At 40.3% G+C, this 72,089-nt stretch overlaps 1 protein-coding gene across 13 annotated transcripts; it reads left to right on the forward strand.

Annotated features, from left to right (window-relative positions):
• Positions 1-8,852: 8,852 nt before the first annotated feature.
• On the forward strand, positions 8,853-58,341 carry LOC119121239 (ephrin type-B receptor 3-like). 13 transcript variants are annotated; one of them, XM_037248608.1, is made up of 16 exons: positions 8,854-9,576; positions 34,402-34,466; positions 37,604-38,276; positions 41,489-41,644; positions 42,539-42,874; positions 44,630-44,766; positions 45,379-45,541; positions 45,770-45,878; positions 47,282-47,334; positions 47,740-47,979; positions 50,705-50,952; positions 51,214-51,429; positions 52,255-52,440; positions 52,609-52,808; positions 55,109-55,264; positions 56,796-58,341. In XM_037248608.1, exons 1-16 carry the CDS (start codon positions 9,513-9,515, stop codon positions 56,902-56,904), a joined length of 3,111 nt encoding a protein of 1,036 aa, XP_037104503.1. In that variant the 5' UTR covers positions 8,854-9,512; the 3' UTR covers positions 56,905-58,341. The 13 variants fall into 13 exon arrangements, with proteins under 13 accessions (XP_037104515.1, XP_037104503.1, XP_037104506.1 ...); XM_037248611.1 differs by having other exon boundaries at positions 47,740-47,958; XM_037248610.1 differs by having other exon boundaries at positions 47,752-47,979.
• The last annotated feature ends 13,748 nt before the right edge of the window (positions 58,342-72,089 follow it).

Raw genomic sequence — 72,089 nt, forward strand, 5'->3', positions numbered from 1 at the left:
CTCTGCTGAATTCTACAAGACACAGTGAGGTATGGGCCAAGGAAGAGCCCATTAAATTTTGATGCCGAAGCAGATGCAGGAATATATGAATGTTGATAACAAAATGCAGTATGGAGGTGATCACATTCCACTGGAATTATTTTGGCTTGCCTGTAAGACATGGTGACATTCTCGTTTCATTAGGTCTGAAACCACCAAAGCAATTTCAAATGTACTATGCCTGATCAAATCCTCACAGAATATCATTTGAATAAATATCCATGTATGCATCCTTCCTTCTGAGTGGATCACGACAAATTACTTGAACCTGCTATTTTGTAACGCCGCTGATGTCATTTAGAAAGTACAGTAATTCTTGTTACCCCGTGTGTGTTTCCATCTGTCAAATTCCTGCTGTACACTGTCACGTGTGAATGCACGCACAACTGGATGCAGTCATTCTAACTGCCATGTGAACACCATATAAGCTTGTCCGGACATGACTGAGTTTTCTTGAATTATGACCCTCTCTACCAGGGGTGCTGCCGATTAGGTTATCACAGCTTGCAAGGTTACGAAAATTGAGATGGATTGAGACCAAAAACAGAAAACAAGAGAAAAAACAAATTCAGTCACTCCTAAATATCTTTCATTATGTAATACTTGTTTTAATGGCTACTCGTGAGATAAAGCCATAATGTTTAAATAAAAAAAACTCCATTATCACTAGTTGACTTGCATCTTAGTAACATGAGTTCCACCTGGTTCTCTAAACACAGATGATGTCATCATCATAAATTGTAATGCACAGGCATGTCAGAGCCCTGCAGCAAACTAATGAATCTGCTGGTTCCAACTCCTGAGTCAGGATGAGGATCTGGCAACTATTTAACTGTGAAACCATAACATCATCGTGCATAGTAACCTTCTTTACTTGTCGGGCTGCAACAATGGCAGCATTTTATTAATTACAGTAAAAGTAGGAATATTTTAGCAACTCTTTTGTCACCACCCGTGAATGTCCTTCAATGTACCTGTAAATTGTTTTCGAAGTGAATAGAACAGTAAAATATTGCACTTGACTGCATCAGCAGGACTTCAAGACAAGGTAAACAAAGCACACAAAGCGGAAATTATCTTCCGTACCTCTAGGTGGGGTTGGTCTGTATTCATCATGTAGGCTATTGTGTATGTATGAATTCATCATTCAGGAAAAACAAGACTGAATGTAGCTGTTGGCCAATATACAAGCAAAACAAACTCTGCCTAACATTTTAACACTATTCAGACATTCTCTAGAAAGGTCACAGTGAATGAATTACGTTTTCTGAATTGATTTTGTTTTTTTTTACTGTTTTACTTTTGTTTAGTATGTCTTTTTTTGCTTGGTATGCGTGATGTCTTGAATCTTGATACAGGCAGAGTCCATTTCTGCTCCTCAGGGTAAAATCGATACACAACCCATCTGGCTAATTATCAGCTTTCAATGAAACTGCTTGTAGCGTTTCAGGGCTATAAAGTTGCTCTTATTCTCCAAAGGTGTAATTGTTTTACGTAGTGTGTAATGCACAATTTCATTCTTATCTTTGACCACCCAAGAGACAAAATATTGGACCCCTAAAACAGAAACCTGAGTGAAAAATGTAATTATGCTGCAAAACCCAAACTCCAACATTGGTCCTTATTTCAATTGTTCTTAATTTTCTGCATATAGTCATTTTGTATTTTCTGGACTTTATTAAAGGATGACAACACTTGGATAAACACTGATTCTTCTTAATGTTTTTAACAGCCCTGATCTGGTTCCACTACGTTCCGTTCCTTTCATGCAAGCTCGTGATCACAGGGAGTCATCTGGTATCGAGGAAGAAGCTGATACGGGCGACGCACGCACACACAACACAATGCCAAGGTAATAAGCTCTTTGGTGCATTACACACACTCCTGGTAATAAAAACTTTGCATGCAAGCACACAGGCTACACTACACAGACCAATGCACACAGGTAATAACAGCTTGTCACACACACGCACGCACGCACACACACACATTGAATGAAATCTTGCCAGGTGCGTGTGTGCTCACACCATGTGTTCACTTGCTGAATCATGTAACTATCTCATTTGGTGGCCTTTGTTTTGGCTTGACATCAGTAGTTAGCCATTCATCCTGGGATATGGGAGACATTTCCTTATTCGTGTGCATATATTTGGGTTGAAAGAGGGGTAAAATTACTCTTTTTCCCCATTACACAGCATTTGGTTCATTGTGCCTTGCACCAGAAAGAGTGGGCAGATGGGAGCCATGTTGAATGGTAGCCAGTGCTCAAATAAAACCATTTTAAGGCTAGCCACAAAGAACCATCTCTGGGATAATTGGTGGAGGTTGGGGACTTGAACTCATTTTAACCTGACTGTCAATATGGGCAGAGACTATTTGCTGCTGCAAATCTTTCCTCATAAGAAGGAGGCACCAACGTGTTAACCTGCACTTCACTGTGTGTCCTCAAATAAGTCACCCGTATGAGAATAAAGATTACCAATACACAGTCTCACAATGTTTGATGATTGTTCAAAATGAAGTAAATTCCTGCGCGGTTCTTTCATCAGTAAATGTTTTTGTTTTTTGTTACGAGGATACTGACAGAGAACCTCGGTGACCTACAGTAAACAGCATGTGCCACCATTTGCCACTGTTGCCTGCCCTTGAGGTTATGCAGACTGCAGGGAGCGTTGTATTTTGCAGGTGAACATGCTGAATGGTCAAAGGCCAACATACGATTTCTGGGTGCAGAGCGCGAACAGGGGCCCCACGAGGGAGACGCCGTGTTGACATTGTGTTTGAACACTTTGAGCTATGTTATCTCAGACAGTGTGAGGCTGAGGGACAATCAATCATTATGTTATTGGAGCAGTGCTGGTGATTATTCATCCCGGACCTTTGATTCCGGGCGAGGGCTTAAGGCATCCTGCATGAACCTCTTTCCTTCACACTGGACTCCATCCGTCCATCCATTTTCTATACCGATTATCCTGTTCGACACCGCGGAGAGAGCTGGAGCCCATCCCAGCTGAACCAGAACAAGAGGCAGACACAGACCAATCCTCAATCAATCACTTGAAGATGGATGGCAGTTGGGAAATTGGTCCAAGGCTACTTGCGCAGATGGTAGCTATGTTATTGTGTTGTAGGTTTAATTCCGTCTCCGGCCTTCCTGTATGAAGTTTGCATGTTCTCCCCGTGCTTGCGGTTTCCTCCCACAATCAAAAGACATGTATGGTAGGGTGATTGATCACTCCAAATTATCCATAGGTGTGATTGTCAGTGTAAATGCTATACCCCGCCTACTACCGGAAGTCAGCTGGGATCGGTTCCACAACGCCCACGACTCTCATGAGGATGAAGCAGTTCTGAAAATGGATGGATGAATGCTTATTCAGAATTATTCTTTGTTGAACTATGAAAGTCTCCATTGTGTCTAGCTCCACCCTTTTTGTAATATACTTTACAGTTACTAGTGTAGTGCCAGAATGACACATACCGTAGGATGTGAATCACTTTAATTAGACCTTGTATTTACAATGGCATTGGTCGTTTAAACAGAATGCCTTCAAATATGTTCCAAAGTGTTGTATTGCGCAGATTGTGCTGGCTATCCTGTATATGAACTTGACCCCACCCGTTTAGACACTCAACAGTACAGCCAAGAAAGACGCGTTTCATATATTATCGCCAATTAACGATCCCCTGTTCACCAAAGGTTTCTACTTTCCATATCACACTATGGAATATTGGACCGTGTTGGACGTCTAAATTAGGTTGGATGTCACAGATCTGCTTTATACTTGCACCTTCAACTTTCCACCAGTTTTAAGACTGTGTTTCATAGTGCCAAAGTCTGCACATACATCATCCGCACAGTGATAGTTTTAAACAAAGACGACTTGAAATGTTCACCTTCTTGTTTTTCTTGTTCTGATCTCAACTGTAGCCCACCCTACACACAGTTAAATCTTTGCTGGAGTATTTCCCCTATAAACACATTATTTTTTAATGGCATAAGAAATGGCTTGTTGACAAAGTAAAGAACTGAATTTCACTCTTCCAAAACCCTTTCTGGAAACTCAAATCACAGTTCAATACTTCTTAGGAGGGAAATAACTACATGCCATTTGAGTTGGGAGCAAATGTAATCACTTGTCTGCCACCTCATCCGCAACACTCCCATTTCCCATCCAAGTAGCGTGCAGACAACTGCGTGATTCTTCCAATGTTCCTAACATAATCCTGTGCTAGTGAGGATAGATTGATTCTTTCATCGCAGGTCCCCAGTATGGGTAATTACTTGGTGCACAGACTCCTCTGTATGCATACAATGTATGACTGACTATGAGTGTGTGTCTGTCAGTCAGAGTGTCATTCTGACTGGACGATGACTCATATAGTCATTCTGTTTAGAAAATGAATTTGTGGAGAAGGTGCTTTTAGGTTATAAGGATTATTCCGTCAGGTCGGGCATATACTAAACAATCGATTACAAAACACATTACATAAATAAATTGCTTGGAATGGAAAGTCAAAGGAACTTATTGAAGTGCTCACTATCCACAAGGCCGACACTGTCACGTACTGTGAATTGCATTGCATTGTGACACAAACATTTGCCTGGTTCAAATTTTTGTTTCACCTGGTTTGGTACATTGCATAGCGTTACGCTTTAGCTCTGTTTACCCTCAAACCTTTATATTACGTGACTATTGGCAAACTCAATTTGAAGTGGTGGTGGGAGCAAGAAGCAGTACACAAAGCGCCACTTCATGACAATAAATATAGATTCGAACACACATTGCATAAACCTGTACTTTGCATATATGCACTATATTATGTTTTTTTTTTTCAGATTTGATCATGTGTTTGTTGTGTTGATATGATGTCAAGGTATTTACTCAGCTGGTGTGTAATAGTGTACTATTGCGTGTTCCAAACTGTACTGTGGTGAACAAAATGGAAATGTACCCTTTGCTGGAAACATGATTCTGGTCAACAATGTCAGACGGTAGCTGTTCTGCTGTAGACTTTAGGGTGTTGGAGAGGAAGAATTGAGCAGTTAGCACAGAGGTGCTGATGTGCAATGTGGGGACGGGAACAAGAGGTGAGACCTCGAAAGTGCATGCGGTGTTCGGTGTGTTTGTTTGCACGTGTGTTTGCGGTGCTGCGTTTAGAAGTTGATGGCAGTCCTCAGGGGGGTTCAGTTCGAGCTGCATTTGTGATCCTGTGTTAAGTGCTCGGTCAGTGGTGAAGGCCTGAAGGATTAGGCTAACCCCCACCCAACCCCCAACCAGCAACAAAACTTCTGTGAACCGCCCTCCCACCTCCGACACATGCACATATTGAGATTCTCCAGAGCCACCCAGCAGCCATTCCTATACCACCAGTACTACTACCAGCAGCACTCAACGCCTGTTCACACACACACGCACACACACACACGCACGCACATGCACACACATGTCAAAAGACACTCTAACATAACCAGCAGTCCCATTCCCTTAATATTGCTGGAGTAAAGCGATCCGCTCACACTCACATCACATTAGTACTGCTATTAGACCAAATCCAGACATGAGAGCTAGTGTACGCGTGTGTGTCTGTAGATCTGTAAATGTTTTATACGTGCAATATAGTTGGGGTTAGTGCATGTGTGTTTGAGCGCAGGCATTTGATTTGTAAGGGCGGAAGAGAAGTAAAAGTTTTCTGTGTTTCGGGAAAGGTCCATGGTCTTCGTGTGTGTGTATGAAATCGAGAGCGTACGGAGACACCGATATCCTGGCACAAGATGAGTGGGAGGAACAACGGCTGAGGTCTGTGAGTGTCTACTGAGGGCCCAGTAGGTGTAAGCATGAAAAATTACCATATGGCAGTTAAATGTCTACCACTTTGTGAACGGTGTTCCTAATATGTGCCAGGTGCCGTGAAACGTTCCCCGGATCACATTGTGAACGCTAATCTGTGCATGTGTATATGTCTTTTCACTATATTGCTGTTTACATACGGTCACATAATCGAAAGCAGATAAGACCAAAATGGATTTGTTATGGGTCTAAATTATTAAGTGCGTTTTTGTTATTGCAGTTAGAAGACAGGATAAAGAATACGGTGAAGTACAGTATACTGTAATAATTCGCCTTTGTTCCCACGATAACAATGCAATTTTGTTGTGTTACGGCCATTAACCAAGAGAAATGTAGAAAGTTTTACTATAGCAATTTATATTAGGAACACCCTCAAACAAGCCCACAATTGATCTACTCCATAAACTAAAAAACAAACCTGCACCAAATGTAGTATTATAAAACTCAGAAGCATCAATTTATTAATGCGGATGCTTTTTTTTTTGTTTAAAGACAGATATTTTCTGCGCTTTAATATTTTTATCTTTCCAGTAGGGAATTGGATTTGACGTCATAAAATGTTACTATTTTGTATCATTGAAACAAATACTCAAAATCCAATTATAAATAAAGGCAAAAATCTAACGCTGCACTTTTGGAAGGTTGCCTTAGCTTATTTTTGTTACGAGTCAGTGCAAGTTAGAAGTTTGTTGAAATGACAGGGGTGGCACTTGTAATCCGGGCCTCTAATGTCGGCCAGGCAGCCGAGACCGGGTTTCGGTGACTATAGATGGTGTGCTTTGAAGCGGCCACAGATCCTCTTACCAATAAGACACATTAAGAAAACTCTGTTTTTGTTTCTACCACCATCTAATCATAATATAGGAAACCTTTTAAATGTATTTGCTCTCAATTGTTTTGTTTAAATAAGTAAAAAAATCACAATTAACTAGAAGTGCATTATTATTAATAAAACGAACTATATAATTGTTGTTGTTAATTTATTATTAGTGGCCAGAGTGCGTGAATATAAATTAAGGTAATAAATTCAGAATTTGTTTTTTTTATTTTTAAAAACTAAAGTAAACAAGATTGTAAAAAAAAAGGGAAAACATCAAGACGAATTTTGACTTGTACTAACATTACAACTTTAAGAAAATCATGCCCGGATGTTGCATTATTTTGGTGCATAAAAAAAATCTCAAAATTCGATTATACATTTTTAAGTTTCATTGGAGTTTTATTGACATGAAAGTTTTATCACCCAACTATTTTTTGCGACCCTTTGATTATAGGCTGAAAATAAACCACACAAATGTTGGTTTTCACTTCCAAATATTTTTCAGCAGTTCGTGTTAAGGCGACACACAACAGACTACATGGTTACGTTTGTCTGCTTGCACCTCCCAGGAAATGACATCCAATCGCCTTTTAACTTTACACCAACAGAGCAGTCATTTGGCCTCGCTGCAACATTTCACAGGTCTGCTTTCCTTGCAAATGCCTGAACTCTTTATATTCATTCCTTGAAATACTTTCAGGCAATGCATTCCCTTGAATTGACACCAATGCTGGCTCATGTAAACAGAAAAAAGGTTAAGAAAGAAAAGGTGGCCTACATTCTGTAATTTGCTTGAATTAACAATGACGTTGCTTTATGAGCAGAGTATGAGTCTGCTTTCAACTTCACTCTTGTATTCACATAGAGCAGATAACACATTAATATTAAACATAATTAGTAATGATGGCAGCATGTGCAATTTGTTACCTCATTATTAAGACGACTATGCCAAGTTAAACCTAGCTCTAAGAGGGCAAGATCATTCAAACTATGTCAATGGTGATGAAATATTCTCTATAAACGGGAACATGCCTTCGCCATTTAGGTTTTTGTTTTAACATGATCATATCTACTAATGACTGCAAAAAGAAAATAGAAGATAAACTCCCAGGAATATGGTTTAGCACACTTTTGAGAAGGGGTCCCCCAAGCACTTAGTGATACAACAAAACAACTTGGCGAAGAGAATGAGGAGAACGGCTGTAAAGTTCAGGCCGTGGCAGATACCCTCTCACCTCCTGCTGTCAGCTTTAGCAGAAAAGGAAAACACTTTGCAGCTATATGGCCCGCGGAAGAAAAAATAACGATTTTGTTATGCTTATTGAACTGAATAACTCTGCGTGCACCCAAGGGCAGTGGTGAATGTACATTATATGTAGTTGCCAACAAAACAAAATCTGAGCATTCTGTGATACTAACGTACGTATAGAAAACGTGTTTGACTTTTATTCCATTGTGTTGATTATTCATTGAGGATTATGTTTGATTTAGTAATGTCACTATCACACTCGGATAAACTCAAACAGTAACCATCGCAATGTTTGCATAATATTTTTTCTTGCACGGAAACTCTCCCTTCTGCCTTTCTCCTTCGCTCTCCTTCTCTCTCTCTCTCTCTCCCTCTCTCTCACAGAGGCGATCCGCAGGGGGCGCTGTGTGTCCATGCCTGTGGACAACAGCGCGTGTGTTTGAATCTCTCAAACAGAAAGCAAAAGGTAGCGCCACTCTACAAAATGTTAACAAAGCGTTACAATTATGTTGCAAAACATTAACATAAAAACACTCTACTGGTACTGGTCTGCTGTTGTGATTCTTTAAAAATGTTTTTCTATTATTGCATCTGAGTGCCTTTTGGTTTGTCCAAAAACAAAACGCACCGTGACTGTCCTGATTCCACATGGAGATTAATTGCGGGACAGCAGTTTTGGGGATTCATTGAGAAGTAAACTTAATTTTGGCAATAATCAAGAGACTATATGATGATGAGACTGACAGTCAGTGCCCCTCTCTCTCGCTCTCTCTCTCTCTCTCTCTCTCTCTCTCTCTCTCTCTCTCTCTCTCTCTCTCTCTCTCTCTCTCTCTCTCTCTCTCTCGCGCGCGCGCGCGCGCGCTCTCTCTCTCTCTCTTGCTCTCCTTATTCCTCCACGGCTGTATGCCTCATTCCAGTGCACAGAGCAAGGCAGACGGTCCACAGCAGCAACCAGCGCTGATCAATCCGCTCAGGGAATAAATACCGTACCAATTAAAACCCAGCTTCTGAGGTATCGTTTGTCAGTGGACGCAGGCGGGTTCTCAGTTGTTTTTTTTCTTCTTGCATGGACTACACGCACTGTAACGGTGGTGTCACAAGTGCGTCTTTCTCTTTTGTTGTGACCCAACAGAAAGTGGTTTTAGGATATTCCTCGCAGTGTGCGTTGTATATTTTTGGGGGTTTCTCGGTGACTTCAGGAGGGAAATCCTGATTGTGGAACTACTGCGCCAATGGTGTGGTCCCGGACTGGACTCCCTGCTCGCAGCTGATCCGCTCCGTGCGCAGAGGAGGACACCAGAGGAGTTCTGCTACCGGTTCCTCTGGTTCTATTAAAAGGCGCGTTGGAGATAAAGAGAAGACGACGGCTTCTATGTTTTTCACGACCTGCATGGTGCCATTTCTTCCCATAAACGCGCACCTTTTGGCTTTTTGCTGAATGGTTCCGTGGGCATAACAAGGTTGGAACTTCAAGGAGCGGACTGTGCGTGGAGTGTGACCAGCTCGGGATTGTACACCGTCCATCTCGTGGTTCTGTTTACATGAGCGCCTTATGACAATGGATTACATTCTGCTCTTGTGCAGCTTCTTGCTGCCCGTAGCCACTGCAGTTGAAGGTAAGAAATTCATCTATCCATCCACCCATTTTCCGAATCGCACAAATTCAAATTCGATGCAGGATATTTAATTTCGTTTTCAAATGGGTCACAATAAACACCTCCACTGGCCAAGTTATGTATTGAGTTGTCAATTTGCAATTAAAAACCAGGTTGAACGGAAAAGAGTGGACATCTGTTTTAGGGCAGGAGGTCTAACTTTTAGTGCGCAATTGTTATGCTCCACAATGGGAGTTGCGTATTCTCTTTTTTGCACCATTAGCCATCGCCTGCTGCTGCTTTCTTGCTCTTTTAGAGAAAATTAGCGCCACACTGTATCTCACCGGGGTGTCGAGGTGCTGCTGGTGGTGGTCGAACGCACCCACCCCCCACTTAAAAAAACACTTTTCTTCTGAGGTTAACTACGCGTCTTTTAGAGTTGTGTGGCCTTTTGACGTGTAGATCGTCACACATTGAAAGTGGGTCGTTGAACTATAGAAAAAAAATTCAACTCAACATTTGGTTTCCAAATATTAATATTATTATTTAGTTTTCATTATTGTAGTGAAAGATAAAATGATAACTGAGACATAAAATCAATTTTGCGGCTCTTTTCACAGATTTCTTTTTTTTTAATTCGGGGATTACTTGATTAGTCATTTTTAACCCTTGCTCTTTGGAACAAAGTGTGGAAAATAAGTCTGGGAGAGCCATGAAGCGTGCTTTGTGAATGACATGAATGCTGCATTCGAGGGTGTATTGTGGTGCTGTAAAAAGTGGGACATATAGAGCTGCTGGCGAGTGCGCGTTGCCTGCATGATTGACTGACGCGCAATTTTTGTTTTGTATAATTGAAAAAGGTTCAACTCGACGTATCTAATGTAATTAAACTCAGTTGTTTTACCGAAACATAATACACAAAACACATCAAGAAACGACACCCAAATTTAATGTATTGCCTCATAATTGAAAATTGTAGATTAAACCCCCGCCGCATATAGCGGTGTGTTTTTCTCGTTTAAATTACATTTTGTGCTGTGGTAAAGCGAAAGGTACATTTGTTTTGTATGCAAGATGAGAAAGTGAAATAAAACTGATACGTGTTATCTTTATTGCTCCGTTGATATCCCTGTCCTGTAAAACCTTTTGAACTTCCAGAACACGCCCAAAATATATTTTAACAATTATTTTAAATATAAAAAGATTATAATTCAAGGCTATTGCAAATAAACATCTCATATTTTTTTAAATAGTTGTTTATTTGCAATAGACCAACCAAGGACGTCAGAGTGATCCAGTAAAGCTCAGCGGACACCAGTTGGACACCAGTGCTTTAAAACACATGGTTTGAATGGATGAATTGAGGCTTGCTGTGCTCAAGTTAGCTCCAGATGTAGACAGAATGAGGCTGAAAAGATCTACAAAAGTATTTTTCCCCCTGACACCAGAAACGAGTGAGTTGCGTCTCTGCTTTGCAAACGGATGGATTTCACTGAACAATATATTTCGCTACAAGTGATGTCATAAATTGTGTCCCGCCGACCGGGCGTAGGGTTTACCTACAAGCTTTTAATACAGCACAGTGATTTATGGTGAACACTCTGGCTCTGTTTTGTTGTACTTTGAGAAAAAAAATACACTGAGCCTTGCGGGGGAAGTTCAGCAGGCCCCATTGCGAGACTCCCCGGGTCCTGAGGTCACACAGCCCCGGGAATAATTAATGGATTCATCTCTCCCTCTTTCGGTCTCCCTCTCCTTCTTTCCCTTATTCTTCCCAGGCCGACTTCCATTTAAGGTTTTAAGTTTCAAGTCGTCTTGTGGGCTTCCCCATTCACAGGCAGCTAAACAATAATTTACATCCACTCTTAGGTTATGGCTCGTTCAGGGTGGCTAATTTTTAGTGACCCGGGTCCCCAGGAGAAGTGGGTTTGACATTTTATCTTTTAAATAAAAATACAAAGTGAGTTTAACGAGGCATATAACAGTTATTGTAAGTTGTATTTGATCTGGGAAAATATTTAGCGAAAATTATTATTATTTTAATATTATTTCAAGTTGATGGATACTATTTCTAATGGTGGGGTCTGAGTAGTGAGTTTTTGAGTCTTTAATGTTCAGCTCCGAGATGTTTTGCTACAAACAAATATACTTTTTTTTTTCGTTAAAATTTAGAGGGTACAGGCCAGCGAAAAGCGAATCCAGATGATTTTAAGCGTTTCTTGACGCTACATCCAATGTTTAAATCCCTCTAATTTACAGTGGCAGTGGTATTTCTGTGTTTCTTTTATGTGTTTTTATTTTATCATAATTGGGATTCAGTATCTCTTCTTCCAGGCAGCCTTTGACTACGGCAATTATTCATTTTTGAAAATCACATTTTCTCTTCATATAAGTTAGACAAATGGGCGTTCAATTGTCTTTTGTAACAGCGAGGATGTATTTACGGTGCAATATGGAATGATTGTGCACAAACAGGGAGCTTTGATGCACACGTTTATGTGTTTACGTGGGTGAGATCACACCTCTACGGGAGCCTTCCTCGGCCCGTTTACACTTGGCGAATGATTTATACTGTGTGTAAGTGTATGTGTGACAGCGGGGGTCCTTGTCAGTGTCACGATTTTTATGTTATTACAATTATCACGGTTTGAGCCAAGCATAAGCAGTGCTTCTAAATCACATTCCCACCAAGTGGAATTAAACCAAAAGCGTTTGAATTGATGCAGTGCGAGTATGGAAGCATGTAATAAATACATGAACAAATGAATGAATAAACAATGAATAAATTAATAAATAAATGAGCATCTATCTATCTATCTATCTATCTATCTATCTATCTATCTATCTATCTATCTATCTATCTATCTATCTATCTATCTATCTATCTATCTATCTATCTATCTATCTATCTATCTATCCCATGTTATGAAAGAGCATATAGGCGTTGGCACGGGTGTAATTGTCACATGGAGGCTTCAACAAAGTGTCAATTGATGTGCTCCATATCGATTGAGGCGATCGATGTAGCTCAGCCTTTTAAAAGGCAGAACTAGATGCAGGGAGGGAGACTTGCAGTGCTCTTGTAAGGAGCAATTACCAATTCATAAGGCTATTCATCACTGGTTCTGAATCAATTGGAGGGTCCATTTAGCCTCATTGTTCAGCAGTCCCCCCCTCCTAAAAAAATAGTTAATACAAGCTCAAAACCATTTAACAACAATAAAAGCAACACTAATAATAAAATGCTCCCCCTTCTTCTCGCTAATGTCCAATTTTTAATTCTTTGAGAATAATAACAATATAATACTAATAATACTACAACTGCTACTATTACTACTACTACTACTACTACTACTAATAATAATAATACTAGATATTTATTAATATTATTATTATTATAATGATTATTATTAATATTTCTTCTTATTGTTCTGTTTTGTAATTTTCTTTGAGGATAATTATAATTTGAGGATTATTATAATATTATTATTGTTAGCATTATTATTATCATGTTTGTCTGTGGCTTCAGTATATTACAATTTTTGTTTACCATGTAGTTTACTGTTTGCATTGCAGTTGGTTTCTTACCATTGTGCAAAGAACCCTCAAATGATTTCACCAATTGGGCCAAAAAAGTAATTTCACAGTGAGTAAAATGCATCTTGAGTTGATAAAAAATTGATGGGCATCTTTCAGGAGCACAATTTGGTGCTGATCCAAATTCGTATTGTCTAGCCACAGAAGAGGACTTGTGCTCAATTTTGTGCCATTGCTGTTTTTATTATTCTATTGTTTATCTGCATTTGTTTTGATGATCCTCTTAAATACCAGCCAATAGATGTGAGCTATATAGAGGTCAACTATGGGAGTGAGAGCCCTTAGTATTCAGTGTCTTCCATCCGATATGTCGCTCATTTTTCTGACAGCAGCTCTGTTGAACAGATGTACGTTGATTTAGATTTGATCGGGCATGAGACGCTCAGGAAGAATGGCGGGGGGTCAGACAGCAATGTATAAGAATGGGATGATGATATGGAGGGTATTGTGTCGTTGTAGTATTGCGATGTGGGTCAGAACTGGACCCCAAAGCAATGCTGTTGATATGCTTCAAGCTATCCGGGTGTGCAGGAGTGCTCATGTGCACAGGGCTCGACTTCATGACTAAAATGGTGGCGTGGAAAGATTTACCGAGCTGGAATTTCACATGAAGGCAGGCAACGGCCATCTTTGGCCAGCTGGTGCCTTCACACACCATGCTGGAGGATAGACAGGGCACACTTTATTTTACGACTCTACCTTATTCATGCAAATTTGTTTAGGTTGTCTATTAATTAGTTTTAGTGTTATAGTTTGAAACATGATCAGTGGCATGTAAAAGTAGCTGCAATATGATATTGTTGGATAATTAAACACACTAGTGCCTATATTATTAAAACCAAGTGTAGCATGCCGCCAGCACTTGTAAAGTGGTTGTTTTTTTTTACATACATTTTGAGATATAAATCCAGTGACTGTGCGGAACAGCAATAAATCTTCTAATTAACTGATGAACCATTTAAAACAATTAAAAGTATTCAGTACACCCTGAACTGATCGCCACTCAATCACAGGGGACAAATCACAGAATGTAAATTATTATTATTATTAATTGAGGTAATTGCATCAAAATTATACATATAATAAATATACAGTGTACATATAATAAATGTGTAATTACGGTAGGTAGTTATCAAAAGATTGTTCAAAAATGGAAACAGAAAATGATATTTTTCCTAATGTAATAGAACAAAATTGTCATTTTTAAGCATTGTGCATAACGAAAAACACATTGTGATTTATTCAGTCCTCTATGAGGGAGAGCAAGAAACAACTATAATGTGTTATTCATTAAAAAAGTTGAGAGTGGGTTTAACGCCATAGTCATGGTTGTGAGCATTTGGAGCACTTCCTGATCTGAACTGTCCCCCAAAAAAGTTGGCCAAGCTATCCGTCTGCTACTGTCTGATGAATACAGTCCTTAATCTTTGTTCACCGGATTTAAAAAGACATCTCCTACCTTGATCATTACATCTCATGTCAAGTGTGTGTGTTCGTGTCGCCAAACCGCAGTTTGCTGAGAGAACTTTGCTGTGCATGCTCTTTTCCAAGACAGCCTATGCTGTGTGTGTGTGTGTGTGTGTGTGTGTGTGTGTGTGTGTGTGTGTGTGTGTGTGTGTGTGTGTGTGTGTGTGTGTGTACGTGTGTGTGTGTTGACTCATTTCGTGCTGGCATCACATGGAGCCCAGGGGCCTTGCGGGATGGCACGTCTTTGACACCCACGGGAGAGCCCAAACTCGAGAGGCCAAATGTGTCTGAGCCTGCCCACCATTGCTGCTGTCTCGAGTCAGCTGAGCAGAACGTCTCTCACACACACAAACACACACACACGCACGCACACACGCGCACACAATTGTCGCAGGTGAAAAAGACTGAACGCGAGCAAGCTGGGTGACACAGCATGTGTGCCGGGGGGCTTAATAGTGGGGGGTTGTTTGAGAGAATAAATCAGTTTAGTTAATTACTTAGGTAGTTAGTTAACATATGAACTGGTTTAGTCAGAGAGCAGAATATGAAAGTTCATTGGTGATTGTGGTTATTAGTGGGATATTCCCCTTTTTGACTGTACAAGTCACTTTCCAAATATCAACGGACACCTTTGACATGGTATTACGCGTTAGAGTTGATGTTTTCAAAGCGGCATTGGGCTAGCTGTACCTAAAGTGCGTGCTTAATGACCATGTGTCAAAAAATATATACAATTTAGTAGGGTTAGTACCTGTTGTTTTTTCATCTCCTCACTACCCATGCCGTGTGACCCTCAATCAGAGGTCATAGGTGGTCCATGTTCGAACCACTGCGAGAGGGGGGACTATGTTCTTGAGCCTGGGTTAGTTTCTTTTTAAACATACTTGTCAAGCTCCCGGGGCTATCGTGTTCCAGTTGTGAATAAAAATACAGTGAAAGAGGATGTGTATATTTAAATAGGCTGACTGTGCAGCTTGTTGATACATACTGTGTGAAGACACACCAGAAACACGGACAAGCGTCTGACACGGAAGTCACTTTATCATCCTAAAGCTGTTGTTTGGAATTATATAGATGGAATGATGCATACATTTTACTCTAGCTTGCACTTACTTAAGTACCGTAATTTTCGGACTATAAGTCGCGTTTTTTTTCATAGTTTGGGTGGGGGGGCGACTTATACTCAGGAGCGACTTATATACATATATATGTTTTTTTTCACTTTTTGGGCATTTTATGGCTGGTGCGACTTATACTCCGGTGCGACTTATAGTCCGAAAATTACGGTATATGGAATTGGACCAGGAATTTTTAAACACATGTGATGTCCATTACTTTTTTTTTTTTTAACTTTGTGGACAGTTGAAGCAATGCAGGAGGTTGGCGGGGTTGAGTTAGACAGGAACAGGTCCGCCTTCGGGCTCACTTCCACAGTTTCATTGCCACCCTCAGACTTCTCTAACAAATTTAACTGGCAATGCAGGGGGAAAAAAGGTCTTTGATATATTGCATTTCTTTTCAACATTGACAGTTACAGCTGTCTGGAGAGTGGCCGTAGCCATGTTACTGAGTGCCTTCAGGCAGCAAAAAAGCCACTTTACCTGGTTTCAGTTTGGCAGGGCTTGTTAAATATATCACAGGCATCGGGCCGGAACCTACAATGTCACAATTTGGTAAATTGAATATTTTTCACAAATCCATACAATACTCTTAGTCCACATGTGTGGGTGTTATTTTACAAATTACGCTGGACATTTTTTTTTTTTTTTACAAAATCTTAAATCAGGGATGTAAGTATAATTTCCAGGTTTTTTTTTGTTTTTTTTTTTTGCTCTGATTACAAATCTGGTGTTTTTTAACACATCAAGTTTTAATAATAATAATAATAATAATAATAATAATAATAATAATAATAATAATATGACGTGATTATGTTTCATAATATTTATGAATTAAGGGTCAGGATCATAAAAACAATTATTTTTTGTTTTGAAATGTCATCGCTATAAACTACAACACATAGTAAAATCTGTATTGTGAAAACTTTTATAGGTCTAATTAAACTAAAAAGATAATATTTTTAAAAAAAAGATAAAATAGAAAAAAGCAAATACATTTTTAAATCATGTAACCTATTAATAGTGTGAGGCCGGTGTTAATTTGGTAGGATTCACAAAAGGATAATTAATCAGAGTAAATTTGGGAAGGCACAAGTGTGCATTTTATGCTTTAGTGAGGAAATCAGTAGGCCTACTCATGTTAATCAGTGCACCTCACTGGTTCCTGTCACATTTTTTCCACTTCTCATGTGCGCTGTCAAAACCATTCATCACCTGTACTTCGAAAAGGCTCACAAACTCAACGAGACCTCGTCTTCTATCATAAATGGAGGACACAAACAGCAGCAGTTTTAAAGACTCTCATGTTTTCAGCAATGCAATGTGTTTACTAGCACATCTTTAACGCTCACTCCAGCACATTTCAGTTGAAGCGGTACCAATCACACGTGACCTTTTGGCGTGATATTTACATAATCCCAACGGTCCCGTGGCGTTGCCTCCTGCGGACACTGCCAGCTGCGGCAGCATTTATTTAACCTTACTTCAAGTTAGACCTGAGTCTCCCTGACATGCTGACTTTAATGTTTAGGGGAGTGCAATACTTAGGAGACAATAAAAAGACTAGAAAGCCTGAATGTCCACTTACATCACACTCATTGGGCAATTGAGCAAATGTGGAAGTGCTACTTTTTTTTTTTTTTTGCTTTGGGTGTTTAATGACTCTGCCAGTCATCACACCTGTCCATTTGGTAACAGCAGGACAGTTGTTAAACAGAAGGTGTGACACCAGTTGTTTGGACATAAACATCTTTGTCCAGATTTATACTGAATTTAGAGTTTGAAAAATTTGAAAAAAATAAATAAATAAAATATCACTTCACTGATGCATTTTTGAGAGTATTACAAGGAGTAAGAATTATCATTTTAATTATATTTATTTTATTGTTATTTTTTTCAATTAATCAATTTGATTAGTAGAGTGTGATGTGTATTGAAGCCACCTTTTGGAGCGCAAAATCTTCATGCCATACATGGCCGCTTGACCATCATAAATGAGCACAAGTAAATTAATTATTACATTTATTTTTCCATCAACAACTGCAAATAACCTCAGATTGAATTCCCATCTACTTAAATTGTATGTTACTGAAGCATTTTTCAGTCGTTCATTTCAATGCTTGTGACGCGGGCATTGTCACTTTTAACAGGGTTTCAACAATGAAGTCTAATTGCAGAGCACCAAATAAAAATGCTGCACAATACCATCTGACCCTAACCCTAACCCTGCCTCAGTGCCAAGTCCAGCCACAAACAGCTTCCCTGTCTCCTTTCACACCCCACCAAAATCCCTTCTAACCTTTCATTTCTCCTCACACACACACACATTCTCGCATACGTACATACACACACACACACACACACACAAGAAGTGGCAGTTGCTTAATAAGGTGGCCAATGACCATCCACATGTGCACATTACCTTCACTCAATGCACATGCACCAATCACTGTCCAAATTCACACCCACCTGCTTCTTAGGGTCACACTTTGCGTCCACTTCCATCCATTCCACCACTAATGAATCAATCAGCTGGTACCATTCGTTTCATTGCTGTCAGACCCCATCGATCAGCCCATTTCTCACAGTCGCAACAGAGCAGCAGGGGAGCTTGGAGATTGAGAGTGAAGAAGAGCTTTGAAATATACAGACAGTTCAAAGACTTAAGACTTTCTTATCTGCTATACTCCTCCTGAATTATGGCATTGGGATGTTGGGTAGCAATGTGTATGCGTGTTTGCATTTGATGAGAGGAAAGAAGGGAGCTTTCTGGAGTTTGTTCATGGTGTCTGACCTTGTGTTTTTACTTTGGCAAAAGTTGTGGTTGCAAACTTTCAACTTAATGGGTGGCAAGAGAAAACAGGAGGAACTTAGAGAATAAAGTTCACAGCCAGGCATTCTTATTATTTGACATACATATCTACACATTTGTTTCATTGCTTTTATACTTTCTGCTTGAATAAAAATAATAATGGAATTTTATGGCAATAATTGCTGGTTTATTCAATGACTTGACACCACGATATTGAAAGTGACCTAATTTTGCTGAATTATTATTAATTAATTTGATTTTATGTTTTGCAGCGTACGTGTCAAATAATCAAATATAGTGTAACCCTCATTTAATGTTGATAATTCAGTTAAAAAAATGAAATCCATGAATTATGTTGATTCACTACACAGCGTAATGTCCCATAATTGTAAGCCAATAAGAATCCACTAAAATAATTTTAATTATTACATAATAAATAAAAAATATTACTTTTTAATATAAAAATTATGGTAGAAATTGGCCCTCTGAAGAGTGTTTTTTTAATTAATCTTTATGCGTTTTATCTTTTGAATTGATTCTACCTTTTTGTGTAATGGTTTCAAAACACGATCTCTGGGTAAGTCGTGATTGCAAGTGTAACAGTAGCTTCTATTTAATATGCAAAAGGCTCTATTTTCCCCAATATCAAAACTGTGTTCAGCAAAAGGTGAAAAACATTATTTTGTTTAATACATGATTAATTTTCAATCGTGAGGCGGCGTTTGGTTGTCGTGCAGCACGGCAGACGAGCCAAAAAATGGGCTCATCCAGAAATAAAGCTTCCTTTCATTTGCTTCACCTTTCATTCATTTTATTTGGCTTCTCTTCCTCTGAGTCTTGCCTCAAGCTGTTGTTTCCATTTTTCCTCACCACTCTTCTGCTGCAACCACTCGTCATTTCTGCCTCATCTTGTCACAAATACAGTGGGCCCTAATTATAGTATTATTGTCCTCTCCCTGTTATCTCATGTCTGTTTGATGTATTTGATGTAAAAATTCTAGAGAGCACATGAGACAGATGCTACAGTATTTACCGTAATTTTCGGACTATAAGTCGCGGTTTTTTTTCATAGTTTGGGTGGGGGGGCGACTTATACTCAGGAGCGATTTATATACATATATATGGTTTTTTTTCACTTTTTTGGGCATTTTATGGCTGGTGCGACTTATACTCCGGTGCGACTTATAGTCCGAAAATTATGGTATTGTTCACTGTGTAGAGGTGCCTACTACTGATAAAGAGACTGACTCTTGCAAAACCTCTGTAATTGTAAATTGAACAACGACAGACTGTCAATAAAAAGCAAAAGCAAATTAAATCCCCACAATTCAACATTTCCCCCTGCATCCACTGAAGGCATCACAAATGCAGGTGTACACAAATCAAATCAACTTACATCTTGGATATACGTTCTTTTCGCAAGGTTGCCCCCCCCCCCCCACACACACACACACCACCAATACATGTTCGATGTCTGTCAACATGAGCCGTGCAAAGTTTTGACTAAGTGGGGTGGAATGCAAAAAGAATGCACCTCCACACAGCAGGACAAATTGCCACAGGGGGTGTCAAGAAGTGGTATGCGGGGTCTAGTTTTTAAATGCCTAAGAGAAAAAGTGTGAAAAGAAGCAGAAGAAAGTTGTAAGTGTGAAGGGGAACACGCACTCACAGGAGTCAAATAACCCCTAGCCAGATGAGGGTCTGGGGGTCAAGTGGAAGGGGGGGGGGTGTCTGGGGTGTGGTTGGGGGAGAGTTGTGGAGAATTATAATGTTTAAGCCTCCAGTGTCAGGAAGGGGATACAAAAGCATTACCTCCATTGCCACTTTTGGCCTTTCCCAATCCCCAAAGGGAGGGGTGGTGGTGGTGGATAGGAGGGTTGTGATGATTAGCGATTCAATTTGGTTTACCATCAATCAATGCCTCAAAGATAGACAGGATTGCTGCGATATTCCATCCTTGCAAACAGATTGGCTCAGCCCCTCTTGAGATTCCCCCCCCCCCCACACACACATACACTTTGTTAATTACGCACCCACCCTGACCTTGCTTTTACTTATTTATGAATCTGTGCTACGACCAGGGCTGGAAATCCTTTGCTCCCCCCCCAATTAGTCCGTTGCTAATGGTGCTTCTTTCAGACAATCCATACAGTCCCAGTAATGGCTGCTGACCCCAGTTTTTTTTTCTATGTAAAGCACCACCCTGACCTTGATGTTTCATAAAACACTTTCTAGCGATATGTTCCTGTGATACTAAGTGCTCCACATAATGAAAAATCTATCTAAACAATTCCTCACCTATTTATTAGCCTAAGAATAGAGCAACTCATGTTAGACTTGGCTGTCATTAAAAATGGATGAAAACTTGGAGGAACAGGATGGCGGACTTGGTGTTTGTGAAATATTAACACTTTCCCAGGGCAGCAAAAGCGCTGGAGAAGTAACACACTTTTTCTACTTTGTCATCTTTTTATAGCTCAGTTATTGCAATACTTTCAAAGCTCAGGACAAGAGATTTTAGAGTACATTAAGTTACTTCTGAATCACAGAATCATTGGGCAGATTCTGATGCCGCTGCCTGTTTTGTGCCCACTACTGAGGAGGGATATTTGTAGTTTATGGGTTAAACAAGAATTGGCTGCAAGAATGGAAACAACAGTTACTGTTATAGCCTTGAGTGAGCCACACCAGTAGATAAAGTCATACGGGTAACTTAAATCCAATAATTACTGTAGCTACAAATCTACCAACACAAACATCCCATGCCCAAAAAAAGCCTTTTCCTCTGCTTTCAATGACGATGCCAATGCCTGGGGTCAGTTGGTCCAATCTGTTGTGGCCTTGGTGTAGTGAAAGGAGAATCCCATTAACAGTTGTCCCAAGTGGACCAGCATCCCTGGGGAGCCATTTTTAACCTCACCACTTTGATTGGTTCACTGTCAGGTCCAATGACTAATCGGGCCAATGCTGATCCACACCCAAGAGTTGGAGCGTTTCAGACTCCACCTAACTTACTATCGAGACCTCCCAAGAGGATTAGGGTTGTGCAGGGATGTACGTGGAAGAGAAGTGATGAATGGAAAGTCATATGTTTTGCTTCTCCAGTAAGAGAGAGACAAAAAGGTTGTTGTTCACGCTCTTAAGATTGCTTCGGTTGTCACACATACTGCTTTCGTTAATGGGCCAGTTTAGGCATTAACAGGAAGATTGTTATTTTTTAACATAATATATGCTAGAAGGGGTGGGCAGGTGAGGTAAACCCCTTGGTGACTAATAAAGTTATTAAAGTTAATTATTTTCTTTTAACACATTTCTCTTTGTGGAAGAATTTGAACTTGTGTTAATCTTATCCACTGCATTTAGAAAAATGAATATATCTGACTGATTTACCTATTTCATAGATGATCCTGTTAAACGTGAATAAAAATGACCAAATATGTAAAATATCCGTCAGACTCTGCAGCACTGTAAAATATTCAGTATAAATGTTATTATATACATTATATTACTGACGTTTGTTGGTTCCCCGAATGACCTTATCGGTAGTGCTCTATGCAAACATTCATGAAAATCTGTGCTTTGACTATTCAGGATAACCTGTGGCAATGACTCGTGCATGCGCTCAAACGTGCATTGTGCGCTCCATGAATCCATCAGTCGATGCCTTTTGGCCTTGTGTGCCTGTGGAGGTGGGTGAGGTGTGACGAATGATGGGTCATATCCTTCTCCTCCCAAGTCGTCAGCTGTAGTAGCACATTATTGGAGAGTGAATAATACATTAGCCTACAGCATAGCCCACAAAATATGTTGAGGTCTGGTATAGGTGACTACATTAAAAAAAAAAAAGTGTATCTTCAGGGCAACCAGGTTCAAAGAGGGATGACATTCAACTCTAAGGTTAATAATTTTATCATCTCAAAGGGTCGCGTGGGGAAATTTGTTGAAATTTCACAGTTTAGGATTTTTCCTTCAAGGTGAGAAACTTCAACATACCTCACTTAAAGTTTAGTGTGTAATGTTCTTGGTATTTTGCCAATGATGTACAAGGACTTTTTTTCTTCTGAGATTTATGCTACCTCAAGGTAGCTTTGAGGACAACAGAACACCTCCAGATTAAAGAACCATAAAGCAGACAAACACCTGGCCGCTTGGCTGCTTTGAATCTAATCGAGTCACCATACACTGAGAGAGTCTTGTGCATGGGTCAGTGATGCAAGAGGTTCTGGAATTTTGATGGGATTATTTAGACATCCATCTTGCGAGGATGATGGTGTTATGAGTTTGTTTGTGCCTTTGGTTGAGAAAGATGGATTGCCTAGTTTCAAAGTGTGGAGTATCCAAAGCCAGTCTGTTTTTGTGTCTCATGCCAATTCACAGAGGTCTTTATGTAATTGAAACGGGCCTGTGAAAACCCCCTTGCCATATGGACCCCAGAAGAATTGGTTGTCTGTCCATCCGTCAATTTCTTTTAATTGCCCAGAACATGTGCCCGGGTTATCTATCCAGTGGTTTCTCCATGGCTTAAATACATTAATATCTAATAGGCCTTGGGACCACACCACTCCCTGACCGTCAGACTGACCAGATAATGCAGTCAACCTCAGCACATCAACATCTTGCACTGTCCTCAAATATTCTTTTTATCTAATGCAGTTTTACTGTGAGATAGTAGAATATTCAAATTTCTTCACAAAACATAAAATGACGTAACTGCATCAGACTAATTTTCAGTAGATCGTTACATCAAGTAAGTCAGAATCAGAATGAATATTATTGTCGCGTCAAATCCTTTCATACTGTCCCCAAGCTTGCCAACAGTTGAATATAGTATAGTCTAGTTTACTAAATATCTGATGTTCCCATTTTTGTGTCTAGTCTTGGATTTGCCAAAATAATTTCTTTGGTTTATTTTAATGCACGGTGCCACGTTGGAAACGGATGTGACGTCAGGTGGTTGACTGGGCCGTGCCTCACCCATAAAATTGAAACTTTTTTGAAGAAAGGTGAAGAAACATAATGCCAACAATAATAGTTATTATTTGCAAGTCACTCATTCAAAAATAGAAAATGATCCCACGAGGAATGAGATCCTGTAACAATTTAATTTAGTGTATATTTACAGACTCAACATTACCTACCGCCAGGTAAACATTCATATTCTGGAAACTAAATAAGATTTTGTATGCATGTTTTTTCCTGCTGCTCATTTTTAAACAGGCATCTACAGCTATATTCTCACTCATTGATGGCAAAATACAAATGAGAACACTTATGAGACAATGCAGGGGGAACTGGAAGAGCAAACAAGCCAGACTGTAATTGTCGTGTATGCCTAGCGCCATTTTTAAATTGTCAAAAAAATTGGCAGTAACAGTGCAGATGAAAACCCTTGTCGGCTGTAGTAAAACAAGGTGAACGCAACTAAACCTGACAGTATACATAATAGGGCATATTAAAACTTGAAGGCAGGTTATAGCGGGATGGGAAGCGTATGTATTTCCCAGCATCTCTAATACTTAATCGCCGCCTACAACTCTTCTAAAACTAAGCCATGTGTTTAATTTACCCACAATGCCTGCCGTGTGTGTGTGTGTGTGTGTGCGTGTGTGTGCGTGCGTGCGTGCGTGCGTGTGTGAGAGCGACAGAGAATATAAATTCACTGTGCAGTGTGTATGGGAATAACAGATTTCTATGTATGTTTTGGTACAAGCAATGGATTAGTATATGGATTGTTGACAGAAAACTTTAATTGTCAATCATTTGTTTAGCAGCATTATGCAGTACTCCCCATGCTGTTGCTGACTGGAGCTACATTGTTGGGGTCACAAACAAGCTGCCCAGGCCATCATAGATATTCTGATAGACTTGAATACAGAGAAATATATATATATATTCCAGGGTGCTCTACATTTCGAGGTAAAGGTGACTGCCTGGTACAAGTGTAAACATAGCCTGAGTCTATTGTGGTAGGATTCATGTCAATCATAAGTGCAGTGATTCAATTAATTATGTGGTAAGATTATAACAGTGTAATGAGAAGTAACACCTACGGCGGTTCATTTTTTCTTTTTCTTTTTAAATTCTATGCAGCTCTACTGGATTTAATGGACAATATTAAGAAGGGCAAACAGATATTAATTAGCACTGCCGTAACAATGTCTGTATATATATTTTTTTTACTTCACTGCTCAGTCTGTCTGTCTGTCTGTCTGTCTATCTGTCGCTCGCTCTCTCTCTTTCTCTCTCTCTCTTCACAGTTTCTATCCACACTGGTTCATTAGCGGCCGTTTTAGCTGCTCAAGAGGTGATTTCCATCTACGCAATAGAGGTCTAACAAGTCAAGTTATTACAGCAGCCAAGTGTGGGATTAATGAACTTGATGGTGATTAAAAATCAGGGTCCACTAATATCTTGCAGTAGGAGAGTGGAAAGTGGGAGAGAGAGACATAGTGTGGTCAGTCACTTGTATTTACGCAAACATTTAAGGGTGGCACCCTGAATCAAAACAAAACAATTGACTCATAAATAATTAGAATCTCTGCAGTATGTCACTCACTTAATGTCATTTATGCCGAACAAAGGACATTTATCTGCCAGTACTTCAAGAAATGAAATCCAATTGCCTGGATAAATACATGAACCCATTTTAGTTGCCTCTTCTTTGTCATAATGGACCATAAACAATTGCTTAAGTGCAATTAACAAACACAAGCAAACTGAAATTAGACCATTTCGTAACAGTGGGTAATGCTGCTGCCAAACTTTTGTTGCAAAAGCACTTCTTTACCCCAATGCCTGGAAGCAGAACAACTCAAAATTTGAAAACAGACAAAAGGATTTTTTTTTTATGGGGCAAAAATAAAGGACAAACACAGATTACCTGCCCAGTGTTTCCTGTAAATAACTTCTCTAAAAGTCCATGTGTGCAGTTATTCCTCATTGCATAACTGGAATCTAACTGGAGTGTCCCAATGGTTTAAGTGACACTCCCTTGCTTCTTTGTACTTACGAGTAAATAGAAACAGATATCTGTACATAAATATGATCTTGGCGGATGTGAATTTGAATGCCTTGCATAGAAAAAGGTTTTGTGTGTCGATGCTTGTCATTCACACACGCCCTCAGAGCCCTGACTTGCCAGGTGACATTCCACACTTCAACCTCCCTTTTGTTCTCACAGTTTTTGGCCTGAGTGCCTAATCACTGGGCAGGCAGGTAAGCTGTAACAAGCCACCTACCTTCTTTTTATTGAACCGTTGTGAGAAGATAAAATTCCACATCTCCTTAGCTTTTGTTTTGTCCCTTTTTTTTGGCCTGTAGCTGAAGTGTAATTACTCATCAGCTAAAATTCCCCACCTGCATTCATTTCCTAATTTTAATTTAATACGTTTTCTTCCTTACAGGTAACAAGGGCATACCTGGGAAATTAATGAGACATTAATAATGGAATTGATAATTACCGTACAACATCTCAATACACCACATAATTAGTCAAGAGACATCTTTTTTTTTTTCCACGTCAAGCCTGTGCAAATTGGTCCAACTTTAATTCAACTCTTTGTTTATTCTATACATTTCCATTGAGAAGCAGAAAAGAAACAAGCAAACCTCAAAGACTTTTGGTTTTTGCCACCGCAATGTTTTTCAAACTGTGTTAAAGTAATTGGAAGCCACTGGTATGTGGAACATGTAGACCGCGCTGGGGTTTTGCCCCTTATTGCAGACTCGCAGGCAGCTGTTCCGGGTGGAACAGGAAGTGGAAATCTTTAATTAGATTCAACATTTCATTACTTGATGTTCTGGAAGTGTATTTGAAAGTGATCCGATACGATGGCAGATGACGGTATTAGGAAAAAATTGCATGAAGGCGAATCCATGAAAAAGAAAGACTGAGTAAGAGAAAGAGACGAAGCTTGGTGTGCTCAGCCTTTTTCTTGTGGGGTTGAGCCATTCAAAAAGCTGTGGCTTTCATTCAATAGCCATGTTCCAGTTCTTTCTAGAGTTCAGCCCAATGAATAAAAAGGATTTGTGTGTTCGTGCGAAAAAGAGACAGACAGACAAAGAAAGAAAGAGAAAATAAGAGAGCCATTCATGCTATTATTTTTCATACTCTTTCTACTTGTGATAATGTTTACATTAGTAATACACTGTGCACATTAGCATATGCATATAAGCTCCAGCTCCCATGTCGAAGGCTTCGCTCAAAATCTTCTTGACTGGGCAGCACAACAACTCCCCCCCACCACTGTATAAAAATATGTGAGTGTTTATAGATTTGTGTTGGAGAATGATTAGAACCACAGCGGGACAATCAAATAACCATAGACCTTGAACAAAAGGGGTATTTAATTTACTTACATCCATTCTGATTATTGGATTCACACAAACACTGCAGCAAAGTGTTTATATTAAAATTCATGCAAGAACATGCTGCTTGGATATCCCATTGCCCCTTTTGTCAGTGCTGGATGTATAGGGGGGTTTTCCGATTGTGGATATTGAAGTTGGCACAGAAATAGAGTAAACAAAAAAAAAAAGGCGCATGTCATAGAAGCGACCACAGGGAGGATGGTAGTGAAGTAGATGATGGCTCCCTAGGCTACGGTAATGCAATGAGAAGAAAACAGGCCCCGTCAGGCTGCATGTGAGACACTTGAGGGAACATATTGTAGATGTCTGAGCACAAACACACAGGATCTCTCTGAAGGTCTATGTATGTCAGTGTGCCAAAAACATTGTGGCAATAAATGCCGATGATGCTTTAGGGAATAGTGAACACCTCTTGTTGTCTTATGTCTCCTTTGTCAACTTTACACCCACCTTCACCTTCCATGTTCTCTATTTCTCTTGCATTGTTTGGTCTTTCTTTCTTTGTCTCTTGCTTGGAACATCTCTTTTCTCCCATACTTACAAAATAAATTGTGTTTGATAGCATAAAAAAATTGCTTCCACTTTGTAACTGCGCTGCTTGGTGGTAACCAGGCAGAGGAACCAGGTAATTTTTTTGTCTCTCTCAAAGACAAAATAGAGAGATAGCTTTTACATTCTGTCTTATAAATAGGAATGGTTGAATGGTGGTAATGATAAAGTTGGGAGTTTAGATGAGTGTTGGTTGCTTGTTATTTTGGTTTGTTTCAAGTCTTTTTATAGCAGCTTGAGATGTGCTCTGCCTGTGCATGCTGTGTGTTTGCCTCTCATCTCCGCAACGGTCTCATAAATCAATCAGAGCTTGCTGAGGTTGCACTTATTCCACATTGGGGTTTAAATATGAGTTTTATATCAGGTAATACAGCCTCCATAGGGGGGCTGAGGTGAAATCAACAGCTTTAGATTTTCAAACCAACACACACACAGTCTAGATTACTCAGTCTCGCTTCCTTTCTTACACTGACTAATACAAACGCATACACGCGAACGTACGTAAAATTCGACAAGATCAGTATTTCCATATGCAGATCCGCCGAGTGCAGGCGAACGTGCTCCCTGCCCGCTTGTTTGCATTTTTCAGTCGCAGACAACTGAGTCATTCACCAGAAAATCAGATGATGGCATCAAGGAATCTCACGCGAAGGCAAACATTATTCAAGTCAGCCGGTGTTTGGTCACAGCAATCCAATTGCTGACTCAAATAGTATTTACTATCTGTTGAATTAGAACTTGAAGCTGAAATAAATTGCTAAATATAAAACATGAAAATGGGGGTGGAGAAATTACTTCAAGGGTAAAAACTGCTTCATTTTGTTCCATGGAATGTCATGTAAACATCCCATGCCCGCTGAGAAAGCTGGCCCTGTGATGATATCCTGCATGTGGTTAAATACAGACCTGATGCCCTTAACTTTTACAAATGAGTAAGGCATCTTTCCAAAGTATGACGTGAACTCTTGTGAAACCTTTGATGCCGGTTGAGTGTAATTTATTGTCCAGAATTTATTTTTCTTATTGTTGAGAGAAAATCAAACAGAGGATGACAACATCTGTACTTTTTGATGATGTCAGCATTAGACGCTGCGATTAGTGTTCTATTAGAAATCCTCATTTTACGTAACAAGATGACAGTGTCAGACAACCTCTCATGAATCAGCACAGCGGGAATGACTCCTTTTACACAAAAGCCTCAAAGTTTTGTGTCAACCTATGAAGCAGAATTGTACAAAATCGTCAGCCAACACATGAGAACTCTGTTATTTAGTCATGAGTGAGCAATCTTGTGAGACCAGTGCACGCATGAAGATAAGAGCGCGTGTGTTCAATGAAAAGACACGCTCAGACAGGAAGACAAATGTGGAATGTCAAGGATAGAAAATGAAACCTTTTACATTACCTTATCAGATTTTAAATGTTAGCAACTAAAAAAGTTGAAAGTTCAAAGCAATCAAATAAGTCAAATGTAGCAATATTTCATTCATACTTCGACAATAAGAAAACACCCCCAAATGAAGAAACAGAAATAAATCACATGGACTATATCCAGAGATGGATTTTCAACACATTTCCATCAATAGACCAATGAATGAAGGCGAGTGCAGTGGCCATTAAAACAACTGGTAATGCTTCACCTCCTGTATATTTGTATATTCCCTAGTTAAACTGTCCCTAGTTATGATGAGTTATTAAATTGTATTCAAACAATGTCATTAATAGAACTGCTGGGACAATATACATATGTTAACGATCAGTTATCACGAGCATGAAGAGACTTTTGTTTTACCAGCCTCTTCCCATAAGAAGGGTTTCATGCAAACCCTATTGTAATTTCATTATATTGATTTGAAAACTAACATTTTGTTTTTCTCCCATATCATTTTATTTTTGTATTAATAAATCATATTTAGTTATGACCAACAACAAATGCATACTAAACAGGCCCAGTCTCATTACTTAATTGGCATGATTAAATTGGAAAAGTGATTGCAGACAGTGGAACAATGAGGCTCTAGTTGTATTCATCTACAGTATGAATACATCCAAACTGCAAAAGGGCAGCTTATAATGAGTTAACATAAGTACACAGTCTTGCACATAGCACATCCTGACACGCATATACAGTACTCACATATACATGGAGAGGCACACCTGGTTTACAGACAGCTGGCCCCGGGGCTACCTGTTCGTCAGATCCTCTTTTCTTTGTAATTAGGGGAGTTAGTGAGAGAAGGGGATGGGGAGACTGACTAGCAGCGGGCTTAGGGGAATGAGATGAAAGATGGGGGTGGAGGCAGAGACAAAGAGTCTCATTCCATCAGCAATACAGGAAATAGGATAGACTTCATTGGAAAAAGCAATTGCATGAGTGCTTGTAATAACACAAACATATGAAAGCAATTTGCACTGTGCAGTACATCACAAATTACCTCTATTGATTCAAGCATTTAAATTTAAAACGAGAGGGACGCTGTTGCGACTGGAGCGGCGAAGAGTTTGACAAGGGAGGAAATAATTGAGGGCAAGAGTCTTGTGACTGAATTCAAAGGGGCAAAGACAGTTGATCAGACTTCTCCACTGAGAGCAGTGATGCACGAGGAAGACCGAGACAACAAGGTAAGCAGGGAGCTTATTTGCTTGGCTTCAGGAGTGTAACCCTGTTAGCACAAACACGCCGCAAACGTCTTGTGTGACAGCCATTGTGGCATGACTGACAGAGAGCGCTAGTGGGTTGAAGTGTGAGTGTGTATGTGTGTTTGTAGACAGACGAAGGGGGGCATTTGTCATGGGAGGCAAGTCTGTTCAGGAATTCCACAGAGGAATCACCTCCTTGGCCCGTCTATGTCGCAGCAACCAATTACCGTCCCTTCTGTGTGTGTGTGTGTGTGTGTGCGTGTGTGTGTGTGTGTGTGTATGTTACTAAATGGGAGGTTTTGCTTAAAAAAAGGGGGATTTCAGGGGGGGCATGGACTCCTAATCATGGCTCTCTGGCCCCGTACAAAGGCAAAAAGACTGCTTGAACAATTTGAATTTCAATAGCAACTCCTCTCCTGCTCTCTTTTTGTTCCTCCTCTTCCTCTTTCTGTGCAACAACTCCTCTGTGGATGACAAAAGGCGAGCCAACAAAGATGGCACACAAAGCAATCAGGCTAATAGCGCTAATAAGTTGAGCGTGGGGTCCTCACACTCCATGTTGACACATTTCACTGTTTCTGTGGCTAAACAGAGGCTCAAGTGTTTGGCAACCAGGCGCTGCAGTATTTTAATGGAGTGCCCACCCCATGCCAGGTTACCATGTGCTCATCATGTTTGACTGCGGACCCTATTTAACAAAAGCAATCCAGAGAAAAAAAAGGTCAGGGTAAGATAATGAAGCAATGGAGGATGAGGCACAAAGGAAAATATTTCACGGAGTGATTATAGGTTTAAAGCCCCTTAATATGACTTTTTTTGTACTCATCTTGCAACTTTCATTTTTTACTCGTATTACAACTTACTAAATAAAGATGAGCCGTAGTGTTGTGCCCCAGGAAAACAGAGGGGCATCGGTAGAAATTTTAGAGGATCACATTTATTTATCACTTTGTTGGATCACATTTGTTGTTTATGTGCTTGTTAGTCCGCATACTACTTCCTGGTTCATGGAGGACGACAAGCAGATAACCAGTTCTATTCTGATTTTGAAAGTGGAATGTTCCATTGATGCCTTCGTAACTCGACCAATTTGCTGTATCTGCAGATTTAACCATAGACGTTCAAGACAGCTTCCTCACCTGTCCTCTGTAACATTCCCTTCCCTCAATTATAGTCTTTCTATTGTTTATTTATTTAGTGTCTTGTTTTAACAAAGAAATGTTTTAAGAAGCTTTGTAAATCCGAGTGCTGTGTGTTGAGTCTGTATGTGATTGAGTGTGTGTGGATATGACCATAGGGATGAATGCTTCACTGCCCTCACCTGTTATTAGCCCAGCCCTGTCATTACAGGATTAAAGAGATGGTAAAGGGGTACCTTACCTTTGTGTGTGCGTGCGTGCATGTATATACCACTGTTCTGATCTTTCCAATTTGTAGTCCTACATTTTTTCCCTTGCACAATCGCACCATGCAGCAAAGACAAATGTCACCACCATGTTTGTTCCGCTAATCTCAGGTGCATTTGACCTCAATCATTCATAATGCTTAACTAAAGCATTCCCCAGATTACTCAAACATAGGCGTGCTAATTGAATAGGTTCTGTGAGCGGTAGGAGTTTGAAAAACATTTTCATTTATCATGCAAGCACACATTGACGAAGGGAGAAACTTTGAGAAGGGGTCATGTCAGAGAAAGTAAACAACAGGTGGTCTAGGATACCCCATTTGTGTGTTTTATAGTTTTGCATGATTATTCACATGATTTACTTTGTTTGCGTTTCCATGTCCTCTTAGCTACAATCACCCCACGTCTCAGTTTACAGATCCCAGATTTGGAGCCGGTTTAGTGAAATGATGGTAATTTCGGCAAGCCAGAAGGTAAAGCGTACCATTTTCTGTGTACTGATGGTCTCATATTGACTTTGGGCTTCCCCCTCCCCTCAACCTGTCCTTCTGGTTCTTTGGACACACTGATAGCATGGTTTTAAAACATTTCCAACAACTTAAACAACTCCTCTGTAACAGTGCAGGTGGCTTTGGTTTTGATACAAAGTCATGAATATTTACTAATAGTCTACACAGGAGCTTTTTTTTGTTTGATTTATCATTCAAACCAAAATAGAAAGAAGATTATATACACTGACATGTGGGGAGTGGCCAGGTTAGAGAGTGGTCAGCCAGGGTTTGGTTTTGCCCCATTGACTCAGAATTAGTGCTCCACTTTGGGCACAATACAGGGCTTTGCACCAAACACACATACACACTCCCGGTTGCATGCAAGCTCAGGCCTGGTGAGCTTCAACAATGCAGATGCATCAGGAAAGATGGTGGGGATGGTGTATGCGTACTCCCGAATGATCCAAACCACAAAGTCAAATTGCACAGGTGTATACTTTGAATAACCCCCTTTCATTTCCCCACCACTCATTCTTGCTCCCTCGTTGTTACCTCTTTTTTGTACCATACTGTTCTGCTGTGTGTGTAATTCTCAGCAAGGTCAGCTATAATGATAAGCCTGGCAAGACGTACATAATAGTAATAATAAAACACAACAGTCAGCGGAGGTGTATCATTTCCGCCACTCAGCTTACTTACGACCTGCATAGCGATGAGTAACATGCCTCAAATCACCCATTGTCATGTTAGGAGTCATGGGAAATTCTGCAGATAATATCCATTGACACTGTGAGATGAAAACACAAATTTGCGCTTGTTTGGGACAAATGCTGCCATGATACAAAGGGAGAGCATCAACAAAAGCAAACTGCTTTTGTGATTTCTTTTTTTTTTTTTCTCTAAAGCATTTTCAGCATCAGCACAGAGGCACAGAATGGTTGACAAAGCAAGCGGGCTTTGACTTTGTACAGCTGCGCGTACATTCTATTCACTTCAGCTCCTGGTGCCCCGCCCATAGAGACAGTTGTCAGTAGCTTCACAGTTCCAGGACATTAGGCCCGAGAGGGGCAAACTAAAGCGACACACACAATCAGATTTTATGTTACTTTTTGTCATAAACCTTGTTAACTCTTGCACTCCACAGTCTAACAGCCACACATCCATATCTGTAACATTAACCCGAGGCACATGGGGGCTGTAATTCACAAGGAATTCTCAGCTGCACACACATGCTAAATTTACAGTCGTAATTCACAAGAAACTATGACTTGAATGACGTTTGTCACTTTCCTTGCTCTTCAATGCTGCAACGGGCCTTGAAGTAATTGGAAGGTCTGTTGACGGCCACTGAACATGACTTGACATGCTGTTGCACTTACCGGTTTGTTTATACAAGGAAATACATTATTAAAGGCTTGATCACTTAATCAATCTTTGATCGGCATCTTTATCTAGATTTGTATTTAATAGGTGACCACTGATTGCTTATGCCCATATCGTGTAATTTGTTGGACACCAGTGTCACACTAAAAAGATACAAAATGAGAGAAAGATAAAGGATTGGTTATACTGCTATCAGTGACCAAAAGTAGCACGAGCCCAAAAATCCATCACCGCCATTTCATCATTTTATCCTATCCTGTAGCACAGCACAGTGATAGAAATAATAACAGTAGCTTCATGCCGTGCCTTGAGCACCAGGTAATAAAAGATTCCAAATTTATTTTCCTTCTTCCCTGCTAGCACAAGGCTGGCAGCATGGAAGCAGAAAAAGCAGAAGAAGCATGAAATCGGTAAATGGAGGTTGAGAGTCGAAAAGAGGCTTTTCAGCAGTGTGCATTGCCTCGCCATATTGTGCTTGAGAACCGTTGTGTTTATTTGCTAGTCAAGATGTCGTTTTGTCAGCGAAACCAATTGAAGCGTGTTGACTTTTGTTGCAGTCTAGAGCGGCTCCTTTGTGTCCCCCAACTTTATCACCCCTTATACAAGCCTTCTGTCGGCTTATATATCATGTCAACTTTTACGACCGGTTACTGTAAGTGTGTTTGTGTGACAGTGCCTTGTGAAAAGCAGAACCTTTCTCTACTTGGTGCTAACCACAGTTGTGTTTTTGTCCCACTCCTTTTGGTCTAATTAAGGCTAATTAGTTTAACAAGGAGGTGCAATAACATGGGCCACATTCCCCCACTGATCTACCACTGAGATCTCTTCTGCTCACAAACACATACAGTGCTTCATTGTCTCGACCCTTTGTGTCATTAAAATATTAGCGTTGCCTCTAACAGTTTATAACGGACACCTTTCTGTTTTATGACGATGGTTGTAAATCGAGTGAAATTTCGATTGATCTTAACCGTCGTCGTTTCTTTGATCTGGATATTCTGCTTTCATTTCCAGAGACACTGATGGACACCAAGTGGGCCACTACAGAATTAGCCTGGACTTCGCACCCTGAGACTGGGGTGAGTTTATTGCGCAGTCTGTTTGATGTGTACAAAGATTTATACATGTAACACAGATCGAGTCTTCTCAGTGGATTGGTCACCAGTCTGTTATAGGGGCAGTGTGAGCACTTACAAATTGATTCAGCTTTGTCAAGAACCACATAACTAAACTGTAATATGCACTACAAAAGTGTTATGTGGACTAATCACAGCAAAAGGACACTGTAAAATGTGAGGTTTATTTGAAAGGAACTGAAATAAAGATTGCTTTAACTGCCATGCAAGCCAACATACAGTAACTCAACCTATGCATATTTGTAGGAGATCAGGTTTTTGACTGTGTCTAATGGATAATTGATCCACTTTCGGATGGGTTTACAAATTCGTCAAACCAGTGTAGCTCACCTGTCAGATAGATGGATCATTTGATCAGTCATTTTAACCAATTTAGTGACTTTGAGGTATGAATATGTATTATGCAACAGATGTTTAGCTCAACATGCGTCAATATACTTAAACTATATAAATCTGTTCTTCGCTCAAGTTTAAACTGTCTTGGTATTGAACCATTGTACGCACTGGAATCTGCCAGTACCAGTGACAGTTTAATTTTGTTTTTCCATGTGATTTCCACAATGGGTTAAGGAGCTAAGGAAAATGCGTCAAGATACTTAAAATATAAAAGTCTGTTATTCTCTCAAGTTTAAACTGTCTTGGTATTGAACCATTGTACGCACTGGAATCTGCCACCCACAAAGTACCAATGACGGTTTCATTTTGTTTTCCCATGTGATTTCCACAATGGCTTAAGGAGAAGGCCAAAACAGAGTCTTGACCTCTTCTCAACCATACTTCAAAGTCTACCAACACTCCTCCCAATGCCTTTGTGTGGCCCTCTCACTGTGGCCTCTGTGCTCTGAAAGGCGAGGGCCCCCATTTTTATATTTTGTTTACACCCCAACACACTGACAGGGAAAGTCGACCCCAGCTGTTCCAAGTCATCCACCCTTCCCTTTTCTTTTACAATAAGTAACTCGCCCTTAATGAAGCCAAATTACTCAAACTGCAACAATAAAATGGCCGGCCCCCTTACTATAGCCTTTGCCTCTTCACAGCCGTCCATCTTCTGCTCACTCACTCTGACTCCCCTCCCCATCAATGGCAGCAAAGAGACAGCATACAAATTCAAAAACACCTCCCTGAGCAACAGATGCTCCTTTTAAAATGATGGACAGACTTTAGAGACTCTAGATTTTCAAAAACATAAAATGTTAGTTATTTGTTTATCAAATGTGCATGTTGCTCTTATTGATATGTGATTATTTACATTTGCTACTTTTTAATTATATCATTATGTTCTTGAAGTGTCAGTACAGTGGCTGGGTTGACAGTGAAATACTGAGACCAGGAAGCAAGATAGAGAAAGGTTGAGTCCGGAACTCTAAAAGAAAATCCTCAAAATAGACTCACTCACATAATACAGTACACTATCCCGAGAGGCTCTCCTGGCTTGTCTGAGTCACAATGTCTCTGTCTTGTTTGATGGTGTTGCACAAAACAACAACAAAAAGGCTACTACTCTAAATTCCTCCTGCCCACTTCCAGCATTACAGATCCAAGACATATATAAGATTTAGTTGTTAGGAAATGTTCTATATAAATAAAGCAGTATAAATGTAAATAAATGAGTAAGTAAGTAAGTAAGTAAGTAAGTAAGTAAGTAAGTAAGTAAGTAAGTAAATAAATAGTAATACCATCTTGCATGCATGAAAATATATTTGGTATTAAAAAATGCTTTAAATGCATATATCTGGGATTTTTTTTTACAGCAATATTAGGATAGTACAAATAACAGTTGCAATAATGTTGCAATAATAATATTTTCCTTTTTGTAAACACATTGAATACAGTATTTTGCACTTCAGTCTCCATTGGCGCTTCCTGCTTTTAGTCATCCGATTGACCTGTCAGGTGTTTATGGTGTCATTCTTCTGCCATACTTGCTTCTTGCCAGACCATAGTATTAATAATACCAGGGCCGAGCTATGTCCATCTCGTCCCCCTCCTTCACAGCCACTCAGGCCTTAGATGAATAGTCCCTTCCCACACGCATCCATATTTTACCCTTAATTAACATGCTCAGCACTTAAAAGGAAACAACTGGTGTGTGGTTGTGTCATAGTTCTAAATGTTCTTACGTAAACCTCATTGCTAAGTGCTTTTCATTTAGCTGCAGATCTTACTTTATTTATTCTTACCAGGCACAAAAAAATCCTTCTGTAAACAGAAGGTCAATGATGCTTTAGATAATGTATAATGAGAGCAACATTTTTCATCTATAAGGATTAACTACTAAATCATAATATGAGCACGTAAAACATTTGTCATGGTTTAAATGCACACTGCAAACAAACGATGGCTAAGCTTACTAAATGAACACACACTGTTGAAAACAGAGCAGGTCCCCCAGCACATACACCCACCCAGACACACTCTACTCACGGGAATCGCTGTTTGAAGTGAGACCATTTAATTGTGGTGTCCTCATTCCGCGACTGAAAATTGCATTAGATTACAGTGTCTCACACAAAGCTTTTTATAGCCTGGTTTGTGTTCACTCGTTTAATGAAGCTGGTAATCAAAGTTTAGGAAATTTGAATCCAGTTTTGTCCTTAGTAATGCATCCTTTGGGTACTGCAGTAGCATCGAAAGATGGAGAGAAACGAAGAAGAAGAAAAAACAGAAAAGCATGAAGGTTAAGCAGTTGTTGGAGAATTTCAAAATATTTTCACTTCAGTTCAAGTGTAATTGGTTATGAAGCAATGTGTGTGTTCCCTCCAAACAGGTAATGTGATTATTATGGGTTAAGAAGGTGTCAGGCTGCTCTAATTGTGATAAATCTGCAGTTCTCGTTTTTTTTTTTTTTATTATGCTCACTATAGGACACACTCACTCACGGACCATTTCATTAGATACACTTGCACATCCAATCCAAGAAAGATAGTAATGTGGTTTTGATTGGCAATGAAAGTAAGACTTTGACAATATTTCTTTTTTAGAGTTTTGTAGAACTCCCTTGCTTCGGTGTTTCAAATAGATAACCTCTTTCCATTTGCAACATTTTCGTCTAACCTGTTTTGTTTTTTTCTTTCTAGTGGGAAGAAGTGAGTGGCTATGATGATGCCATGAATCCCATCCGGACTTATCAAGTATGTAACGTAAGAGAGCTCAACCAGAATAACTGGCTACGCAGTGACTTTATCCCGAGGAAGGATGTGCTGCGCGTATATGTGGAGATGAAATTCACAGTGCGTGACTGCAACAGCATCCCAAACATCCCAGGCTCCTGCAAAGAGACCTTCAACCTCTTCTACTATGAGTCCGACTCAGACTCAGCCACAGCAACCAGTCCCTTCTGGATGGAAAACCCATATGTGAAAGTGGACACCATTGCCCCGGATACAAGCTTTTCCAAGCTCGATTCCGGACTGGTTAACACTAAAGTCAGAAGTTTTGGGCCACTGTCCAAAGCCGGGTTCTACTTGGCCTTCCAGGACCTTGGGGCTTGCATGTCACTCATCTCAGTGAGGGTGTTTTATAAGAAGTGCTCCACCACGATTGCAAACTTTGCAGTTTTTCCAGAAACAGCAACTGGAGCCGAGGCAACGTCTCTGGTGATTGCACCTGGAACTTGTGTCCCCAATGCCTTGGAGGTGTCTGTGCCTCTAAAGCTGTACTGCAATGGAGATGGGGAATGGATGGTTCCTGTGGGTGCCTGCACCTGCTCGGCTGGCTTTGAACCAGCCATGACGGATACACAGTGCCAAGGTGAGTTTTACATGTGACATTTAGAAAAACATAATGCCACAACTTGCCAACTTGAACCGACTGACCCATGAATCGTCGACGAAACACCAAAATTAGTCATTAGGAAAACTGACTAAATAAAAACGTCTTTCCTGTCTCCTAATGCGCGACACTGTTTGGTATGAAAACTCCAAATAAAAAATACTGGTCACAAAGAACTGACCATTCTGAGGAATGATGCAACATTAAACCAATGTCTGCAAGATAGAACAATACATTTTACATGACACCATCAGCAAGCGTTTGCCCTTCTGACCTTGGTTTAAGCCAGTACACCTGGCTGCTAAATAAATGGAAATGCAGCAGAGGCTGCCTATTTATGAAAGCAGGGAGGTCCCTGATGATAGTTTCAAGGCTGATGGAGAACATAGCGAGTTCACAGAGGTTGAGAGCAAGGTGAATTTAGCCGAGCAAGGTCTCAGCTGAAATGGAGTGCAGGTGACAGCAGGAGAGGGTAGGATAAATGGAAAGTGTGTGTTGAGGGGCATGGGGGCGTAAAATTAGGCTCAGGTTGTGTAGGACAAATAGAGACAGCAGGATGAGATAAGGGGGGGAGCTGGCAAAGTTATTGATGAGGAGAGGTGATGGAGACTTGCCTGTGTATGCACACTTTGTGCATTTTCAGCACATCAGCCTCGCTGTTAGGGTTCAGAAGATGCCTTTTTGCAGAGACACAAGTGAACAAGCATTTTTCTTGCTTTACATTGAACAATCACTACAGTCAGCACATAAGGGACACTGACACAATCTAATGGAATCCAATAGGGCTGTATTATAAATGATAAATTTTGAAGTTTTTATAGACACGGTGAGAGAGGTATACCTTTAAAAATATGTTTGGTCCTCTGTTGGGAGTTCAAAACTTATAGGGCTTCTTGCATCTGAAGACAAAACTTTAACGATTTGGTCTAAATCAGTGGTTCTTAACCTGGGTTCGATTGAACCCTAGGGGTTCGGTGAGTCGGTCTCAGGGGTTCGACAGAGCCTCCACTGAGGAGGTCCAAACAAACCTGATTTCTTGTGTAAATTCTGATTTGCCAGTATGTAATTTGTTGTGAGTTCATGCATTGTGTTGGTTCTATTCTTTGAACAAGGTGATGTTCATGCAAGGCTCATTTTGTGCACCAGTAAAAAACATCTATGAAAAAATATTTTCGGTGAATGCGCATATGAAACTGGTGGGGTTCGGTACTTCCAACAAGGTTAAGAACCACTGGTCTAATTAATAGTTCACCAATTCAAGCAGGGCTTTCAAGTGAATTAGACATTAAAACTCCAAACCTTGCACTTGTGAACTAGCTCTTTATCAGGTATCGTTTACCGAAAAAAGTGACCGGTCATTGCTATTACGTTGCACTGTAAACCAATTTATTCCTGTTAGCATATGGTCAAGGCCCTGATGACAAGGACTCAAGCATCACTGGTCCAGTCATTTTTGTGTACTCGATTTTTATTTTACCTTATAATACTCTCTTCCCGTTCTCATCTAAAGGACAGTAGCTCTCTTAGCTTCCCAATTTTTCTTCAGCGCACTTTGTACTACCCCCACCCCTCCGACACCTCATTCCATTCTAATCTGAAGGCCATTTCTCTCATTAATACACCATCCGATTTACAGTAAGGACACGCGTGCATCGCTATTAATCGATGAGCCTCGCCTTTCCTTTCCACTCATTTGCTTTGCTATTTCTTTTTCTCTTTGCACCACACTTTCCAATTTCCCCATTCATTTTAATCAGCTTCTTAAACTCTATGTTCTGCATGAGAGGATAAGACACAGGAGAGTGAGGAAGAGAGGGGGGGGGGGGCGCTTGCAGGATTAACATTTTCACTGCCTCCACATCTTCTCCCTCTCCCTCCCTTTTTTCTACCCTCTTGTCTCTTTCTTTCTCATTCTTTAGTCGTTTCCTTAGGGGAAAATGGATAAAAGGCAGAGTATGACCTCTTTACTCGCAAGAAATGATTGATCAGCACTTTAGAACACGGGGAAAAAAAAGCTTAATTTAATGGGGAAGCTTCCTCAACCTCTTTGATTTGGCTAACATGTTGAAAATCCTGCACTTCTAACTCTCTTGAGTTGGGAAATTGCTTATGATTTTCTTTGTATTGGGTTGAACTGAAATGAACCTCAATGGGCTCAGCTAACCTATGGCTATGCAAGAAGCCGCCTGCTCTATGTCAAGGTTATTTTTATGTGTTTATCTAGCGCTACTTCCTTTTAACCAGTGGTGTTGATAACTTTGATTAATGATTGAAGAACAAACACACTCAGTGCTAATGTATACGACACAGCCAACTGGCGGCCATGTGCTAATATTGAATTTGGGTGAAAAGGAACGCTGCAGCAGGAGCAATAAGTGGTCCGCTGCTGCGACCTCCAACCTTTTAACAGGAAGACTAAACCAAAATAAATCAAAGTCAGAAGCCGTGGTGAGAGAGAAAAAAATGCAGCTGGATTCATGAGCAACAATGAGTTGCATTCTTTTTTTTGCTATTTTATATATTATTTTGAAGTCACACATATCTTAATGAGACATTTCCTCAAAGATACATAGCTTTGAAATCCCACTTCCAGTTTATCTGATTGTTTGTAATACACAGTCTAGTTTGTTTTAAAATTATGTTTAAACAATTATGCAAAACAAAAATCAATCACCAAAGCTTCACCTGTACAATTTTTGGTTCTGTCGGTCATAGTTTCTTCTATATATATATTATTAAAAATGCATGTGAAATTAGTCGATGTTTGGTTCCTCGGATTACGTGATAAGTTTTCTTGGCATACCTTGAAAGACCTGTCCTCTCCCATACATCATTCCTTATCATATGTGGGTTGTTGAGTCTTGAGTCGTGTGAAAGTAGGCTGTAAAAATTATTAACCACAAGCTCAACCGACAACTGTAGATAAGATGCAAGTCATGCAATCTCAGACAATATTTCCAATGTAGGCCACATAGTAAAGCATAGTTATGGAATTAAATTCTCACTAATCCTTTCAAAATGTTGTTTTTGTTCAAGGAAGATAGTGATCCATATTTCCTATTTGGAAAATGGGACATATGTTCGACCAAAAATGATTATGCATAATCCGGCAATATTCAAATTCTTTTCGGGATCAGTAAATCAGGATTAGTCACACTTTTGGTTTCCATCTTTCTTCTTTTCCATGTTAGCTTGCAGTCCCGGCACCTTCAAGTACAAGCAAGGGGAAGGCTTCTGCTTGCCTTGTCCCGCAAACAGCCGTGCCAGTGCTGGAGCGGCAAGCATTTGCTCCTGTCGAAACGGTTACTACCGCTCAGACACAGACACACCAGACTCCCCATGCACAAGTAAGTGACGATTGCTTATAATTTCATATGTAATCTTCTGTCCTTTTCTCCATGTCCCAACAACCGTTCTTTCAAAAGTAAACCTGCTGTGAGAAGTAGTCGAGACAGCTCAATTAATTTTAAACTCAATGGATATAAGGCCTAACCTTCCCTTGTGGATTTTAGGCCATCAGTAAGTGTTATCACCGCTCGGAACAGGAGTTTGTTCCCACCAGGGCACACAGAAGGCAAACACTTCTGCTTGTTTTCCCACTGTGATCTGAAACGTTATCATCCTGGCACAGCTGCCTTCAAAGAGAAGTCTATCTTTCCTCAGTGTTTTTTACAGACTCTAACTGTGGTTTTATTAAATGCAAACATGCACACATACATTCACTGGAGACTTGGGAAGAATCTACATTTGCTAGTGTGAGCTGGTTAATGGGGGTGGTGTGTGGGGATGAGTGCCCCCCAGTACAATGAGAGATAAGGTTTTGGTAATTGGATAAGAATTGCCAATGGATTCTCTCACTCACACGCCATCCCAAATTACACACACACACACAATTGCACGCACGCACACACAGGCAGGCAGGGAGTGGAAGTGAGTATGCAACTGAAAATTGAAAAAAAAATTTCCTCACTGATTGGGTGGAACAGACTCATTAAGAGGAAAAGAAATCTGTTCCAATTAATGTGTGAAAACAATAGCACAACAAAAGGGAACATTTGTGTTGATTGCAGATGTGATTGAATACATTTTAAATTAAAGTGTAATGAAGCAATTTGAAGTTTTATTGTCTCGTACATGACTGTACTGTCAAAAAGACAGATTTGGATGCACCTATTATGCACGGAGATTTAATTCGGACACATTCCCAACCTATTTTCCTCATGCCATCACGTCTTTTGCAGCTGTTCCCTCCGCCCCTCGCAATGTCATCTCCAGTGTGAATGAAACCTCACTTGTACTGGAATGGAGTGAACCACGGGATCTGGGCGGCCGCGATGATACCTTCTACAACGTCATTTGTAAGAAGTGCCTGCCCGAACGGGGAATGTGTTCCCGCTGCGATGACAACGTGGATATCTCGCCACGTCACCTGGGTTTGACCCAGCGTAGAGTGGCGGTGCGCAACCTGCAAGCCCATACCCAGTACAGCTTTGAGATCCAGGCTGTGAATGGAGTTTCCAACAAAAGCCCTTACACACCTCAGTTTTCTGCTGTGAACATCACCACCAATCAAGCCGGTAGGTGCAGCTGTGCACTTGTCAGCCCACTCAATCCATTTATTTATAAAACATGTTTTATATAAAAAACACAAAAAAAGTAAAAGCTGAATAAATTTTTTTATATAAAACTAATATCCTGTTGACAAATAAACACATCTGTAAGTATAACAGATGTCAAGACATGCCACAATTCCATAAGTGGAAAATCTAAAATTGTGGTATTAACAATAAAGATTTATATCATATTAAGTATGATCTACGACTGTAGGCTGAGCTGTATTGGACATGGGCTTTGTTCAAAATATACTTAGTAAAGGACGTTTCTCACACATCCAGCATCTCCTTTGTTCGATCACCACCCCAAGTAGCAATAAGGGGTCTGTTCAATATGTTGAAGCCTCATTATTCTAGCAACCAACTGTTCCTAATTCACTGTTCCACCAGCCTACAGCAACGCCAGTAACTAGGTCAATGTAATCAGTCATTCTTTTGTTTTGTTTGTGCATTTGAAATGCATTTGAAGATTTAGATTATCATATTTTTTGATGATTTCATCAGCTATTATTATTATTAGTATTATTTATTAAAATGGATGAGTTTGGCTTCTTAATGGTGAGAGACAAGTAATGGCTTTTGTTAAGGTTTTCTTTGGCTATATTTGGTTGCTTTGTTAAATTTGGTCTTCCCATTGGCTTAGACAACATAAAGGATTAGTTGTTCCCCCATCCCCCAAGTCATCTTCACTCTGTGGTCTCGTCCTTTCCCTTGGGTCTCTGATCTTCTCTGAGATGCTGTGGGAATGCCTGCTCTTTTTGGCTCATGGACTTCTATAGTCTACTATGATAGAGCCTCCTTGTTTTATGAGGGGTGGTGCCCTACAAGGGCAGAGACCAGTGTCTATTCATGGCCTAGGTCAGTGGAGAGCAGGAGGAGAGGAAAAGAGGGGCAAGAGTGCATCATCTGTGATTAGATTACTACCGGTATAGACCCAAGACCTTCCCCACATGTGCATTCAACGTTAAGAACCAAAATAAATACAAGGGTGGTGATAAGCCGCGAAGGCCAACCTCCATGGCTACTTCTACATCTGCTCCTGCCGGACAGAGCCTAATCCCCCGGCAGAAGTAAGCAGGGGATCTATCCTGGAAGCATTGTCTTTTGAGAAAGAAAGAGGTGTGGTGGAGGTCTGGAATAGGGTGGGTTTGCAGGGGAGGGTGACAGAAAAACAGAAAAAAGCTTTTGGGAGCAAAAGAGGAAGAACAGAAGGATTCCTGGGCCCAGACACAAGCAGGATTTGGAATAGAAAATGCAAGGGGCGGGGGATGAAAGAACAAAAAATGGAGTTTCCATCCTCAGTTTTAACAAGAATGGGGAGCCTGCAGGGCTTGTGTCTTGTTAAGGAAAGTGAGAAAGTTTAAGACAATGGGGTGATAAAACTGCAATGGCAATAAAATGTTAAGACTTACTGACTACCAAAATGTCAAAGAATGGTTTTAAGTATGGAAAAATGGAGAGGTTTTGAGCTCAAGTTATGAAACAAAGGCCTACTATATGTAGGAGAGAGTGAGTCAGGTCTGACCTGAGAAGAGAGGAAGGAGAAACCGAGAGAGAGATCACTTGACTCGAAAAGATAAATAAAGCCTGAAAACTCATGTTGGTGGTTTACGACCGTGTTCCATTAATCCTCAGTTTCTTTGACAATCTGAGAATTGAATCCCCCCCAAATAAATAAAAAAAACTGAACTATTGTGTTTTGTCTTTTATTTTTTCTAGCACCGTCTGCGGTACCCACAGTTCATCTAATGGCAGCCACAGCGAGCACCATGAGCCTGTCCTGGCTCCCTCCAGAAAAACCCAACGGAATCATTTTGGATTATGAGATTAAGTACCATGAGAAGGTAAGAACTAATGTAAATCCTCTAATTCAATCGAATTTTACTGACACTCATGGTCACCTTGTCGTTTGTGCATTTGTAAATGAGGAAAACAATGCCGCTAATGATAAACACATGGTTGCAGCAAAGCAAGTCACCATTTCCAATCTTTGTTTGCGTAATCCTCCTCGAATTAGTCGCCTCTTTCATTCTCTCCCTGCCATAGTATTTACGACATTGCCATTCTGCTTTGGATTTCTGTACACCCCTGATTCTTCTCCCTCTTTGCCTTCCGCATTACCCCTTGTCTTCTCGCCATCCTTCCATTAGAAATTATTTTTCAGGGATGCACAGAACTGTGACTGGAAGTGCCTGAGGGAGTAAACAAAGGCATTGAGTGTATATCTGCTGTTTGTTGTCTTGCCCTCATCCCAATGGATTAGCGAACCAGCCATAACGCGTCTCACTATTTCTGCTTCTTACTGTTTCATTCCCTTTTCACCAGTTAACAAAGTGAAATTGGTCAGCCGTGCTAGGAACAGTAGCTCATCTGTGTGGGATGAGGATTAATGAGACAAGCCAGGGATCTTGTACAGCATTTCTTATGTTGTTTTTCACTGATTTTTATCATTGGCTGTCTCTCTGCAGGATCAGGGTGAAGCCATTGCTCATACAATGACGGCCCAACGGAGCAATGCCCGCATTGAAGGTCTCAAGGCTGGTACGCCTTATGTGGTGCAGGTTCGAGCACGAACAGTGGCTGGGTATGGCCGCTATAGCAGCCCAGCTGACTTCAGTACCAACCTGCAAAGTATGTCACTCTCATAAATATTTTGTTATTCTATGGTATATGGGTTTTATAAGCAAAACCTCCATGATGGTAAAAGTAGTATGGATATACCTCTGGTTATATGGTTTGATGATACTTACACCCATTTTCCATTAAAAAAAGAACCTGCATGGTGTGAGATAAAAGTCTATTCATTCATAAGTGTCAATCAATTGGGATTACAAATTTTCTTTTTGTTTCATCCTCAAGCTGACCCACCAAAACTGTGGCAGGAGCAACTACCCCTCATTGTAGGATCAGCCACTGCAGTATTCGTCTTCATCATTGCTGTTGTGGTCATCGCCATTGTCTGCCTCAGGTATAAAAATGATTAATGTCTTAAAAATGAAAAAAAATGACATGGTGTGTCAAGCAAGGTACAAAGGAAATTCACATTTTCAAAAGTTAGTTCTGTTCAAATAGTGGGACTTTTTGCCGAGTATATTTTTAGTTCAACTTGACAGAACAGAGATTGCTTCAAATGTCAACTTTGTTTACATGTCCTCCCGGCCATCCCAGGACGGCGACAGTCGATTACTTGCAGTGTGCCACCAATAAGGCCACTGAATTCCAGACAGTTGTGAATCTCTGAAGACTAAACATCTTTAGTTATAACATGAATTTACACCCTGGACATGACATGATTGAGCAGCTGTTTGACCTAATCGGCTTGAGCTCCAATTTCAGCACCAAGTGTGCAATTTTCTAACCACAAAGAGCCAAGGTGGGCCCTCGTCTGCCGTTACACTATTTGGAGGATAAAGGCTGTTCCTCTCACCTTTCACAAAATGGAACATCACTTGGGTTTAAACATATTTGTTTGTCCCGACACAACTTATTTGTCAAGCAGACTGCCACATGTACGTGTGAAAGGTTGGCACCGACCACCGACAGGTGCCCACTCGGTTCCCTTCTCAAGCCTGCTCAGGCAGCCGCTGACAAGCGTGGGCATCGGTCACGCAACAATGAATAATAATCTCCCCGGCTCCCTCTCCGCTCACCCCTCTCTGCTCTCCTCTGTTTTCACACCATTTCATTGTGTCTCATGCAGGGTCTCAGTTTAACTACTGCTCTGACTGCCATAAAAGAACACAGCGAAAATAATAACCCAAAAACGCTGGCCTTTGGTATATTCCGGAATCAAATTAGAATTTGAAATAAGATGCAAATCACCACCGGGTATTATTGCCCTGGTTACTGCTTACATAACAAAGGAAGCACGTAGAGATGTCATTTGGAAAATCCTGCCCTCTTGCTACGCCATCGTATTTATCGTCACCATTCAACTTCCAGATGGGGTAAAATGGAAAATAGGCAACATAAGAGAAAGGATCTGCGCCGAAAAATAAAACTGTGGATTGGATTAAAAAGAGAGCAAGAGATAAAGAATCTGAGAAGTAACTAAGGCAAAGCAAATTAAATACTTTGCTAGAATTGTAAGGAAAGAAAATAAATTGTGTCTGTTTTTCTCCAAGCTGTTTGTGGTGAAAGTACAGAGGGTTGAAGTTTCAAGTTTTACTTGCTCATTCAGGCAATGTTGTGGCACCAGCCAGCACTGATGCAATCACATTATCTGATTTTTTTATTCCCAAAGCAGTGTGTGGTCGTGCTGTTCCAGACATCAGTAGTGATCCGTATCTGCACTGTCACCATATTTTCACCTTGTTGTTGCTCATGTGGTTATTTAATTATTATATGCATATGTATTTTGTTTTTCAACAGAAAGCAAAGAAATGGTTCAGAGTCAGAATACACAGAGAAACTACAGCAATACAGTAAGTATCTCTGCCTGCATGTTTTTCCTTTTTACGCCATCAATTGAAAAAAAACATGTTTTACCCCTGAGAAATGACTACAAGCATCTCAAAACACTAAAAAGATGCCCTTTGATGCTTTCAGAGCACCACAAAAACATTGCTATGTGGCTTGTCAAAATAACTGACTCATGGCAGATCATTATATGGTACCCTGCTCTGAGATACAAGCCATGATAGCTGGAGTGGCTGGGATTCCTTTTCTATTAGTGCCATCCTGCCCACACTCTGTGGTTGAAACTTAAGCCCGATTAGCTTTGCTAAGAATTGTACCAAGCAAAATGGACCAGCGCTGCTGGGTGTCATCATGTACAGCTTTTGAATTGAACTTGGCAACATAGATTCACTTTCCCGTTCTTGCCACTGAATCTCCTATAGTCACTCCGGGAATGAAGGTCTACATTGACCCGTTCACCTACGAGGACCCCAACGAAGCCGTGAGGGAGTTTGCCAAAGAGATTGATGTCTCCTGCGTGAAGATCGAGGAGGTCATCGGCGCAGGTAACCCACCAAAGCTCCTGAGCTACAGGGGGAAGACTGCTAGTCACCTCCAGGCCATACCGTTAGAGGACTTCACACCAAGCGGTACTTTCACTCAATTCATCGGTATGCCCTTACCCCTTTCCCCGTCTGACTTGTCGTTTCTTAGAAATTCCTCTCTAGTATCTTAGATTTCTTCAAAATCTGAAATTTTTATTAGATCTCATTTCCGGAGGCACCCCCCACCCCCTCTTGGTCAGATGTAACACCGTTTATGTCAGATGATTGTTTCACTTGTGTTGGTAAAGTTGAACTCAGCTCATGGACTGGTTTCACAAAGTGCTTTCATATACATGGAAAACAGTTTGTTAATATCTATCTAGTCCACAAGTGTCAAAGTCAAGGCCTGGGGGCCAGATACGGCCCACCACATCATCTTAGGTGGCCCGCGAAGACAAATTGTGCATCGATTTCATATGTCAATTCCAAAATTTCAAATTGTTTTCACTTTTAAAAAATAGAGATCTTGTTAGCAATTTTTATTACCATTCTTTTTTTTTTATATATTTTTTTATTTTAAAATATTTGATTTGATTTCAATATTTCATTTTTAAGTATTTAAACAATTTTTATTAGTCTCTGTTTTGAAAACTAGTTATTCATCAGTTTGTTGTGTAGCCTATACTATATATATACAATATGAGACGTTCAGACGTTTATTTGGGTTGACAATTTTAATGGCCCTTTGAAGCAAACTATGACGATGATGTGGCCCGCGACAAAATAATCTAGTCAATTATGAACGCTCCAAACTGCTTAACTGAAAAAACAATATTCAGTTACCTGAAATATACCCACATAAGTCATATAAAAGGATGACATAACGGACAACACACGAAGCTACTTATTATTCCTGAAGCCGATAATTCAGCTTTTTCATTAGACTTAAGTCATAAAGTTAGCAAAAGTTAAAACTTACAGCCCACAGAGAATTTCCCTAAGAAGATTTAAAGTGAAATAAACATGGTTTGCCCTGTGACCCTTCTATCTATTTGCTAAATCTTTCAGGAATATATACTTTTATTTTTTTTATTTTTTAAAAAATGGGTAAGATCATGCTGTGTAACTGACTGGACCATTAAAAAAAGTCAAAGTCAAGTTTGAAGTCAACTAAAATAGTTGTTTAGTTTTGTGAAACCAGTCCAGGGAACCAGAGAGTAGCTGTGCAAGGACAAGGTTATTCTTTTTTAGAAAGGAGTATTGCATGGCAACACATTCTAATTGTTTCTTGACTCAACGGAAACCAGAATTTAGGCTGTATGTGACTGTAGTCTCACTATTTTTATGTTAAAAAAAAGTTTCAAAAAAACACCTCCAGTCAAATGCTTCTAGTTTGTAAAATGTTGCCCGTTCTCTTGGGACAAATGTGGGCTGTAATACAATCATCATAACTTATTTAGTTACAGAGTGGCACCGGCTAACATTTCCCGCATATTCCCCTAGAGTAAAAGGTATATTTGAAAAGAGCAGGAAATAATAGTGACCCCATTGGCAAAATTGGTTGGATTCCATTTAAGTAATTTGAGAATACATTCTTCCAATCTAGTTTTGACTCTGACGCACAATCCTTGCACATAATACTTCTTCTGGTTAGTTCTACCCCTGAAGAGCCTTCCCTGGTGTTTTTTTCTTGTTTTTTTAATGGTGGCCATTTTCAATATAGTATTTGATATCATTTATAGTTGAATCTCTGCTTAGAATTTTGGAGAAGTGTGCTAAGTGAGCTTGATTTTTCTTATGATTGTATCTGAGGCGAAATAGAAGGCGTTGTGATGGCAGAGAAGGGATTTCCTACTACTGCTTGTGCTACTACCATTACTACTGCTACTACTACTACTACGACAGTTCTCCTGCTGCTGAAGCTACTACTTGAAAACCGTTGCTTCCCAGCATTCGCAGTGACAACCCCGTCTTCCATGTCCCCTCCTCTCCTTTATTCCCCTCCTCCATCCTTACATTCCCGCCTCCATTGCCCACAACTTCCTTCACTGTGCCACCTTTTGACTCCTGTTGTTTTGGCCATCACGCTTGGCGTAGAATCGAAACTTAAACCATCCACCGCCCCCAGAACACCCAAACTTCTTTCTCCACCTATCTCCTCCTCCCGTGTCTACTTCTCCGACCTTTCCAAAGATTAGCTCCACTCCCCCTTGTAAATGACACCTTTCCCTAATCACTACCTGATCCACTCCTATCGCCATCACATGCCATTATTTATGTTTCTGCATCAGCTCATATTTTTGAATCAAACGCTTTTAATTCATTGGCATATAATCATTATATGCTCCTTTATCATCACCGTCCTTTGACTATGGCCTAGAGTCCTAGCTTTCTTGTGCAGTTGCCCCTGTCCCACACCTGCTGCCCAACCCCTGGCTCCTTGGTTCTAACCAGTTAATTGTCCCCTCTCCCTTCTTCTCCCCCACTCTCCTCCACTTTTCCATCATACATTTTTCCCGACCCTTTTTCTGTGTCTCTCTCTATGTCTCTCTGTGTCTCTCTCTGTCTCTCTCTCTCTGTCTCTCTCTCTCTCTCTCTCTCTCTCTCTCTCTCTCTCTCTCTCTCTCTCTCTCTCTCTCTCTCTCTCTCTCTCTCTCTCTCTCTCTCTCTCTCTCTCTCTCTCTCTCTCTCTCTCTCTCTCTCTCTCTCTCTCTCTCTCTCTCTCTCTCTCTCTCTCTCTCTCTCTCTCTCTCTCTCTCTCTCTCTCTCTCTCTCTCTCTCTCTCTCTCTCTCTCTCTCTCTCTCTCTCTCTCCCGTTTCTTTCTGGCTGTCACCACCTGGGCTCTCGCAGGAGAGTTTGGTGAGGTATGCCGCGGTCGCCTCAAGCTTCCCGGCCGCCGTGAGATCATTGTTGCCATCAAGACTCTCAAAGTGGGCTACACTGACCGACAGAGGAGAGACTTCCTCTCAGAGGCATCAATCATGGGCCAGTTTGACCACCCTAATATCATCCGCTTGGAAGGCGTGGTCACCAAGAGTCGACCAGTGATGATTGTGACAGAGTTCATGGAAAATGGGGCCCTGGATTCGTTCCTAAGGGTGAGGACATACACTACATACATCCAGATTTTGTTTTGGATCCATAAGATATCCCGTTTGAGTAAACCTTAGACCCTGCTCTGCAAATATTTGCACCAAAATTGGTATTCCACTTACATGATCAAAATTTTAACTTGGTGCGAGATGTTGACAATTCCACAGAGAAATTGGAGCTCATGAAGTACATATGCAAGATGCAATAAACCAAATAATGAGAAGATGTAACTAAAAAGTTAATCTCTGATATTTTATCTTTCCCAGCTCAATGACGGGCAGTTCACAGTGATTCAGCTTGTTGGCATGCTGCGTGGCATCGCAGCAGGCATGAAGTACCTGTCAGATATGAATTACGTACACAGAGACTTGGCTGCCCGGAACATCCTGGTCAACAGTAATCTGGTGTGCAAGGTTTCTGACTTCGGCCTATCTCGTTTCCTTGAGGATGACCCATCAGACCCCACATACACAAGCTCACTGGTAAGCTTCCACAAGGTGTGCATTTGTGTCTGTACGTGTGCTGCATCTAACCTTCTTACTTGCTTCCTTTACTTTTACATGTATTAATAAATACATTATTAATCTGTGCCCCAACTCACCAAATAAATTCATGATACTATAGCTGGTCTACTCCCACTTGACACCATCATTTTCTACCAAGAGACACAGAAAAGGGTCTTGGACTGCAGAACCATGTGATAAAATAGGCTACAACATTTCTCAAGGGAAATTTGGGCCAAATCATAATCATAGTCCAGTAATGTACCCCATTTGCAACGTATCCTACAATTATTGCTGCCGAAAATACTTTTCCAAATGAGAAATGCTTCTCAATTACCTGGTTAAACAAAGACTCAGAAAATATTAAACATACCGTAATTTTCGGACTATAAGTCGCACCGGAGTATAAGTCGCACCAGCCATAAAATGCCCAAAAAAGTGAAAAAAAACATATATATGTATATAAGTCGCTCCTGAGTATAAGTCGCCCCCCCACCCAAACTATGAAAAAAACCGCGACTTATAGTCCGAAAATTACGGTATATTCCAACAAATAAAATAATTGCAATAAAAACATTGGCTTTTTCCAGTAAACATTAGTTGCCATACATACTACTTACAATTGTTGTTGTCAAAACTTCATATGTTCACTACATGTCATTGTTTTGTAACCATGCTTCTAACCTTGTGTCGTACGCCTTGCACCCTTGTGTTTGTGCATAAATGTTTCCTCGGATTGCATTTATCTCACACTCTCTTTTCCTCTTGTATGTGTGTGACTGTGTTTGTGCTCCATCCCTCCAGTATTTCATGCTCACCTACTCATTCGCATATCCACAGGGAGGGAAGATTCCTATTCGATGGACGGCACCAGAGGCGATTGCCTACAGGAAGTTTACCTCAGCAAGTGACGTGTGGAGCTATGGCATTGTCATGTGGGAAGTGATGTCATATGGAGAGCGGCCGTATTGGGACATGAGCAATCAAGATGTAAGCTCATAAAGCGGCATGCTCAGATGTACTGTATTTAAGACTGTCAAATGTTTCTGTTTACGTTGCACGTCATACTTTATTTTCCTTGTGTCACATTATTTGGTCTTTTCTGCCCTTTTTCAGAAAGTAGAGGTCACTGTTTGCTTCTTTATTATCATTCCACAGGTGATAAATGCAGTGGAGCAGGACTATCGACTTCCCCCGCCAATGGACTGCCCCACAGCACTACATCAACTCATGTTAGACTGCTGGGTGAAAGAACGCAACCTACGGCCAAAATTCACCCAGATTGTTGCCACCCTGGATAAACTAATCCGCAATGCCGCCAGCCTCAAAGTTGTCACCAACAGCACACAGTCTACTGGGTAAGGAGGGGCGTTGGTTGAGAGATAGCAGGAACGAATGTTTACTTTGGTTGCTTTGGTCTCTAAAAATGCCAAGGTGTGTACTGGTTGAGACTTAGGAGACATCATGGCTTCAGTCATGCAACTATTTCAAGACTGCAAACAAGGAGCTCAATTATGCTCTATATACAGTCCATGACACTGCTGTTATCCACTATTTCCTAGAAAGAGTTCGGAGGATATTAGGAGGCAGCGTTTGCGTGATTGGGTTTTGGGAGGGGGTGACCTACCTATCTGTTCCTGCATCAGGGTCTTTTTGTCCTGAGGGAGGTCTGCAAACAATCCTGGGTTTTGCTCATGGGGGAAACTAGGGTCTCGGTTGGCCACTGTAGTGCCGTTCTTAGAAGATTAAGCTTGCGGTTAATTAGCTCGATTAAGTCGATGCAAAAGGAAGATGGGAGCGTCTTTTAATTAGCCACTAACAAGATTTAAAACGGGCCAGCAGAGAGGTGGCCTCCTGCCGACAATGCTGCAATAGGGAGAGACTATCGTCCTGTTTGGCATTGAAGGCTAGCTGGGGGCTACCTAACTTAGTTTGGCAAAAAGTTCTTTGTGTCATGTAAAATTGTCATGCATGACATCACAACTGCACCATCAGTGGTCAGAGTAATGAGCGATAATATTTGTAATACTTGTGGCTCACATTGCATTTGGCCAATATTTTTCTTTTTCTTTCAACTGTCAAGATTTACAAACAGAAATTCCCAACAGCTACTATTTGCGGTCTTATAATGATCGAAGTTTGGCAAAACTGTATTTTATTTGTGACCTGCGGTGTCATCACCACTGGAAAAACTCAGACTTTACTCCGCATTCCTACTGTGCTCCTACTGGTTGATTACATGTAGCCAGCAAAATACTGGATCTTTTTGAAGCTAACTTTAGAGAAGGAACACCAACAAAACCCCATTAAAGAAGAGCCCAGTTCTGGCTTTAACGACAGCCCGAGGCCTTGAGCACCGAAGCATAGCTCTTATTAAAAATCACTCAATCTACACCACTCAATGGAGCCTCTGTATCACAGTTATTAGCCACAATTCTTTGCCTGTTCTCTTTTTTCCACCGTTCTTCATTCCTCTTTTAATTGTTAATGAATCTAATGCCATCAAAAAGGATGACAGGAATCAACGGAGCAGAGCGGAGGGGAGACAGTAGCGTTCTTTCTCTCTGGCTGCTCCTACCTCTTTCTCCCTTCAAACTCTTTCCCTCAACACACCTCCCTCTAATTCTTCTCTCTCTCTTCTGCTTCATCCGCTCCACTTTTCTCAGAGTTGTTACAGTTTTATTAAACTTCCAAGGTGGGCTAACGCTCTGGAGCACTGATCAGCAAAAGGGCTTTGGTTGTTCTTTAAAAGGGGGACCTTCTTTGGCCCATTGTGGAATGCTCTTTTGGTGAGGGATTATGCAAAACATTGCAGGAATGAATCAGCATACACTGCATCGCCATGAAGATAAACAATATATTCACTCGCAAGTATTCCTTAATGGCTATCTGGAAATGTATGTCAAAAGTGGTGAGCATTTTTCATCAGTTTTTTTTTCTTCAAAGGAACAAAATACCTTACTTTAAGATGTGAAGTGAATAAAAAAAACTTGCAGGTTTCTAATATTTTCAGAGAATGATTATCACACGTGCAAATAAATTTAGGGGACATTCGGTCATGATTTTCAGATAGAGAGATGTCATAGCAGCCGCATTATAATTGATTAATTAATTCCTCATTTAAAGATGATTTCCAGACTCACGTTACCTCTTATTATTCCAATGTCTCCTCTACCAAGGATTTCCCCCACCCTTGTATAACAACAAAGACCTTAAAGCACCTTTTACACAACCTTTTAAAGACAGAGCTTTGTCCTGCCAATATTCTGATTTAATAGCTGCAAAGGCCATCTGTCAGACCTACTGTCTGAGTCTTTTTTTTTATATATATAATTCCATTGCGAAAATACTTGCTTGCTTCATCATATATCCAAGATTTTATTTGTGAACATTCACCTCCCCTCACCAGCTGCAGCGCCAGCATCCACCAACCAAACCTCCAGCCAGTCTCTCCACTCATTAAAGTGACACCCACCCCCCCCACACACATGCACAACTCATGACATGTGGCGGAGAGGAGAGAGGAGGAGAGGTGGTGAGGTGGCGCTCAGCAGGGAGGCATTTTGGGGCTGTTAGGTTGGCCGATAGAGGCAATGGAGTAACCACCTTAACCCTCTCTCTCTTTCTCTCTCCTCCTTACCTGCCTTCCACTACGCAGGGTATCCCAACCCTTGCTTGACCGCTGCGTGCCAGACTATACAACATTCACCACTGTGGGAGATTGGCTGGACGCAATCAAGATGAGCCGCTACCATGACAATTTCATCAATGCTGGATTTGCTTCCTTTGACCTGGTTGCCCAGATGACAGCAGAGTGAGTGGAGTCGTTTCAGCTAATCGGGCCTAAAGCAATTGATTTGAGGTTGAGAGCACAATGTGTGGACTGCAGCTTGACCTTGCCATAATTCTAAGACGGCTCATGGCTAAATTAAACACAATGAGGTGGTGATGATAGTGAAGGAGCGGTCATGGTGTAAATTTAAAACAAATGATGGAACTTAAGCATGAAACTAACGCAGAAAAATGTCTTGGAGATTTACACTTAACTCAGACTCATATTGTTTGTTTCCCAATCCCCTAGCAACTAATTGTTGACCTTGAAAATTCACCTGCCTCCTCCTGCTGTTTACAAAGAGGAAATTATGTAATGGAACTTGTGAAAATGGGAGGCCAGCGATGATCAAGTAAATGAATTAGGATTGTAATGATAAATAAATCCTCCTCATTAGCCACGTAATAGGCACTAGAGGTGGGGGTAATTTGTTTCAATTTGGTCAGGCTGACAGGTGTGGTGTACTGTGGCTCTCTGTTGCCCCAAATGGCCAGTAATTCCTCTAATGGCACCCATTTATTATCATTTCATCCTCTGTCACTGTGCTGATGGGGCTGACAAACTATGAAAAAACAAAAACCTCAATGTATTTGTGCATAATTGCAGTGTTATGCCCTCACTGAGCTTTGGAGAGGATGAACGAGTTGTGTTCGCTCATGGCTGTGCTCTCTTTGCATGTTTGGACTCCGCATTGGGCTCACATGAAGCCAAATGTCTCTCAGTCAAGCACAGTGTTAGGTATCTGAGTGTAATATTAGATTATCCGCTGTTTGTGTGTGATTGAACGGAGAGGACACAGACTGTGGCAGAGCCCCAACAGTAAACTAATCGTTGCCCCCAAGGGATTGAATTAGACCCTCTTAAGTAATGAAGATGGTGCACTCTTCCAGGCCTTATTTACCTGCATGGAAACATCTATATGTCACATCAAACAAAAAAACAACATCCATCCATCCATCAATAGATCTATCCATCCACCCACCCATCCATCCATTCATTCAACCCGACCCCATCCAACGCAACAATTCTCTCTAAATACAGTGAAAAATCAGCCGACGGAAATATTGTGCATCAAAAAAGAAATATGAAATGGAACTGAAGACCTCAATCCATGATATTTTGTCTTCTACAATTTCTCTATTGGGCAAGAAACACAAAAGGAAAGCTTTCAGGCATGTCAGGCTGTTCTACATTTCATCTGCCTAACGGTAGCTATACTTGCGATTTAATCATTAGCTGCAACTTTCTGGCAGTTTAACTCTTGCTTTTTTTTTGCACACCTGCCGAGCAACGGCAGCATGTTCCCGCGTTCCCCGTGTTGTTGACTTAAACTGAGCGAGGTGTTTTATGGTGATGACAAAGATGGTGAATCATCCTGCCTGTGTTTACTTGGGACTGAAATTAGATTTACAGTTCACCGTTTGAAATGTGATGTTTGCTTGATTTTATTTTTTTATGACTACATCCACCTGCACTCACTTTCCCTTCTTCCTCTTTTGCTCTTTCCATTCAGAGACTTGCTGCGGATAGGGGTTACATTGGCCGGCCACCAGAAGAAGATTCTCGGTAGCATTCAGGACATGAGATTACAGATGAACCAAACACTTCCTGTCCAGGTGTGAGGAAAAGACATCCACAGTGGTGCAGTCGCAAGACGACCAGTTTGAGGAAGGAAAGGGGGAGGAACCGTGCCAGATCGAGCCATTGGAAAAATCCAAGCTGCCTGACCCATCTCTGCCAATTAGACACTACAAAACTGACTTGCAGTGCCTCAAACTTGTTTACTCTTTGTTTTTCACCACTACCACTTCCCCGTTTTATGTTATTCATCATGTGCATTTTTCTATTCAATCACAATTTGTGCGTGTTCTGAAAGAGGAGTCAGTTTACACATCCCGTTTGCACCTCACAAGCTCTGGTTGTAGGCTGACTTTGCATGATCGTGTGTTTTATGGAGCTTGGCTTTGGTAAGTGAAATGTCACAGTGATCCTGATCTGAGAGCCCCCTTCCCTCTGCCCCTCAACCCAGCTTTGATGGACATAACCAGTAGCAAAGAATTAACATGCTGGAAGGCAAAAGGGGACAGGGGACAATTCTTTCCCAGAAGTTGTTTCACTGTGCATGTGGTTTTCTCCATCTTCATATTGAAGGTGTGTTATCTAAAAGGGCACTTGCTGAGGAAGGGTGAGGTACTATGGCGGACTCAAGTAAAACATAAGGGTTCATTATGGAGGTCTGTCAAATGCTTGTTCAAGGACAGTTGCACTCTTGACCTGAAGGAGGGTTTTTATGAGATCAGGATCACATGCTCATCAACTGGTTCATTTTTTTTCCTCTTCTTTTTAGTCCACATTGAACTTTTCCCTTTCTTTTTGACTTTATTACATTTTAGGGAGATTTGTGGTTTTCAAATGGCTGGTCAAACTGAATTACCCCAAGTGGACTCTTTCTGTGAGACGGGGACACAAGGTGTGGCAACACAATAGACAAGACCACTAGGCCTTTTTAGTGTGTGTGTGTGTGTGTGGGCGCGTGTGTGTGTGTGTTTGAGAGGACGTGTAATTAAGTGTGCTTGGATGTGCAGGTGTGTCACGTTGCACACAAGTATACTGTACAATACAGCTTCCGCTATTTGCCACTGTGGAGAATTAACGCATGAACTGAACCATGACGAGGAGCAATTATATCTGGAACAATTATGCTATATTCTGTGGACAACTGTTAAAAACATCCCTTTTTTTATGGAATCACAAACTTTGGAAAAACATATACGTATATGCATATAAAGTATGCAGAGGAACCCATTATGGACAGCTTTCTACTTACTAGTACCTGGATTCAGAAATAATCAAGAATATTGTTTTAATTTGTTGACATCCTTCCCTATGTATTTATTTGTTCCCCCATCCCCTCTCCCACACTTCCCTACCACCACTTACCAGATGGCTTGCAAGACCATTTGGAAAAGTGGACTTGAAACAATCAGATGGAAACGCAAAGAGGGTTCAGCTGATGATGATGATGATGATGATTAAATAAATGACATACGTATACAGTACATTGCATATTGTATTTTTGTTGTCGTTCCAGACCGCCAGTTCGTGTTTTGTAAGACCCGTAAGATAAGTAGTAGTGAAATAACAGATTTTCTAGTAATGTGAAATAACGACTCGGAGTGTGTTTAGTCAAAGGAAATAATTAAAACTACAACTTCATGTTAGTTAGAGAAAATTCACCTTCCATATTCTTAATATACTGACTTAGAAGCAGTGCTTAGTCAAATGATAAATAACCCCCTTTTCAAGCTACTTTCTAAAATCAACTTATTTCATGTATGTAGAAGCATACAGTAAGTGGTAGTAGGATTTCCATACAAGGATCCTCCATAAACTTCAAAAGAGGATCTTCAGCGCTGTCAGGAGAGAAACCCATTGGTCTTGTCTGTCTGGTCCATTAATACTTCTAACCAGTCTGACTTTGCTGGGACACAGTGAACACAGACATATGGCAGGCTGACCTATCATTATCTCTCTTCATTTCCTGTCTGGCCTGCAATCATCCTGTCTCGGCTCAGTCTTCTGCAGATCAACAGCCCTGGCATGCAAACTACCAAAACCTGCAGGCTCTGCCGTACTAAATAATTGTGGCAATCTCATACAGACCATTCGGGGAGTCATGGTTGTCAATTTCCAGACAGTGTGTTCTGGGTGAATGCATTTGTATGTGAATTTTACAGAAGATGTGCATTGTCTGTCCTGTATAGATTGTTGTTAATAGGCACAAAGGAAATTATGCAAATCAACCATGTGGTTCCTACTTTACATAACTTCATCTTCCAAATCCTGCCACACTAGTGCACTTCAGGGCTTTTCGAAATATGTTGCACCACAAAACGATATTATCAGTTGACATTATAACACTACTCAATCAGGTTCAATGCTACAAATATAAAACCAGTGTACAGATTTTTAGCTAGTGCTTCCATGGTGGAAAAGGTACCAGATTATTTCTTCATATCATACTACTCCAAGTGAGACGAATACAATCCATCGATTGGATAACAGATTTGTCAAGTGTAAACGGGAATTAAATGGAATCCCGAAATGCGTCTTTTGTTGTCAAACAGCCACATACAAATGTGAAAGAACACAAACAAAATATGGTATTTGTGTTGTGCTTAGGTGTACCTTTTCTACCTTTTTGGTGCATTGGAAAGATGGCCAATGCTGTTATAACAAGAGAAAAATCAGGATTTAAAATTCTAAATTGTGGTTTGGCAGTCTGAACTGTTCCATGGTAGAAACATGGCCCTTTACTGTGTGTGTAATCTAATAAGACAAAATGGACAATAATTAAGGGAGGCAAAAACATGTGTATGTAGTATACACAGCAGCAGACATGCTCTGGAGGTTGCATGAACATTAACTCACTTCCACCAGAGATCATTTGGATTCTGTTATTTTCATAGGCAGTGCTTATAAGATTTCACATTGACAGACTTTCTTTTTTCTCTTTTTGGTAACAATTCTGGCTGCTGAAAAAAAGATGGGCCTGTGTCTGAGATTATTTATACCTTAAATTGAGTGAACATTTTCAGCATAGCCTCAGTTCAGATTCTGATGACTACAAGTCCTTTTCTTTTTGTCCTGTATTTCATTTAACACATACTGCAAATGTGTCTCAAACCTTTTCACGTTCCACTTTGCTGTCTTTGCTTCAATTGTTGGTTTTAAAGTATATGTTCCAAACTTTGTTTTTTTAATTTCCATATAAACGTTTTGGTACAAACCATAGGAAGATGGGATATATTATAAAAGTGTTGGAGATAAATGTCCTCTTTGAGATTACTTAGATGATGCAGACAAATGGAAAAAAAAAAGGTGATGCATTCTTGTAGAAATATTTTTAAATTACTCTTTTGTTATTAAATTATTTTAAGAAACATGACTCGCTTTCCTGACTATTCTTGTAAAACTGATACAAATATATTTGTGTTTTTTATAGGCGTAATTTGAATAACTCTCAAAGCACTTGAGTTTCACTCATTTTACTTGACTTGAAATTCACGGCATTGTGTCGTCAATTAACCTGATGACATTTACAGTTAAATGAGCTGTAAAAGAACATATAAATACATACAGCATATAGTTCAATAATACAACAGGCACCTTCTGCGTAGGTAATCAATTTCGGCAGTAGTTGGATGAGGAAGATGGCAAAGACGACTTCTCAAGCTGTGGCAATAATGGAAATTTATTTTTGTTTGTTTAAAATCCACAGTCTGCCAATAAGGTGCAACACAGGCTTTCCCTGTATTGTATTTCCTACCCACCAATTAATACGAGCTAGTCTCCGAGGGCACTGAGCCAACGGTTTTGTTTCTCAGCTAATAAGAGAAAGATGCTCAGATCATAGATTCTTCTTCATCCAATCCTTGCCTTGTCCCCAGGCTCCTGTCTTCTTCCTCTCCCTGGCCAATTACAGAAAATATAGCACATTGCAACTTTTGGCCTCAACACATTCTACCTCTTGATGTACAACGTAGATTCTTTTTTTGTGTGTAGCATTTGGCAGAAAGAAAAATACCATATTTGAGAGTTTCACAATCTCAACGTGATGGATTGTACTTCTTTGGAGGAATTGATTCATTTCAAGTTACTATGATTTTTCAAGCAGCATTATGTATTTTGGCAGCTACTATCCTGTGTCCTGACAGACAATAACATGCACATTGAGATTTGCAAAGTACTCTATTCTTTCTTGCTAATATGTCACCTTGCAGTAAATATATTGCAGGATGAACTGGTGCAATGTTCATCTATTGACATAGTGTCACAGTATAGATTCCAAGATGGAAATTATTGATTGTGTGTTTCATTAAAATATGTCATATACTGTAATGCAGGATAAAATGACTGGGATGTCAATAAGGATTAATTTCTAATCCTCGCTCAATCAGAGGGACAGTATTAGCATAAATATCAGTGTGCATGAACATGCCTAAGCCATATGTCGGTCAGGATGATGATCAATGTGAAACAGACACACGGTGGAGATGCACACCACTACACACTCCTAATCATCTCTAAAGCTACTTTGCCTCATCCTCCCCCTTACAAGCTTCACACAACAAGCTACGTTTTCTTCCCCTCTTTGCACTTTTGCAGTAATCCCTCTCTTTCATTGGAGTTGGGCACAGCTAATTGGTCACGTCTGTACGGTGACACAGGGACCCGACATAATTGCCGGACAAATAGCAAGGTGTTTAGCGTCGGACCGCTCTTGGCTGAGCTGAGCACAGACTCCAGTCGACTGGAAAACCCAATTACCGCTCCGACTGCACAATTTGCTAATTGGCAGGAAGTCCCAACAAAGATTTACTGAGTGCATATCTTTGTTTTCATTCATTATTAAAGAACTCCCAAACTGCTGAAAAAGAAAGTATAAATGAATTTATTACCATGAAAAATAACACTAAACAAATGCATCTTAGCCTGACAGCTCGTGCCAATACACTTTCAAACTTTGCATTGTAATGAATAATAATTTACTCACACACATGCAGGCATATACACAGAAAAATACACAAGAACAGGGCTGTAATGTGAAAATGTCACAAAGACAACATTGAACACATTTATTAATTCTAAATCTACCCCAAAAATAAATCTACCTGGCTTTCTTAGCCTTAATTGTAATTTGCATAATCAATGTTGACAGATCAGCAAATGCATATGACTGGCTTTCCTCACTAATTTGATTTTAAAAGGTCCCACTTTGGGGTTGAAAGCATTTGGATTTATTATTTCAAAACTTAAGTGAAGAATTTTGAGCGTGCGAGTGTGTGTGCGTGTGTTCAACACGAAAACATTTTAGCCAACAACCACTACACCTTCCCACCCACGCACTTAAATTGTTTGTTTTGTACCCTCTCCATCTTTGACGTTGGTAACCATTTGAAAATAAATGTGTGGTGCTTTAAAAAATTCAATTCATATAGCAAGAATTAAAGCATTACAAATACTTAACATTTGACGGGAATTATATAGGACAAACATCTTGTGAAACCCTGTAATATTTATACTTATACCCTCCACCATCCAAAAGGGCAGCAGACCTTTGCTGGTCCACATAAGCCTCCTATTGTTGATTGTTTGGGTGCAGCTGCATGTTCTTTCTGCGAGATGGGTGATTACTATGTCTGCCAGAGCAGGGGGACAACGGTCTCAAGCACATACCAAGCAGGTGACCTGAAGTTCACGGTTGAAGCTCGACAGGTGGTAAGAATGTGTCACATGGTTGAGGTACGATAGCCTCCAGGTACAACACGGGGACGTTCAACAGGCACATTAAAATGCTGCTGTGAGGAGATAAGACATCCTTGGGGCCCATTATTAAGATTAAAGACTTAATTTCCAGTAAACGTATTTCCAGTTAACGAAATACCAAGTATGACTAACAAATCATATGGCCTAACATGGAAACCCATTGACAATGGACAAACGTGCATTTTACTTTACTTTACTTATGCTCTGTTGTAAGGATTTAATACATAATAAGATAATTGTTGTGCAATTCATCTGAGCAGAATGGAAACATGTTATCCAAGTGGATATATTAATCTGTTTCTACTGGAGTTTAATCATTTGTTTAGGACTCTTCATTTCATGATGAAAACACAAACAAACAAGGGAAGGTGTTTCATATGTGGGCACATATTAGAAAAGCAACCAAATTCGGCTATGAATTTGGAATTCGTTGTACCTTACTATGAGGCATGGTTTTTTTTCCTCACAGCCAAACAGCAAAAAAAAAAAAACCATCAGATTCCTTATGAAATGCATTACCATGTAGACACCTTCACCACACAAATGCATTGTTTCTACTCTGGAATTTAAAACTGTATAATTTATGTAAGCAAGAGATAATTGCCAGGCAATAACCCAAGTATATAAAAAGTATTTGTGAGGTAAAATACAGTGTTTATTATTAATTAGTATAATAACTTTTCTTCATTACCTTTTTTATTAGTAATTAGGATATTAGTGTATTAGTAGACAGTATTTGGGGTTTTAAAGTTAAATCAAAATGACAATTAAAAGTGTACTAATTAGCTTAATGTTTGAGGAAGCTTTAATTATAATAACTATGTGAAGTGGCCTGTAAATCGTTAAGCCTTTTGTGCATTGACAATTAATTAGAAACAACAACATTTTAGGGTAAGTGTTAAATTAAATGTTAGTACAGTAAATAGCCTGATCTACTCACACTTCAGAAAGACATTGGGGAGATTGCCATCTCAAGGTCAGTTTTCCTCTCCATTGGTGCCATCGGTAGGCATGAAGGTAAGGGCCTTGTTCCTGCTTGACATCTCATTAACTGCTCGTCGATATTTATCAGTCTTAATCAGAGCGGTGGCAGCTCCACTGTGATTACTTCCTGGGTGGGAAAGCAATCATACCTCATCCTCCCTGCTGTCCTTGATTTGTGGTGTGTTAAACTGTCCAGTATGGCTGAAACAGTTTGTGAGCCCCATGCAAAAAGAGAGTGGCGTTTAGTTTTAGTTTTACAATGACCTTATAATGTCTAGGATGGATGGATGGATGGATGGATGGATGGATGGATGGATGGATGGATGGATGGATCCATTCTTCCATGTATGTACGTATGTCTACATACACACATTCACACATACACGTACATACTACATACGTACATATGGTACATCACAGATTATGCACGTATTTTATAAATTAAGAATTAACTGGCAACCATTAAAAATATGAGTCACACACTGATGCTAACACATAAACTAGCCATGCACGTCTTTTGTCAGGTGTCCAGTTTTGCCCCTTGAACCCACTAAAGACCTCTAATAAGGCCAAAGAAAAGCAGCCTAATATCAAGTGGCAGCCAAACAAAGGTGCGTCCACGGGGGGCATCGGCTAATGTGCTAACATTCTTCTGGGTTTCACAGCTGTGTGGGTTCTGAGGCCAGAGTGGTGGGTTTTTTTTGGTAGCAGGTGTCAGCTCATTATAGTCTCAACCTCACTTTTCAGCACTGTCGCTGACCTGCAAACAGTAGTTGCTTGGAGCTGCCATGAATAAAAAGCAGTGACAAAAATGAATGTGATGCAAATACAGGGAGAAACCCAATTCTTTCGATAGGAAAAGACGATACTTGATGAAAAGTAGGATATTGTGGATTATTTTTTTCATATACCGTCTGCACTTCCTCACTCAGTCCAATCACATCCTTGGAGTCAGATGCTGGACCACTCACAGCCATTTGGTAACGGCAGAGGTTTCCGATTGGATAAAAATGTGACCCCGCCCTCAACCAGATATTGGCGTCATGGTGAATGGGGTCATACACAGGCCACATCATGATGCATTTTGGGTAAAGTCCTCTTTTTTTTTTTTAGGAAGGATGGGTAGGGTTGTGAAATAAAAAGTAGGACAGTTAGTAAACAGAGAACACATCATTCTGCTGAAACGAGGCACAGATTTGAATAATCTAATTAGACATTCACGCTTTCATGGTAGTTGTTGGCCTCATGCTACACAAGTGAGTTTTGTATTTAATCGCAATAGCAAAACGATCCTAAACACACAGAGCTCGCATAGCGCACATTAGCAAAGATTTGCATCAAGCCTAATTTAGCAGAGTGCACTATCAGGATGTTAATGGTGTCCAATAAAGAACAATAAAGGCTTTCGATAGTTGTGTAGTTACAGCCAGCAATTACCTCTCATTACATTCTACATCATTAGAGCCATCATAATAAACACATGGCAAGTGCTGGAAAAAAAAGCTATGCACCACATATCTATACGTAGCTACATGTGTTTTATTTTTCAATTCATTCTGAGCTTTTCCACATTATTAATTATATATTAATAATTAGACTGTGTAGGCCTTTATTCGGCACCACGCCAATAGCAATAAACAAAGATAAATAATAAAAATGTATATCACAATAACTAAAACTTGAGCAAATTATTAATGTGCTTTGCATATTTGTATGCATTCATTCATTTATTTATTTTTGGGTAAATTATAAAATTCCTTCTCCTGATGCATTTGCCATTATGACAAAATGTCTTGGTAACAAATTTACTAGGACAGTTGAAGTATCAAACTTATATTGGGTGGTGGTCTAAGAAATCTGTGCATGTATTCCAAATAAGCAAAAAAAAAAGATAATATTATGTAATCACTAAAAGCAAAATGTTTTTGCAGCTCACTCCAGGATACTGAACATATACGTAGGACCTACGTCGTAGGTACTTGTAAGATTGCATGTACATGTGTAATGTTGGTTGAATACTCTACTGAAACATGCATTTCTTGCAAGCATGTCTTCACAGGTGTTACTTTGCTGTGTGACACAAAACGGGTGACAGGTTTGGTTGGGTGGAGGTGGTGGGGTGGATTCAGCCAAGCTTGACAAGAATTCAGGCAGCCTCTACTACACAAGCTACATTACATATGATAAAAACTGAGGCAGGGTGGCCCTTGACCAAATTAGGGCCTCGTGCAAAGATGTGATTGTGACAAAAAACTGAAATATTTATGTATTTGTTTTAAAGTTAAAGTCAGTTAAAGTCCCAATGATCGTCACACACACATCTGGGTGTGGTGAAATTTGTCCTCTGCATTTAACCCATCCCCATGTGATTTTGATCCATCTCCTGGGGGAGAGGGGAGCAGTGAGCAGCAGCGGCGCCGCGCTCGGGAATCATTTGGTGATCTAACCCCCGAATTCCAACCCTTTATGCTGAGTGCCAAGCAGGGAGGCAATGGGTCCCATTTTTATAGTCTTTGGTATGACCCGGCCGGGGTTTGAACCCACAACCTTCCAGTCTCAGGGCGGACACTCTACCACTAGCCCACTGAGCTGTTTTTTTTTTTTTTACATTTCATTTTTCAAATGACATCATTGTTGGTGTTTATACAAACCTATTATATGTTGCTTCCGCCTAACCCTATGGACTAGGCCGTAACAAGAGTAAATTGGCTCGAAAAGGTGGCAAAAGGTTTTTAGAATAGGACGTGCTCATCTTTGTTACATTCATCATGAATAAAATCATTAAATATACACTTAATCCATGCTGTGCCCTGTTGTACTAAAGTGCATCCATATACCACTTAACGGGTCACGTCTCATACCTCGAGGGCAGATGAATAGTACTGACATGGCAAACTGACATACCTTCCTGTTTAGACCTTCTAAATTGGTTTGAACTGCCGACCCTCTGGTCAACAGCTCAATTCTATCACTCTTAACTTGCCTCTATGCGTAGTTGCCATCATGTGGTTGTGTTTACTGGGGTGCTTTTCTTTCCCCAGGACATACATCCTCTCAGTGTGCTGGTAATAATCTTCAGACTTTATTGACTTTACCACGGAACATCATCGTCGCACACACACACACACACACACACACACACACACACACACACACACACACACACACACCACACACACACACACACACACACACACACACACACACACACACACACGCACACACACACACACACACACACACACGCACACACACACACACACACACACACACACACACACACACACACACACACACATACACGAGTGCACACGTTTGCATCCCCTAACATAAGGTATGCACTAAATTGTCTATGCCTGTGTACATGATTCACCTTGAACACACTGACACTGGTCCTTGAGAAGCAAAGAAGAAAATTCGATCAGTTTGATGGTAGTGGAGAGAAGCTGTCATTAAGATGATATGCCCTTGGTGTGGTTTATACATGAAAAAGACACAAATGAGCACTTGAGGAAGTGTTAATTTCTTATAACACTTATCTGGTGTTGTTTTATGCTTTGAGCACTCCTTCATTCAATACCAATTTCTTAATCTATCTCCATCTGCCTCTCTTTTCTGTACGAAAGGTCAAATAGAGGTCATGTTCAGAAAGATCAGGTCTTGTTGGGTCATTCATATACCCTTGATCGAGATCCTCCAGCTACACAGTCTCTCTCTCTGTCTGCCCATCCTGCTTGCACGTGCCTTAATTTATTTAACGAAGACTACACATTATTAGGATGGCAAATAAACAACACGGGATTCTACTCAATCTAAGCCACTTTGAGATATAAAGAAAAACTTTAACACAGTTATTAGCTGATGTTTTCTTGTCCGTGTGTACTGCCGTAGTGCAGCGCATGCTCCGCTCATATTAATTCATGAAGGCATCTTATAATTATCCGCTCAGTATTTATTGTTTATTTTACATAAACAATTAATCTATTGAGTGTAACAAGCATTTAGAAGGGTGAGAATCAAGTCTTGTTCACCTATATGGGGGCAGGAAATCTATCAATACAGGCAACAGTGTTATTGTATTTATTCACATTCAAAACAGGCTTGAATGGTCTTCCCTTGTTGACTGAGATGTAGCACCAAAGGGAGGAGAATTCTGACTGTGATGAATAGCTTTCAATCAAGCTGCAAAATGGGTTCACACACCTCTTGGAGTGGGCCTCGTCGGATAATTGCCATTAGCAAGAAAGGGTACTCTGATTTTTTTTGTCAGGAAATAATTTCAGTCTAATAGGATTTGTCTGTCCTACACATAAAAAAAAAACATTTAACCTTGTAAAAGATTAAATGTCTTTTTCAACATATTTAAAGATGATTAATGTTCACCAGAGACTTTAGCAGAAGCTAATCTTAATTTGTGTGAGATTCCAAAATTGTTGGAGTTACAGAACGTTGCTGACTAAGAATTTGGCAACAAGACATTTTAACATCAATCTGTGGAATTTAATCAAAGTAAAATGATACAACAGGTCAATTTGTTTTATTACACCATTGTATCAAGAATGAATGACATTTACGAGTCATTGGTGTCATTTTGAACAGCGTTGTCTGGATTTACAAAGACAACAAATCCGTGAACAGCAATTTGCGAGCAATATTCTAGCGCACGGATGTCAATATGCAATTCATCACCCTCTCTCAATGAATACACAAGTGGAATCATCTGCTTTGTTTAAAGCACCTACCATGCATTCACATTATCTGGTCACAAAGTGCTTTCAATTGGTTCACGAGTGCTTCAAAGGAACAACCAGTACAGAACACAAAACCATTCAGCAATTAGTAGGACAATATTTCCTGAAAGTTATTTCGCACATGTTTGCTTTCAGTAAATAAATCAGTAAGCACATGCTCAACTGAGTTGAATTATCTGACGGATGCATAGAGAATATTCCGCTCTATTTGTGAGATTTAGTGATTCTGTTAAATGATTCAATTAAATGTAATCAAATTGGCATAAATAAATAGCTACAAATGATTGCTTCTTTTCTTTTACTACATCAAAGTAGTGAATGCAGCGTATATAAAAATGCATTTAGGGCTATTGTACATGTGTGACAATGACAATAAAGATCTATTCTATTCTATCAGTGTGTATTTCAAGGTGTCTGAGATCAGAATGAGGATAAATTCAAACGATAAATCAACGGTTTTAATATGATTGCATAACTTTCTATTCCACCTTTGAAACGCAATAGTGTATGGAACTCAATTCTGCGTCACACACTTTGCACAAACACTGGAGCGTAATCCATACGAGCCTCCTCGCAAGTGAAGCTTACTTTGCCCCAAAGTGGAATAAAACACGATTAATGATTTCAATTACTCCGACCCAGCATGCCATTTATGGTGCCTGGAGTCTGAGCAGAAGGAGACTTACTGCATAAAAAAAAAAAAGGCGGTGGTGAAGGACATTTCCTGGGAGAATGATTCAGAGCGGAGGTTGGCCATTTTTGCTGGCTCATCATTGGAGGAACAAAACTTCTCATTGTATTGTCGTTTTCTCATTAAGCTTGGGAAACACATTCCAGGTTGGAGCTATTGATGCTGTAGCCTACTTGCGCTCTTGTGCTTCTCAGGTAACTTGGCGTTAAATGTAAAGAACTTGCCTAGAGTCTTTCAAACAAAAGTCGTATTTCTCATACATAGATCTTCCTCCAAAAAACATAAATAAATGATAAGCTCTGTATCGTTATTTGGGTTGGACGTTTACAGGTGTCAGGAAAGATATACTTTGACCTTAAAGGTGTATTAGTCAAATAACCTCGCAAACGTCCAAGACACATTGACGCTATGCAAACACTGAATGTTTGAAGAGGTTGCTTCACAGGAGCTACTATTTCATTAACTATTTCTCACAAGGCTTAAGAAACCTCATGATATAGGAGGCAGGCCAAGAAGATGTGTTGAGATATCAGATCCTATTTAAGCACTGTCTTTATATCACCAAACCCACATTAGCTAATTAAGAGCCATGTGCAAATATTGTTCATTTATATTTGCATACTTAGACATTTTGTGACTGAGTTGCTGATGATGTATAGTGATCATCTCCTTGCCTGACTTCTTTGCAGGCAGCCTGGATTCAATTCCCACTTTGTAAAAGTGTGAGTGTGAACGTTTGTGTGTGTCTATGTGCCCTGTGATTGACTGGTGACCGTTTGAGGGTGTAATCCGCCTTTTGCTGGGATAGGCTCCAACCCCCTGTGACCCTAAACAGGATAAGCGCTATAGAGAAAGGACAGATGGATTTTCTGACCAACACAAATCCCAGATTGCAAGCTTGGCTCAGGCACAGGTGTTGAGTGTAAGTGTGACCGACATTTTTTTACGTGAACGATACAGGTGTTGCTGGTCACGCTAAACCTCAAAGCCATGCCGCAGCCTTAGATGTCAAGGCGTGCCGATACCTGGGCGCAACACACAGGCACAAATCCCATTTACCAATAATTCCTCCTTTTCATGCAACCGACATCAAGCAAATAGAAGAAAAGATAAAAAATACAAAACAAAATGTGTTAAGTGGATTCTTTCGACGCCTGTAATCTTCTCTCCTCGTCTGTGAAAATCAGCAGTGAGGTCGGACAGTAACAATGTCCTTTTCAGCAGCCGATGAAAGCGTTTCAAGTCATTCCCTATTCTGTGGGGGCCCTTTGTGCTACTTATCCACTTATTCAAATTTGTATAAATGGCAACGTGTCCTATTAGCAAGCTAAGAAAAGGAACTGAAAATGCTTTGATATCATAGTAACAAAAGTAAAACTCTCCCTTTCATAACACGCAAAATATCCTACACGGAAAAAGACAATCAAGTTTTTACAACTACTCAAATCTCTGAAAACCTTCTCAAAACGTTGTCCTAAAAGGCCAAGCCACACTTACACAATGGCGTCTGTCAAACAGAGACACCTTCCTTCAGATACAAGGAAAGGAATTCTTGCAGTATCAGCAAGACAGTAGCTCGATTTGACATGGTGGATGCGGAGTGACAGATGATATGAGAAGAGAGCAAGGCTGACCTGCCCGGTGGGAGGGCAGCATCAGGAGTCTGAGCATGTCAGCACCATATCCATCATCCCCCACATATTAGTGCAAAGATGCAAAAACTATGAAGTATAATTGCTAATTAGGTGAGGGCATGAACTCGCCTTGAAAGAAACTCCGAACATTCCTTGGTCCTCCCGATGGTGCCCTTCCACCCACGCCATTGGCCCAATCCCTCCCTCCTTTGACACCACTGAAGATAACTGCCTTCACCACCAGCTAGAGAATCCAAGGAGAGGGAATGAGGGACGGGGGTGTTTAAATTGTGAGATAGGGATAAGCCATTCAGAGATCTTAGCAAGTTGCTAAACAAGATTAGAATTGGTCGGACTAGGGGTAAAAAGTAGCATTTTGCATGGATTGAGTTTGCTTGTAAGGGACTAGGAAAGGAAGACAATAGTTAGATTAGCCATCTGCTGCCTGTTATCATTAACTGGCTTAGGGCACCACGGTAACACCAGACGCCCTCCTCCCCACCCGCACTTTAAGCGAAACTTGTGTCACAGGGTGATGGAACTGAAGATAGCACTCGTGCTTAGAAACATGAGTATTTTATGTGGATCCTTTGCCAGCCAACACGCACTAATTTTGCATAAACTCCCCCATGACACCAATATTACCCCGCCACCTCCAGCATCACTAGTCCCAATTCAGGGACACACAGTTTGACGTGTTCTTTGTCTGCCCTTTTTGTTGAGAAGATCAGGAATTTTGCATATCACTGGACGCCAGTTGGAGGAGACACATGGCCAACACTGGGATCTAATTCAAGTATTTTAGCGGTTCTCAATGCTCGGAGAGGGGAGGTAGGAGAACAAAGAGGGCAATGTATTCAGTTCACTTGGGGCACTAATGCTGTTTTGATTTTTTATGGGGGTATGTGATGAGGAACCAGAATGAGGAACCAAACTGTACATTCGGTCAAGTAGATACCACGCTAGTTGGGTTAATTATTCAGTGCAACACATTTTGGACCACACACAAACACTTCTTCATGATATTTGTGTAAAACATTTGTTGAATATCTAGAGCAGTAGAAATAGACTTTCCATAACTGGTAATGTTTCATGACATGTGTAACAGCTCTCCATACTTATTCTTTACAGCCAGCCCCGTGTCAATTGTGCATGAATGTGAAATGAATGTCATTATAGAAGGTGGAATTAAATACATTGCAACGATAACATCACTCTGTCAAGTTAATTTAGAAAGCCTAATGATTAATAGTAATATTTTGTCACAATGAACAAAGACATTTGCTTATGAAAGTACGATAGGGAAATGATGATGATTAAAGCTTTACATTTATCTACGAATGGAAAGGACACATGACCATTACTCCAGTTGGAGCATGAAATAAAAAGTGTTTACCCAAACTGTTGTGCTTAGGATT

This window comes from Syngnathus acus, chromosome 4 (assembly GCF_901709675.1).
Source record: "Syngnathus acus chromosome 4, fSynAcu1.2, whole genome shotgun sequence".
Taxonomy (NCBI): domain Eukaryota; kingdom Metazoa; phylum Chordata; class Actinopteri; order Syngnathiformes; family Syngnathidae; genus Syngnathus; species Syngnathus acus.

What these genes read in the sequence shown, in the direction of transcription:
- LOC119121239 (XM_037248608.1), top strand. Translation starts at nt 9,513, where the DNA reads ATGACAATGGATTACATTCTGCTCTTGTGCAGCTTCTTGCTGCCCGTA. An exon ending in ACCAGACTCCCCATGCACAA is followed by an intron (nt 41,645 to 42,538) that starts GTAAGTGACGAT and finishes CGTCTTTTGCAG; the next exon opens with CTGTTCCCTCCGCCCCTCGC. An exon ending in AGAGAAACTACAGCAATACA is followed by an intron (nt 47,335 to 47,739) that starts GTAAGTATCTCT and finishes TTCTTGCCACTG; the next exon opens with AATCTCCTATAGTCACTCCG.